General features: G+C 44.7%; 2 protein-coding genes across 3 annotated transcripts; both read left to right on the top strand.

Annotated features, from left to right (window-relative positions):
- The first annotated feature begins 35578 nt into the window (after positions 1-35578).
- Positions 35579-54345, top strand: Appl (amyloid-beta-like protein). The gene is made up of 8 exons (XM_037422698.2): positions 35579-35828; positions 41490-41687; positions 42273-42654; positions 45450-45652; positions 46076-46339; positions 49012-49279; positions 50773-51086; positions 53038-54345. Exons 1-8 carry the CDS (start codon positions 35715-35717, stop codon positions 53137-53139), a joined length of 1845 nt encoding a protein of 614 aa, XP_037278595.1. The 5' UTR covers positions 35579-35714; the 3' UTR covers positions 53140-54345.
- Positions 54346-56424: 2079 nt separating this feature from the next.
- Positions 56425-71765, top strand: red (LysM peptidoglycan-binding domain-containing protein red). Of its 2 annotated transcripts, none has more exons than XM_075892476.1 (3): positions 56425-56532; positions 60857-61119; positions 66997-71765. In XM_075892476.1, exons 1-3 carry the CDS (start codon positions 56440-56442, stop codon positions 67136-67138), a joined length of 498 nt encoding a protein of 165 aa, XP_075748591.1. In that variant the 5' UTR covers positions 56425-56439; the 3' UTR covers positions 67139-71765. The 2 variants fall into 2 exon arrangements, with proteins under 2 accessions (XP_075748591.1, XP_037278593.2); XM_037422696.2 differs by having other exon boundaries at positions 56425-56643.
- The last annotated feature ends 324 nt before the right edge of the window (positions 71766-72089 follow it).

Raw genomic sequence — 72089 nt, 5'->3', positions numbered from 1 at the left:
TTATTTTTCCAATTTATTAAATGGTTGACTTTCTACTCGAAAGCTATTCGAACTGTGTTCGATTCGGTTCTAAATTTCACTATTAGAACAACCCAACGTTTGAAGTTTCGCGCTTCGGTGCATGTTGTGCGACACTGACCAAAGACAAGTGCGTTGGTGGCGTCATCTAGCAAGCGTAAAAGGAAGCACCCAGCGTGCACCACAGCGCGGTCGCTTTTGAAATCGTCCCGATCATGCGAGTTTGGTTTTGAATGCCTTCATTGGCCCGGAGAAATACACGGGACCTCTGGCTTCAGCTTTGGCGAAGCGAAAACAAAAAAAAAAGTCAAGGCATAGTTTTAGGGTAGAGTGGATTACCAGCAGAGTACTACTGAGATAAAGAAATCGCGGAATCAGGGCCACACAAGTTTTGAAAACACTGGGAGATTACGATTACGCGACCTTTATTGAGGAAACCTGCATTTAAGCGAAGACCATGCGCCCAAACATATTTCCAATCTTATCAGGTCACTAAAGTGCCAAATCCAAACAGCAGTTATTTAAACGAAGCTCATATAATGAAACGCCGCAACATTTAAGTGCCACAACTACTATGCGCAGTATCACTCGAGATCGCCTCGTGCTGATCTGGCCACGCAATCTTAAACTACCTTTCATGTAAGTGTTCGTGCCTATGTTACGCTGATTCCACAACAACTGAAGACGAAACTGCGTGCATTGCTTCGCTCCAGCTGATGCATTTCACTACGCGAGTGCGCTACGTACGTTCCTGCATTTCGTTGTGTGGTGCTTCTTTTTTAAATTGAAATTTCGACTTACAACAGCGTGATCGAATAAAGCAGTGGTACTCAAACGAGTGTTCGCCGACCCCAGGAGGACTGCGAAGCTCTGCGAAAGTCATCCTCGGAAAAACAAAAATGTTTTTCGGAGGCACGCTATATGATTCGGGACAGCGGCCCCTTCAGAATTTTTTTTTTCTCCATCTTCATGCTCTCCGCCTCATTTTTCTCACGTCAAGGAGTCCCCGTCGCTTTCAGTGGTCCACAAGGGGTTCTGAAACATCCCTGGCTGAGATAACACTGAAATAAAGATAAGCCTCTGAGAACAAGGGTCCACTTCTGTGGTCATTTGACACGTACTTATATTGTACCCACAGAAGCTCGCCTCTCGTGCGACACGTTGCTCAGCGCGCAAGCAGTAGTTACTAGGCACTGCATTCAACCACAGTCTGCGGAACCAAAATAAAAAATGGCAAGCGTGGAAGAAAATACGTACAGGCTGTTTCACACTTAAGGGAAAATCTCGGAGTGATTGGCATCTTAATTGATGCAGCCAGCGCTGCAGCCACACGCCGTCAGCTGCTGGCGCCTGCGCAGATGATTCAGGAGGATAGTTTTGAACTACGTCGTCTGCTACGGCGGTTCTTGCTTGCCGCATTGCTGGCGAGCGTGTGAATATATGAATTTATTACAGGAACTGAGTCAATAATCTGCACTAAACGTTGTGTCAGTTGGCGCACCTCATGTGTGTGTGTGTGTGTGTGTTTCTGTGTCTTTTCTGTGCACTGCTTCGTCTAAAGGCCGTGGAATCGCCGCCCCAATCACCAAACCTGAATGTCATCGAAAATGTCTGGGGCTTCATGAAAACGTCACTGGCACGCCATCCTCTACACGGGCTGTGCGAGGATCGGTTGTGGTCCGCCATCGTCAGCGAGCGGGACGCCCTGCGAGTGAATACATCGCTCATCAAGTGACCAAGTCACTGTACGCCTTACTGCCGTCAAGAATGAGCGCCGCCATCACTGCCACTGGTGACGTGACAAGGTACTAAGTGGGATGCGTCCCGAGCCGCTTAGCGAGTCTTGTGGTAATGAAATGTCTATGAAAAGAGACACATTCCGGCTTTGTCCTCACCTAAAACATTCCTGAATTAGTTCCAATTTGTTTTATCGCTTTAAACCAGTGCGTCAACACAATTCTTACTGTTTAGTTCTTGTTTTTACTTTAAGTCAAAGACAACGCACATTGCTAGCTAATTCTCGTGTCTTCCTCGTCCCAGCGTACCACGGTGCCCACACAGCGAAGAAATATTCGTAAACGCACACATCACCACGGCGTTCCGATAGAGCAAACAAGGTACGAGGCCAAACGCTGTTGCTAGTGCCCCATAATCACGAATAAAGGCTGATAGGTTGGCGTTGCACAACGTTTAGTCCAGCCAAGCGTTCCAAGTTGGACAAGTTGATACGGGAACATCTCAAAAAAGTGCGCAGCCTTACGCGACACGAAGCAAGAAAGCCCGCGCGAGTTTGTAGTTCTTTGTTTCTTCGTGTACTATATAAAGGTGCGGATTTTTCTGAACATGATTAGAGCAGAGTATCGGCCCAGCTCCCGCGTTATCATCGATATCCGTGCGCTGGCCGGCAATGCGGCACGCACTGCCGTAGCAGACGACGCTGTTCAAGCCCACTCCCTTGAAGCGTCTGCGCACGCGCGAGCTGCTGCCGGCGCGCGATTGCAGCGCTATTCGCAGCGCGATGCCAGGCGCTCCGAGATTCCCCCAAGTATGAAACAGCCTGCACGTGATAGCCAGACTTAATGTTGTCTTTTGCGTTCGTCATATCACACTTCGTATGAAAGCGTGCCAGCTACTTCTATTACTGTTACCTCTCCAATGCTTTGAAATGATGCGACTGCACCGCCCTTCGGGCACAGCCCTGGTCCTAGCCAAAAAGCTGAGACTTTTCACCGGGGATAGCCTTCTTGCATTTCGGCATATCGGGATCACGCAACCTTGAGCTTAAACGTCACGTACGACGTCACAATACTGTAAAATTCGAATTCAAGGCGAAGGTTTTGCCTAAAGTTGCATTAAGTATTGCAACTTTGTCGATTTCAGTGGTCGTCCCGTCTGACTGTGAGGGGCTATACACTCCATGCCGCTTAATTCACATATCCCTAGACTGCTTTCCCTTTCTTTCTTTTATTTTTTTGGCAGCGTCACTGTTGTCACAGACAGGGCCGATAGCAAAGTGCCACTCTACCAATGACGTCAAGATTATGTTTTCTTCCGGCTCCCATGTCCGCGAGCTGTTTAGCTGCAAATAGGCTTTCAAGTTCCGTCATTAGACTGATCAGTTGTCATGCGGTCGCTCTCGGTACCGGAATCTTGTCTGTAATGTTAATTCCGAGTGAGTGATGTTGTTTGTTGAGGCTATGCCTTCTTGTCATTTTGCTTCCCCCCCCCCTTTTTTTTTCTGCGTCTTTGTAGCCCATTTCCTCGTCTCTTTGTCTCCTCTTCAAGAAGGAAATCATGACGTCCCTCTGAAGAGACAATTGTTAGTGCATGTTTTTTTTTTCTGCTCAGGATCCAAAGCGGCCGCATCTCCCGCAAAGCAGCACACATTCTCGTAATTCGCGAAGACAGTATTTGCCACAAAAACGTCAGTTTCCTCGTATGGACCCCCGCCCTCACAGATCTTCTACTCGCGGGCGACGCGACTGCCGACGCCGCGGCTCGAGGCCTTGCACGCCGAGCTGTGGCACCTGCCGGCGGTCCCGATGTCTCGCAGACATCGAGGACAATGCGGGAGTGGACGTGGGGAGATCGCATGACCACTTTCAGAGATATCACCCAACACTACAGACTGAACAGATGCAAATATCCACCACCACACGAAAAACTAAACAAGAAACAGGAGGTTGCTTGGAGACAATTACAGACTCACACGTCCCCGAACCCAGGGATCCTGTGCCTCTATTACACATACATTTATACATCCAACGACTGTAAAGCGTGTGGAGCAAAAGCGAAGCTGCAGCACATGTTTTGGGAGTGCCCCGGTAGCATGCACATGTCCTCGATGAACCGGGTAGACATGGCAGTCTCGTGCATGAGGCGCTATGGGAGGCGACTCTGCTGAGCCGCGACCTTGCCGATCAATTTTGAGCAGTCCGGCACGTCCAGGAAGCCGCCCGTGTCCAAGGACTCGAGGTCGTCACCTAGGCTGGGGTGCTTGTAGCCCCACCCCGCTAAATACCGCCGGACATTCTCAATAAAGTTTTTACTCACTCACTCACTCACTCACTCACTCAGGATTCAAGGGATTCGCTGCTAGAAGGTCGGAGCAAGCAGACGCACTGCTTGGGAGTTCCGCCAACTTTCAAGGATAGTAGCGAAGCTATATATGAACCTTTGGAAAGTGAAATTATTAGCAACGATCTGGGAAGGTCAGCGATCCTTACCGACAGCTACAGTTTATTCAGGTGAGCCGATTCCTGGCTGCTACACCTACTTTTTGTTCGTGCCATGCCGATAACGGTGCTAACCCTAACAACGACCAGGCGACGCCATTACCCCAACTGCAACCGTGGCCTCAGTCAGGCTTCACCGAGGGGAGTGCAGGCTCCCTAACTCGCCTCGTAGCTTAACGCGATGTACGTCGATCAAAAGGACGGAGACAACATCTCTGGAAAGGAAACTCCAGAATAACAAGGCTGGATCACGATCCATGCACGTAAGTAGAATATTAGGGCAACAGACGCGGACATTACCGCAGGCAGGCAAGGGTCTCATGGTCCTCCACGTCAGCAGACGCGGAGGACCATGAGAGACGAGCGTCTCGGAACATACAGAAGATGAACGCAGCCCCAAAAAAGCCTCACGTTCCAAAAGAAGAGTTCATGGTCATTATCCGACCGAAGCATGGCTTTAACACAGCTGGATATAGCGTCGCCCAGATAGGCGACTGCATGCTGAGAGCAACTGGGCTGACGCCCGAAGAAGTGGTAAAGGACTCAATTCGCGTCAACGAGTGGCAGACCATCATTGTAGTGAGTACACCGGTGCTCGCAAGAGCAGAAAAATACTCTGCGATGAAGGCCTTCCGCATAGGAGACAGAACATACGAAGTCACCGCATACATAACCGTGCCGGAAAATTCGTCGAAGGAAATCATCCGAGGAATACCGGAATACGATACCTCCGAAGACATCGAGAAAAGCCTAGTGAACGAGAGGAACCCTAGCATAGTACACGCCGAGAGGATGGGTCGCACCAATCACGTGATCATTGTATTCCAGGACACGTATGTACCACGTTACGTGTATAGACCGTCACCCCCGGAAAATCTTTTCAGGCCTGCGCCCAGCAATCTGACGTCATTTCCGGCCGGCCGACTCTCGGGGAAGCCGCAGCGGCAGCGAGCGCAGCGCGGGCGGTGGTGGTGACGGTTCGGCGGCGTGGTGTTGACGGTGTTTCACGTTTGTTGCTTTCCGTTGTTGTTTTGCGGCAATTTCGTTTCCGTGCGTGATGCTGGAGTGATGCGACAATGCCGAATAAGTGTTGTGTACCCGGATGCACCGGCAACTACAAAACAGGAAAGAAGATACAAGTGTTTTCCTTCCCTAAAGACGCCGACGCTCTCAAACAATGGCTACGCGCCATTCCTAGGAAGGACTTCGTGCCGACTTCGTGCACTAAGGTAAGAATTTGAGATGCTCCTGTTCTTAGCTTGTCGTTGCTTGTTCGGGTAGAAATCACCTATGATGGGAAATACTTGAGCGTGTGGCCGCCGGGCCTCGCGAAGCGCTGACGCCAGCAGCGTTCGCAGCAAGGATGGTCAGCTGCGCTTTGTTCACTAACAGTGCCGTGGTGTCGTCCATTCTTGCAAGCTCTCGGTGGAAGCGCTTTGTGGAGTGCGGTGACGTCACGCTCCCGTGTTTTCTTTCATGTTGCTTGTACCGCTTAGCGCAGCGCTTTTATTTAGATGCTTGCGAAACGTAGGTAGACTTTGTTTTAGCTACACGGACTGTAAACACGGTCATGCAAACGGGAGCGCATTTTTTTCTTTTGAGAAGTGGCGTCTCAGACGTTCTTGAAACGTTTGTGCAGGTGTGCGCGGATCATTTCGACGCTTCATACATTGAGAAGACGACATCGTAGACGGATCCAAGGACAGGGAGAGTTATTGAAGTTGCACTCCCAGTACCACGGTTGCGTCCTGGATCTGTCTCAACGGTATTTCCCGGCTGTCCGTCCTACCTATCAGTACGAGACCAGAGCACGAGAGAAACCCCTGACGCCAAGAGGAGCCGAGAAGAAGCCTCCCAACTCGCCCGTGCTGTAGAAGAGTCGCTGGCGTCATATGAAGCGGAGCAAGAACGAGACCGGTTTTCGTCCCTCGAAGAACTAAGGGCTCGCCTGCAAGGGGTGTCAGTGTCTCCGAAGTGGACTGTGATTCATAAAGAAGAGTGCTCCATGTTTTTGAACATTATCGACTATCGTGAACCTTGTTTGAATGCGTCATTGACCGTGTTTGCAAACCTTGAAGTCTTTGCCTGCTATCAAGGTTCACCAATCAAGAACCTTGGTAGCGCTGTTGTACCAGACTCAGTTCAAAAAGTAAGTTCCTTGTTGGAAATTTTGAACAACCTGTCGATGCTGTCTGAGGAGCGCTGCACTTATTGCCACCTGGCTCAAGCAATACATTCCCTTGTTTGAGCCTTGTTTCCAGTTTTGTATCTCTTTACAAGTTGTTAGCTTTTAAAGGTGCTGTACTTTTTTCTTTTTTTTTTAACTCGAACTGCCTCGGTGCCCACTGTAGCAGTTGTACAGTCCGTTTTGGTACCTAAGCTGTGTACACTTTCCTTGTGCACTCTGTGTACAGACATGTTGTGCACTGTAATTTGTTTTTTCTTAGATTTTTGTTTGATTTTTTCCCTAGAACATGCACCTACCTGTGGCAGTACAATTACTTTTCTTTCTGTCATTTATCATGCTGTGGACCACAATTTAGTCACCAGTGTTCTTATGTATTGTATTTTTTGGCAAGTGTTTGAACCTGATACCTTGTGTTGCTACTGCTACTATGATAAACGAATGGTATGTTTTCCTCTAACCTACAATTTAAATGAAAGTGTGGTTTTTCTGTTCCAAAGCTCGGGGATGTTTTTGCTGTTACAATCTGTTTTGTTTTCTGAGTTTTATGTGGCAAGATATTGTGTTTTGTACTTTTGGCATATTTTCAGCATTAAGGGCAACATCTTGTGTTGCCTGTCGTCTGCCTGGACCGAGAACAATGTGCACTGTGATATTTGTACAGACGGCGTCTGGCTGTGATAAATAAATACGCATTATTCCATTCACGATATTCATTATTTCTTGATACCTTGATAAGTTCCCCCGCAACGGTGGCTCAGTGGCTAAGGCGTAGCGCTGCTGAGCACTAGGGCGCAGTTTCGATACCCGGCTGCGGCGGCCGCATTTCTGATGGAGGCGAAAAGCAAAAACGCCCGTGTGTACGAGATTTCGGCACACAATAAAGATTCCCAGGTAGTAAAACTTGATCCTGAGCCCTCCCCTACGGCGCGCTTCATCGCCTGCGTTGCGTCGACGCGTTAAACCATACAATCAATGGATACCTTGATAAATCGTGCGGACATGGTGTCAAGGAACCTCGCCCGAGTCGGTAGGCGTGAAGGGCGCTCGCGGCAAGCGCTCGCGGCTGGCGCAGCCACCCAGCGAAGGGCGGCCGGCCGGCCGGCGCGATGTGACGTCGTCGACGTCACGTCACGTGACGCGCAGGCCTGAAAAGCTTCCGGGGGTGACGGTATAGACACCGTCCTGTCGAGTTTTCCCGTGTGACTGCAGCGCCAGAGCACAGTGCCTAGCGGAGAAAAAACGCACTAATAGGTTGGGATCACTCAAAATGGAACGCCATTCCCGCGTCTCCCTGCCCGCGTAAGTGCGCGTCCGTTTTCTGCGTGCCCCTAACGGCCAACGTCAGCAGACTGAGGATGGGCTAGTGCCAGCAACGCAGCTCCCTCTGATCAGCGCACGGTGCAAATACTACAGGAGTTGTGAGTACCACTTCGTACTGTACAAGAAGCAATATTAAACGTGTTACGCGTGCGGAGGATAGGCCACCACTCGGACGTTTGCCCACAGCCGCAAGCAAAAAGGTGTCGTGGATATGGCAGCGCTGAGCCCACCGCTGATCATCTCTGCGGCAGGGATCATCCGACTGGTGACAGGAAATGCAAGGCCAGGTTTAAGACCCCTTACTTAGTCAAGAAGCGACAGTGGGAAAGAAAGCTACAAGGAAACGCCTCAAGTGAACGCGTACATACGGAGAACGAAGAATGCGTCCACGACAATATGCGTTCGACGACAGTCGCAAGAATCGGTCGAGCTCGCGTTCTCGGTCCTGCACCCGCTCCCGATCGAGAAGCCGCAAGAAGGGAGACATAGATCGGCCGAGGGCCAGTTCCAGAGCCCGTAGTGCGTCAACTCCTAGGTCTGGAACAACACCGGCGCAGAAAGAGGGAGGAGAAACCGGCAGAGGACGCCCCGGACAGTTCGAGGTGAGCTGGGCCAACACCACCTATAGACTATTGACTAGGTGGTGTTGGCTGGGCAGATGCCGTCTCCGGCAGACGCGCGAAGGTCGAGGCGGTACCCTCCAATGCTAATGCCGAGACTAACAAAGAGTTGGCACAGATTAGGAAGATGGTTATGTAGCTTACTAAGGACAACGGTACACTTCGAGACGAGATTAGCATTCTTAAGGAAGAAAAGACTAAATTGAAAAACGCAGGCAAGGACAGTAAAGACGTAGCACAAACAATTAGCAGATCACACGTACAGTGGGAATCGATGATATGCGAATCACGAATGAGAAATGTTGATATGTCACTTTAAAATCAGCACAATGTTACGAGGTGGAGGCAAATGATGCCGTACATGACTTCCGTGTCATGATTATCATCTTTGGATGTGTCGTTTACCTTCGTAATCTATTCACGTAACGTGACAACAAGTTTATTATATGTGGAGCTAGCGAAACGGCCGCGAGCACGCTATGAGCGTAGTATGTTGTCATGTTCTTACATGATACGCGGGACAGGATTATCACGTTTGCACCAGTAATATATTTCTTCATCCGTTGACGACACGTAACATATAATTTGGTATATGTGGAGCTAGCAAAACAGCCGCGAGCGCATCATGAAGTGCCCAATATACCCCATGTAGCGTTGACGTGCGCGCACGCTGGGCACACCGACGCAACGTTAGCCAAACGCGAGCACTCCATAGTCTGGCACCAGGCGCGACCAGCGCCCGTCGGCACCGCCCGACAGCAACCAGCGCGAAATGCGACATGCTGCACGTCACACCAATGCGTTGCCCAGGCAACGCTGCGTCTCCTCGTTTTCGTGACGCAGGAACGCCGGACGCGCTGGAACGCGCATGCGTCAAAGCAACGCAGCGCCGCGCGCCTGCGAGTATATGGCAGGACATGCATCTGGCGAGGCAACGCCAACGTGACGCGACGAAATGAACGCCGGCGAGCACGCGCACCGCGTCACGACGAAATGTATTGGCGCCTTGACTGTGCATATAGTCATGTTCTCACATGACACGCATCTGATGATTATTATGTTTGCACCAGTCACATACCTACGTCATCTATTGGCGTCACGTAATACCAAATTTGGCATATGTGAAGCTAGCGAAACGGCCGCGAGCGCATCATCAGTGTGGCATGTAGTCATGTTGTAATATGACACGCATGTCGTGATTAGCATGTTTGGATGTGTCATTTACCAATGTTGTCCATTCGCGTCGCGTAATACCGAGTTTGGTACATGGGAAGCAGCGAAACGGCTGCGAGCGCATCATGAGCGTAGCATGTAGTCATGTTATTACATGACACTCATCTGCTGTTTATCATGTTTGCACCAGTATCATACCTTCGTCATCCATTCACGTCCCGTAATACCAAATTTGGTATAAGTGAAGATAGCGAAACGGCCACCATTGCATCATGAGCGTGGCATGTAGTCATTTTGCTACATGACACGCATCTCATGATTATCATGTTTGCACCAGTCATATACCATCGTCACCTATTCACGTACCGTAATACCAAATTTGGTATATGTGGCGCTATCGAAACGGCCGCTAGCGCATCATGAGCGTGACATGTAGGCATATTGTTACATGACACGCATGTCATGATTTTCATGTTAGGGTCGGTCGCTTGTGTTCGGCATGCAATCATGTCATACCATACTAGTTTTGCAACATGCCATGTGAACGAAACCACCATAAGGGCTGCAGAACCATGTAAAGTAAATCATGACATTCATGACATACATGTCATGATTTTCATGTTATGACTAATCAAATATGTTCTCTTCATGCAGTCATAATATGTCTTACCAAGTTTGGTATGGATACGATTATCGAAACCGCCAGGATAGCTAAAAGACGTAGATAGATAGATAGATAGATAGATAGATAGATAGATAGATAGATAGATAGATAGATAGATAGATAGATAGATAGATAGATAGATAGATAGATAGATAGATAGATAGATAGACAGACAGACAGACAGACAGACAGACAGACAGACAGACAGACAGACAGACAGACAGACAGACAGACAGACAGACAGACAGACAGACAGATAGATAGATAGATAGATAGATAGATAGATAGATAGATAGATAGATAGATAGATAGATAGATAGATAGATAGATAGATAGATAGATAGATAGATAGATAGATAGATAGATAGATAGATAGATAGATAGATAGATAGATAGATAGATAGATAGATAGATGCTCAAAGTCGCCGAAGTTCAGTAAGAAATGCCTTACATTTAATAGCCGAGGTTCCGGTAGAAGCAATTGATAGTGGTGCAAAGGTGACTGTGCCCACAAAACGAAGGGCTGTAGACGTAGATTCAGATTGCAGTGAAAGAAGAACGCACAGGCAAGAGAGTCAGACAAATGTGGTGCAGGAAGAGGTAGAACTCCAAACGGAGCAAGATAAGAAAGCAGCCGAAAAGAAAATTGAGGACATGTTCCTTCAGATTACTAAATTGATGCAGCGGCTGTTCGCCACAATGCAACAGCAGATACAGCAACAGTTGGGCACCATGCAAACGCGCGTAGGTGAGCTTGAAGCGAAATTATCGGTGGCCGTCAGTCTACCTAGCAGAGGTTCGCAAGTAAGCAAGCAGTTGCGGGCTACAAAGCCTTACAGCAGGCCTGCGGTACCAGAGACGAGCGAGATAACTGGAAAGCCGTAATACCACCATGGCTTGTCACAACACGTATTCAATTTGGCAATCGAATTAAGGGGGTTACACCTGAAAACGATATCATTTACAGAAATACCTGATCAACAAATAAAAGCCGGATACTATATCTTTACAAAAAAACTAACGGGAAGGCAAAATTGTCTGGCTACAGGCCTTACAGTGGCGCCACGGGAGAGAGATAGGCCATTACCACGCTGGTCAGACGAAATCTCACGGCCGTCCAGCACGATACATAAATTTAGGAAATCGAACACACTTTACTGGAAATCATACCGAATCGGAAGGTAGCTAGCAGCCTGTTCGTCCTGAATGTTTACAGCAGTCCGCGACGCAAAGATTTGGCACGCTGATTCGAAAAACGATCGCAATGGCGAAGAAACAGGCGGTGGTAATTGCCGGGGACTTTAACGCTCAACACACCGCGTGGGGCTACAAATTTGAAAATGTCAAGGGTAGGAACCTGTGGCTCGACGCGCAGCAAGAGTGGGCTGACTCTCGTTACCGATCCCGCCTTGCCAACGCGAAGAGCTAACAGCGTTAGCGTAGACACCACGCCGGACTTCACCTTTACGAAAAACATTGTCGATTCACAGGGGATGAACACGCAGAAGAAATATCTGGGTAGTGATCATTTCGTAATAGAGGTTAAAGTCAGAGCAGGACCGGGCAAGACTAGATGCAAACAGCTTAAATTGGTCGAGTGGGACAAATTCAGAAGAATCAGAGAGTCGAGAAAATCGGAGGAATCAATTACCGATATTGGTGCATGGACTGAGTCGCTGAAGCGGGACATTGCCGCGGCGATGCAATTAGTCCCGCCGGAGGCAGAACTCGAAATTTTAGAAAGCAGACTCTTAGATATGTGGGAGGCCAAACGCAGTTTGCAGGCAAGATGGAGAAAGCAGAGGTACAACAGACATCTTAGGAAAACGATCGCAAAGCTCAATAGGGACATTGAGAGTCACGCGCAGCAGCTGTGCAAGCAACAGTGAGAGAATACTTGCAGTAGCATGGAGTTCGCAAAGACGTGGAACTTACTTAGGTACCTGCTATAGATCCGGATGAGACGAAAACCACTCATAGACTGAACATCAACAGAATCATACATGCGTATGAAGGCTCATAGCAGGACATAATACGGGAGATTACGGAACGGTACATCAGTTCTACCCAGTCGCAAGTGCATTCTGATTACGGAGGTGCAGTCAACGAAGTCCTAGACCGACCAATCTGTCAGTCAGAGGTCAGGGAAGTATTACAAAAACTTAACACTACATCGGGGCCCGGGTCCGACGGTATTACAAACAAAACGCTCAGGAATCTAGACCATAAACCAATAAAAAAAAAGCTTACGGTGTTCTTCAACGCGTGCTGGGAAAAAGGAAAGCTGTCCCAACAATGGAAGACTGCTCACATCGTGCTGATACCGAAGCCACGTAAGCAACTGCAGCTAGCTAGAACCTCTGACCGATCTCGCTGACTTCATGCTTGGGAAAGGTAATGGAGCACGTGGTTCTTACTAGGCTGACCTACTACCTCGAGGACCGCTACCTGCTTCCCCACACGATGCTGCGATTCAGGCAAAACCTCTCCACGCAGGACGCGATGCTACAGATAAAACACCAGATAATAAATAGATAGCCCTAGGAAGTCCACCAAGGCCATACTTGGCCTGGACCTCAAAAGGGCCTTTGATAACGTAACGCACGCAACCGTACTGGCTAAAATGCAGGAACTGGATCTCGGCGAACGAATGTACAACTACGTTCGAGATTTTCTCACCAAGAAAAAAGCCAAGCTTACTTTCGGGCAGCTTAGTTCTGAGGAAATAGAATTGGGTAGCGCCGGTACACAGCAGGGATCGGTGATATCACCCATGCTTTTCAACATAGCTCTCGTGGGGTTGCCAGCCAAGCTACAAGAAATCGAAGGGCTCCATCAGAGCCTTTACGCCGACGACATTACGTTGTGGGTTACGGAGGGCTGCGATGGGCACATAGAAGAGATGTTCCAACGTGCGATCGATACTGTTGAGCGATACATACAAAACACCGGCTTGAGCCACCCTGCCAACGGGGAAGTTCGAAAATTATTTCCTGCCTTAAAACAAAAAAAATGTAATGATAAGATTTGCCGTATGAAAAGAACTGCTTATATGCTTTTGATTTAGGTTTAAAGGTTATTTTTCATTGGGCCACCACATGGTGCAAATTGCATCGCAATATGGAGAAAAATGGCGTTTTTGCGACATGTGTGATTTTCTTTTTCGTAAAGTTTAGCGGTTTGAGAGGTTTCAAACTATTTTTGCCTCAAAATATACCTTCTTTGAAGAAAGTATTCACTATTCAGATATTCATACAAAGTACCGCATTGGAATAGAAAAAATGAAAACTTAACACATATTGCCTATATTCTTGGAGGCGTATGTGCCAGTAAATTTCACTAATATTACTGAGATTCAAACACCTCTACACAAACCCTTTTTGCTTAACATGTAGACCGAATTTGGTATATAGAAAGAAGGAGTGAAACTTTTAAAATAATATTTTCCCCAAACAACACCTAAACGACATTCCGAAAGTACAGAAGGCAGCCACGTGACAAAAAATGTTTTTCTCCCCGAAATATTCTATAGAAGTTCACTGTTTTCTATGAAGTAAATCAGCACAGTTTTCTTTTTCGAATATATTTGAGATGGTCGCCAAGATGGCTGGGAGGTATGGCGTGGAATGACCCACGACATACCTGCAAACCGACGCACTTCATTAACAAGCCACTATTCCAGTTCAAAGGCGCTAAGCCCATCGCGATGCCTAGAATGCAGGAAAATGTAGGCTTTGCTTAAGTGAAACTCAGCAAAACTCGTGGCGATAGTTGCGAAGGACCTCGCATAACGTTCTATATAGTGGCCTTATTCTCGTCACGGCGAGACATGAGGCCAACCCTGCTCGTGCAAGAGGACCAGTTACTCGAGTTGCTAGACGTGCTCATTATATGCGCAACGCACCATGTCGATCTACAAGAAAAACGGTTAAAAAGTGCTGCCAACTCGACTGGTGGGTCTAGGTGGCTGCTATAGCTCTTGCCGACAGCTATTGACCGGACGGCGTTAAGACTTTACATGCCACTGTGAATACTGTGTCTGCGTCGACGTCGGATGGCTTTGTTCGTGAGCGATAAATTCCGATAGATGGAAAGAGTGAAAATGGTGCTTCCTATACCGGAGCTGATCCCGGGAATTCTGCGTGACAGTCAATTATTCAGATACAGTCAAATATTTTCGCCCGAAATACACCTTCTATAGAGTAAGTATTTCCTACTCAGATATTCATACAAAGTGCAGGATTGCATTAGAAAGAAACACAAACATAACACGTTTTGGCTAAATTTTCGGAGGCGTGTGCGCCATAAAAAAGTGCACTAATATTACTGGGCTTCAAACACAAGAACACTTACTCAACACGTCCAAATTTAGTATAGAAAGAAGAAGCAGTACTTTCAAAATATTTGTTTTTTCCACAAACAGCACCCACACGACATTCCGAGAAGCTCAGAAGGCAGCAACGCGAATGCAGTAAATCAGCGCAATGTTTTTTTTTTTTTTTTTCATATACATTTGAGATGGTCGCCAAAATATCTGGGATGTTTGGCCTACAATGACCCTTTAATATATGCCTTTAATATATAACTTGAGGCTTTAAGTAGCAATGTTTCCCACCGTCTCCTCCCCGGCCAATCTCATCTGCTGGAGAAAAAATGTGGTAGCCTCGGTCTGAGTATCTATGCATGAGGGTTATTTAGAGCGAGGTTCTGGAGTACTGTTCGGGGGGTACGTCACCGAAAGACTCGCACATGCGCACTGAATACGTGAGCCAAGTACTTCGGTATACATCTCACGACCACTTCGTAAATAATTGTACAAATACGGACGCATGAAGAGATAAATACAGGGATATTAACAAAGGAGGTCGCCCGATTGCTTCCATACACCCTGACAGAAGAAGAAAGGGGAATAATTTGCAGGGCGTACAAGTAAAATGGAAATGGGACAGACAAGTACCAACTGTGCAGTTATCGTGAATGCGCGGAACACAGAGTGCGTGAGCTTGCTTTGTAAACCCCGTAATAGCGCGCGGGACAGGGTTTCCGCAGGTGCGTGCAGACTTGGCCGTCGCGGTGAACCAAGGCTTACGGAGCCCGGCCGTTGACCCTATAGGGACACGGGTCCGATTCCGGCTGCGGTGATTGTGTTTTGATGGAGGGGAAACATTATAGGCCCGTGTACTGTAAGACGTCCGTGAGCGTTAAGGAACTCCAAGTGGTCGAAACTGTACGGATACCTCCAATACGGCCTCTCTATATAGGGCAGCCAACGTGCAGGCAGAGGTCTGACTTCTGTCTATAGCTCGATCACTCGAGGTATATATATGTAGACGGTTTTACATTAAACACGTGGATACATTACTATGAACTGTTCAAACGAATGTTTTCTTGTTTGAGGACATCACGACGTGTCCTAAGAAGGTCACGAAATGTAGAATGCACCAACCGAACCGCTTTAATGTTTATACGTCTGCCTTATAACACTGTTCATTCATTTGTTGAAGATAGAAACTTCAAGGGTAGTAGTCCAACATGGCAGCCCGAAACTCATCCATGAAATACTACTCGAGTGCTGGTCCAGATTTTGCATCCACCATTGTTAATGTTTTGTTGGCGTCGGTCACGCCGATGAAGAGCCCACACAGGGAAAAAAAAGTAAGAAAGAACGTCTTTTAATGTGGCAAGAAGCACAAGGCAACCGTGCATCGGGCGACAGAGGCCGAACCTTACAAGGCGCGACCAATTGCCTTCAATTGAAGACGGTGGCTTCAATCACGTAGACACGAGCGGCTGTTTAAGGCTTGAGAAAGGGCTCGCCGGTTGTCGCGGGTGCCGCGAGATAGGGCATTTAATGTACGGTAACGCACCTTCAGTACTTTAGAAGAGGTCATGCGATCATCTCGGCACGCATGACCACGTGTTATTGGCGTTGAACAGAAACCGCTGACAAGCGCCGTGTTCGAAAAACCAGCTGTTTATAGTTCCCGGCAAACAGGAATTGAAATAGGAGATTGACGGAAACCCTCGAACATTCAGTTGTGGAATACCCTGGTTTTCAGAATTTAACATAAATACCTAATAATAATTGGTGGGGTCTAAAGTCCCAGAATCACGATAATTAAGATTATGAGAGACGCCATATACGTGGAGGGCTGCGGAAAGTTTTACCACCTGGAGTTCTTTAACGTGTGCGTAATATATATCTAAGACCACGGACACCGAACATTTTCGTCCCCATCGAAAATGTGGCCACGGCGACCAGGATTCGATCCGGTGACCAACGGGAACATTAAAGTGGATATGTAGGTAGATGCATTCTATTTCTCATTTGTTCGTTTTGTTTATTGTTTATTTGTTTTGTTTGTTTTAATCCTGGAGCTGCATCGCCTTTCTCACCTCATATCGAAATGCGGCCGCCGAGTGCGGGATATTGAATCCGTTCCATCAAACGTAGTTTTAAGACGATCTGTCGCTAATTCGCTGACCTTCTAACTTTGCTGAACTTCAGCGGGATGCATGCGTGGGCATTTGTCGTGTGAGCGCCGCATTGGCTCAGAAGCGCCGATTTGATTCACTGCAACGGTGGTCTGATTGCAGTGAACGGAATGCAAGGACGCACGTGGACACCTTTTAAGAGCATGAACATAATTCCTTTCGTATGGTCAGATGATATATAAACTTTGCCTCAGGGAAGACCCCGGCCGAGATGGGCTGCATGCTTGTGTATAGTAAGGCGGGGCATGCTCAGCGTTTGTCCGTACGGGAATAAGCGTCGGAGGTTACATGGGAACGCAAGAGGCTACAAAAGCATAACATCTACACTGAATGCACATCATCATCATCATCAGCAGCAGCAGCAGCAGCGTGACTACGCCCACTGCAGGGCAAATGTCTCTCCCATGTTCCACTATTCAAACCGCCTCTGTGCTTGCTGCTGCCACGTCGTGCCCACAAACTTCTCAATCTTAGCTACACACCTAACTTTCTGTCTCTCCCTCACATGTTTGAACGCTCTTGGAATGTAGTTACCCTTAATCACCATCAGTTATTCTGCCTACGCGCTACGTGCCCAGCCCATGTCCATTCCTTTTTTTTTTTTCATTTCAATGATATCCTTAACACCTGTTTGTGCCCTGACCAAATCTGCTCTCTTCGTGCCTGTTAAGGTGACACCGATCATTTTCATTTCCATTGCTCACTGCGTCATTCTCAATTTAAGTCGAACTCTCTTCATAAACCTTGAAGGAGGGTTAACTTCGATCGCTGAATACTCATAACTGTTCAAGTTTCAAGCATGCATGCTTTGTACAAAACATATATAAGGTGATTTCCATCTCGCAGAAGGACTCCAATGCGTGTCCCGCTATTCGCATGCTGATAATAAGTTTTATTATTTATTGCGTTCAAAGCAAGATGTCTACATTAACCTCCTAACAAGTACTTTTCGAGTTGCGAACAGAACGCACGCACCAGTTTTAACCGGTTTGAACAGCGCTCGCTTGCGTCAGGACTCAAGGCCACATAGGTCGGCAAAACCTGTGGAGATAACTCAAGACTCACTCATGAAATCCGTTTGGCGCTTTGAACTCACTCAGACTCAGACTCACCCAAAGTTTCCCGAGACAGACTCACTCATGCTCACACTCGCAAAAATTTTCTTCAAGCGAACTCACACAGATTCACCAAAATAGTCAGCCTAGAATTACCTTTCTCGACCCAGGTACATGTCAATGCTCATTAACACCAATATTTCGTGTAATCAGTGCTCTTCTATAGGCGCCGTTTTCTGTAGTACCTTCCAATACGCGTTATGAGCGCTCGCAAGTAGTTAGGTCATTTTTCTTGGAATAGATGACTATACACGAGATAATTTATCAAGAGCTTCCCTGCATGGAAGAGTTGCAAGGGGAAGGAACTTCCCTGCGTCATTCGCACCTCTCGTCAATAACTATTGAAATGGTGTATGAACAAGACTGCTTTGTAATACGTGTGGATAGATGTGAATAATAAACGTTATTCCAGGTAAGGTTGATAGTAATGCAGATAAGACCGTATGTCGGCAAAATCGTGTGAAACTCCGACTCACTCAAGAAGTATATCTTGCGTTTTGGGCTCACTCGGACTCAGCCTCACGAAAGTTTTGCAGAGCCGAACTCACTCGGACTCGCACTCGCAGTTTGATCTGAGTCCTATATAGTGAGTCGACTTCCTTGTGAGTTCGCCGACCTGTGGTCAAGGCACACTTTCATCATTGTCATGGTTACGCGCACATGAGCGTACTTTCAGCCTCCATTCATCTCCTGTCGCGGCCTCATATCATACAAAGACATTCTTTCAACTCTCACGGGATTTGGCCATTCCCTTACACACTTTGTAACACGGCAATGCAGTACGCAGAGCGAAGAGTATACGCAGAGTCAACAGCGCCTCTGACGCACTTCAACTGCGCACAGTTGTTGTTGTTGTTGTTGTTGTTGTTGTTGTTGTTGTTGTTGTTGTTGTTGTTGTTGTTGTTGTTGTTGTTGTTGTTGTTGTTGTTGTTGTTGTTGTTGTTGTTGTTGTTGTTGTTGTTGTTGTTGTTGTTGTTCATCCTCACTTCTGGCATTTCTGACAACGTGAGCAACTTCGTGACTAACGAATTTCCGGTTGTCATAACTCGAAAGTGCGAGGTATTCGAAGCACCGCGGAGCGAGCAATCGCATTTCGGTGAAGTGCTATCGCTTCCGCTGAAATGAAGCGTTCTATTTTTAATGCCCACTGCACGGGGTATACGTATACCCCGCCCGATCAATACATGCGCGCCGCGCGCAATCAATACGAAGCCGCGCCGCAAGAACGCCGTCGCACGTATACGACAAGCATGTATTGCGCCTGCATTGCGTTCCAGTTAATTGGATGGCGCGCTCCCCAACTGCGATTCTTTCTCCGCAGCCATTTTTCTTGCACTCCGATTGCTCCGTGGCTCTCATTTTTACGTGAAAGTCGTTGATTGATATGTGGGGTTTAACGTCCCAAAACCACTGGTGATTATGAGAGACGCCGTAGTGGAGGGCTGCGGAAATTTCGACCACCTGGGGTTCTTTAACATGCACCCAAATCTGAGTACACGGGCCTACAACATTTCCGCCTCCATCGGAAATGCAGCCACCGCAGCCGGGATTCGAACCCGCGACCTGCGGGTCAGCAGCCGAGTACCTTAGCCACTAGACTACCGCGGCGGGGCTACGTGAAAGTCGTATTTCTTTATTTGTTTGTCCGCGAAATATAGTAAGTGTTTTACTCTCTAGCGAAGTTATTGATATCGGCAGATTGCGCGCGTGATATCAGGCGTGGCTATACGGATGGTTTCGCGATACCTAGTGCTCCATAACTTACGACTTTTCGATGAAAGGACGTTACACAGAAACTGACATGTGCTAACTCCTAAGTGTGGCAGCTTGAGCTGGTTGGTATGACATGATGGTATAGTTATAGCGCGAGAACAGTTATAGCGCGTGTCCTTCGTGTCCTTCTTGTCTCTGCGTCGTCGTTTTGTTCTCGCGCTACAACTATCAGCTAACTTCCAAACGAGATTTATTTTCCAGACGAGAAGTATTAAAAAAAATAATTTCACGACACTACTCTGCGGAACACAACTGCACGCGCATTCAGTTCTTCAACCACCTATATGTCAATGATGGTCTATTGGTGATGGTGCACGACTGCCTACCCAAAGGTCGCGGAACCGAATCGCATTATCGGTGGAGGCGAAAATACTTGTGGCCCGTGTACTTATAGATTTCAGTGCACGTTGAAGAATCCCAAGTGGTCGAAATTTGGAACCCTCCACTATTGCATATCTCATTACTATGTGGTGGTTTTCGAATGTTAAACAACCCAAAATAAATAAATTACTATATATATATATATATATATATATATATATATATATATATATGTGTGTGTGTGTGTGTGTGTGTGTGTGTGTGTGTGTGTGTGTGTGTGTGTGTGTGTGTGTGTGTGTGTGTGTGTGTGTGTGTGTGTGTGTGTGTCGGCAACGTTCTCGCTCTGACTGATGAATTACGTCTGTGGTATATGTCGTCATTGGAAATCGAATAACCGTTCATGTACAACTTTTCGGTAAAGATTCCATTTATGTCGCGGGATCGAGTCCCGGCTGCGGCAGTTGCGTCCTTGATGGAGGCGAAAATGCTGCAGGCCCGTGTGCTCACAGATTTGGGTGCACGTTAAAGAACCCCAGGTGGCCGAAATTTCCGGAGCCCTCCACTATACGGCGTTTCTCATGATCGCACGGTGGTTTTGGGACGTTAAACCCCACATATCAATCATCATTAAGATTTGTATTATGCTTTTTTTGTTGTTGTTGTTCGGGTTTTACATGGCAAAAACTACGGCTTATATTATTTTTTTTTGGTTTGGTTATTTCGAAACCACTCATGTGATTGTGAGTGACGCCGCAGTGGACTTAAGGAATTTCGACCACCTGGGGTTCTTTAACGTGCACCTAAATAAATAGGTTAACGGGCCTCGACCGATCCCGCCTCCGGCAAAAATGCAATCGACGCGGCCAGGATTCGGTCGCGCTATCTTCGGGTCGGAAGTTGAACGACATAACCCAGTAAACCACCGTGCTTGTTTCGTGAACGGCGCATGTTTCTCGTTTCGTTGACGGGGACGCGGCGACGAAGCGATTTCCTGTTAAGCCGCTGTAGTGAGCGAGACTGTTCTGCTAAAGAGAGGCGCTTAAACGCGAGTGGCGGTGGAGCGAGACAGTCGAAGAGAAAGAGCGGTCGAGTAAAACGTATCAACGGCCACTCAGTTGTCTTCCTTGTGTTGTTCGGAAGTGTCTTTTATTGTGCGTGTAAATAGCGTAAAATTGATACACTGTACCCTTATAAGCCCCGCCGCGGTGGTATAGTGACTAAGGTACTCGGCTGCTGACCCGCAGGTCGCGGGTTCGAATCCCGGCTGCGGCGGCTGCATTTCCGATGGAGGCGGAAATGTTTTTTAGGCCCGTGTGCTCAGATCTGGGTGCACGTTAAAGAACCCCAGGTGGTCGAAATTTCCGGACCCCTCCACTACGGCGTCTCTCGTAATCATATGGTGGTTTTGGGATGTTAAACCCCACATATCAATCAATCTGTACCCTTATAAAACCTTCCCTGATCGGCATCGTATACAAGGAATTCTCTCCAGTTTCAACGAGGGATAATAATATTGTATTGTACTCATAAAGTCATATTAATGGACGATGGAAGGTAATTGAGTGACAACGAACGGTTAATTGCCTCGCCGTAACTGCTCAATGACGTCTATTAGCGGCTAACATATCACGGTGTTCAGTTAGAATGCGCGGCCTGATTGATATATGGGGTTTAACGTCGCCAAAAACTACCATATGATTATGAGAGACGCCGTATACTGAAGGACTTCGGAAATTTCGACCACCTGGGATTCTTTGACGTGCACCCAAATCTGAGCACACGGGCGTATACAGCATTCCCGCCTCCATTGGAAATGCAGCCGCCGCAGCCGGGATTCGATCCCGCGACCTGCGGGTCAGCAGCCGAGTACACTTTAGCCACTAGACCACCGCGGTGGGGCGAATACGCGGTTTTGATTACCATTTTGATGGGGAGAGAGTGCGATGCATAGAAGCTCGTGCACTTACATTTAAGCACAGCTTAAAGTGATCAAGATCGATCCGGCGTCTCCTAATACTCATGAGTATGATTATGAGACGTGCCTCTTAGTCATATCGGGCAGATAAAATCAAGGTAAAAAAAATTTCGTCAGCGTGGCGCCCGTTCGTGCGTGTATGAAAGGGGTTCTCTCGAGCACACTCGAGGCACAGTGCCGATAACTGACGCATTTCTTCGAAAGAAAGGCGGAAAACAAAAGACGTTCGGAAAGTATAAAGGTTGATCGCCATAAGTTCACCACGCTGCAATGCGGGAAGCCACTTGCCGAAGTTTTCCATGCGCTATAATTAACGCTGCAGGAAAGACGCGTCCGTGCTTTCCTGTATACACCAATGGCCGAAGGAAGGTGGGCGTCGATTGCCTCTTTTATTATCTGGGTCACGCACGACTAATGATGACGACAACAGGCTCATCCTTGCGATAACTCGGCGCTTAAGCCGCTCAGCTCATTAATTCTTCCATTAAAACTGAACATTTTAATTTCTCTCTAAAGCACCGGCATTTGTTTTGTTTGCATCGCCTGGATTGCAAGGAATTGGGACGTAAGACTTTCTATTCTTATTGCTTAAATATGACCTTCAACAACAGTACGTCATTTATATTCCCGGAGTAACCTAATTAACTCGTTTCGCAGAAGCTGCGGCGTTGATTGCAAGAGCGAAATTGTGATTAAAGCAAATAATAAAAATCAGAGGTCCGATGTGGACCTCTCCGACCTGCCCCTCACCTCTCCCATTATTAGCCTGGTACGAAAAAAAAAAGTTTGCAACGTAGAGCCAGGTTAGGGGCCAGTTGGTTGTACATAGCGACGCAAACTTATTGCACCCTACAATGAAACGAAAGATACGTATACAGAGAGCTCGACACAAGCACTTGTTTTGTTCCCGTGTCGTTATCTGTATACGTAGTTTTCGTTTCCTAGTAACGCGCAACAGGTTTACGCTAGGTTGGCAACTGGATGTTGCGCCGCGGTGGTCTAGTGGCTGAGGTACTCAGCTATACTGGCCTGCAGGTCGCGGGATGGAATCCCGACTGCGGCGGCTGAATTTTCGATGGAGACAAAAATGCTGCAGGCCCGTGTGCTCAGATTTGGATGCACGTCAAAGAACCCCATGTGGTCGAAATTTCTGGAGCTCTCCACTACGGCGTCTGCCGTAATCGTATAATGGTTTTCGCACGTTAAATCCCACAATCAATAGATCAAGTTATCAACGGAATAAAAAATGAAGATGAAGCAATGACGTCCGGGCTTTGCTTCTTTGTTTTTTGTGGGTAAAGGAAAAGAGCTTTTAGAATGCTGCATCGTGGTTGTGGGTTTGCTCTGCCACAATTACAGCAAAAAAAAAAAAAACTTTTGGGGCCATAACCATGCAGCATTTGAAAATGGCTCGACGAGTCTGAAAAAGTAACGGTATTAGAAACATTTGGCGTTCCTTTCGGATGATTAGGGGAGTCACTCTTCTTTACCCCCCTCCCTTAACAAACGCATTTGTGGTAGCGCCTGTTTCGTGGTGTTCAAACAAAGAATGTAACTGAGCCGAGCGTCAGTTAACAAAGAAGAGCGTTACTTTATGTGCGCGAATATTAATACATTTTGGGTAGAAGAAACGCGTTCAAGATAGCTGTCTGGTGGGGTGTTCGCTCTTTACACCGTTAGTGTGTATGCGCAATAGTTCTGAGTTGAAAGCATATGGTAACACAAGGCGCTTATCTTTATCAAGCGCGATACCGCCACGATGCAGACAAGTGCCCTTGCCAAGACGTCTAATTAATTGATTGATTGATATGTGGGGTTTAACGTCCCAAAACCACCATATGATTATGAGAGACGCCGTAGTAGAGGGCTCCGGAAATTTCGACCACCTGGGGTTCTTTAACGTGCGCCCAAATCTGAGCACACGGGCCTACAACATTTCCGCCTCCATCGGAAATGCAGCCGCCGCAGCCGGGATTAAGACGTCTAATTATAACAGAGAGTTTGAGAATTGGGGCTCCAAGGAGCTTGAGGACCCAAGAAGCTTGCGACGCGCAAGGGCGCATGCGCAGAACACATACCAATCTTGGGTTCTCGCGTTCGTGTTGCGCCACCTCGTGCGTGACTGGGAAGCCAAAAAAAGGAAAAACCGTACGAGCCGGAGTCATCCAAATCCATTGGCTATCCATCCGCTCAGATGCTTTAGAGACGCGCGGTACGAATGACCATCATGAGTTCTCAGCGAACTTCGAACGTGCGTTCGCAGTACACAATCGAAGATGGCATTGCTTTACTGCGGGAAGTGCTGGCTACCACCAATCCTTTTCAAGACACTGCGCTGCGGCAAGAGGTGTTCAGAAACTTTCAGGAAGGAACTCGGAGGACATTTTCGCTGCGGTCTATGCGCAACCGATGCGAGCTGCTCATGGCACAGTTCCTCCACAATGGCACTGCAAACCTTAAAAAGTAAGTATACGTTTACCGAGCAACTCCTTTTTTCTTGCACTAGGTGTGCGTTAGTTTACGCATTGTAGCCTGAAAACGTTTGCAATGAACGTATTCTTGGGAGAAGCTACACTCGCAATCTTTCCGGAGGAACGCGAAGCCGCGTTGGCCTACGCCACTACCTCCGTGGCTTAGAGATCTAGGGCCTGGGACTATAGGACTATTAGCCATAGTCTTTAGATAGGGAATACCCGCGCCCTGCGTGGCCAGGGACTTCCCGCACGCCGGATGCGCGAAAAATGTTGTTTCTCTCTCTTAGAGCGATATACGCAATCTGTAATAGTACAAAGATTTCTTTCGGTATATTTTATTTTTTCTCCTCCTTAGACTACACTTCCTCTTCTTTCTTTTCGTTTGTTTAAAACATTTCTGCTGTTTTCATTTTTCAAGCAGACTCTTTTTTTTGTCACTTGTGGCGTTACGTGCGTTTGACCCAACGCAGCCGGTGTTTGACCCAAAGAGGATTTAAAAAAATGCCGCCATATCCACGAAGTGAATGATGATGAGTGGGCGAAGCTCCGGAGGTAAACCTGGTAAACCATGAATCCTCCGTACATTTTGCCCACTCGATTTTATTGCAACGCTCACCCTAGCGTACGTCGACGCACTATATCGAACGATGACACGCGCCACATGTGGCATCATTCCTATTTTATAACACCTCGCATCTTTCATAATGAACTACACGTACCGCCGTCTAGTTTATAACATCTTGCATCTTTTGGACGGACGGACGGACGGACGGACGGACGGACGGATGGATGGATGGACGGACGGACGGACGGACGCATGGACGGACGGATGGATGGACGGACGGACGGATGGATGGATGGACGGATGAATGGATGGATGGATGGATGGATGGATGGATGGATGGATGGATGGATGGATGGATGGATGGATGGATGGATGGATGGACGGACGGATGGACGGATGGATATGGCTGTACCCTTTAGATCGGGCGGTGGCTAGCATAATACTTAGAACTGAACGAGAGGTGGCTACATACAGGGGACGCACAGCCCACGCCTTAAGGAGCTTCGCTCCTAAAAATTGCTGGAGTGAAAATGACTGCCCAGGAGTGATGCCGTTCCACTGGCAAGATGGCGGCTGTGGTGGCCATCTTACTAGGGGCATGATAAATTATCACCGTTCAGCGAATAAAAACGAAGCGTTTCCCTCGCACGCCCAACAAGTTTAATGTGGGAACTTTTTCTGGTCACATAGTGATCCAAGTGCGTCTGATGTAATGAGCCCAGTTACTAGATTTCCTTACTGAGCCTCTAATTGGAGGCAAAGTTCTTTCGAAGATTCAGTCATCTATACTCGTTTCACTGTGTTATTTCGTCGGGAAAAACTATCTTTTAACATAGAACTAACGTTGCATTTACATAACATATCAAAGCCACTTGATCTTTAAGCGGGCACCATCAGAAAAGAGCATGTTTCCGCCATCTTGGCAGTGGCAAAAGATCGCTTCACTTCTGCTGGCAAGGCATTGCTGGAGCTTCCACTCCAGCAATTTTTCTTTAATCCTCTTTGGTTTGACCCAATTCTCAAACTCTGCTGACACTTCGCACGCAAGAGCAACCTATACGCAACACAGCTTGAGGACCCAGTGTCTTGGGCCCCCAATTCTCAAACACTCTAGTATCTAGGGCTTTACCAACGTTGGGTAAATTTCTACGTCCCAAAACCACGATATGATTATGAGAGACGCCGTATAGCGGAGGGCTCCGGTAATTTTGTCCATCTGGTGTTCGTTAACGTGCACTAACATCACGCACTACACGATCCTCCATCTAAATGCGGCTGCCGTGACCGGGATCGAAACCACGAACCCCGGGTCTGCAGCCGAGCACCATAGCCACATGGTGCTCCACCGCGGCAGACTTTCCAAAACTACAGCAACATTCGTTCGACGACTTCTCATCCTTCGTGAAGCGTACATGCCGCTCTTTGCGCATACAAATGCAGTTCTATTCACATAAAATGTTAACACATGTGCTCAGATTTGGGTGCACGTTAAAAAACCCCAGGTGGTCGATAGGGTTGGAGCACAGCTTAGAAAGCCAAGAAAAGAAAGAGCCGTACGAGCCACAGTCATCCAAATCCATTGGCTATCCATCTGCTAACACCTTTTCACAGGAAGGAAAAAAATACCGCCATGATGGGCTGTGCGCGGGAGTACAAACGTTAAGGGCGCAGCGGGATATATGCTCCCTTTAGGTAGCATATAGAGTTAGGTAGCATATATAGGTAGGTTTAGGTAGCATATATAGTTACTCTATATGCTACCTAAAGGTAGCATATAGAGTAACCCTAGTGGTAGAAATTTCAGGAGCCCTCCACTATATAGGGCGTCTCTCATAATCATATGGTGGTTTTGGGACGTTAAACCTCACATATCAATCAATTAAATGTTAAAACGTGTCACTTTTTCAGAGAAGAAAGAGAAAGTGGTTGAGGGATAAACAAATATGGTCCTATTTTCTGACTCCCATTGTGGTGGCGCGTCTCAGCACCCGGAAGAGAGTGAGCAGATCTCTGGAATGGGCCTGTTTTACATAGCGCGATGGGGTGGATGCAAGAAAGAAAAAAAAAAAAAACAAGCACGCGTACGCAGGGGTGTGTACAAAACTTAACACACCCGAGTTCTATCGCACACGAGAACGTTCACGAAAGAGCGTCGACGTTTGTTTTGTTTTTATGTTGTTGCTTCGACCCGTAAAGCATCATCGAGACCACCGGCATCTAACATCTTTGGTAACGCGGTTCATACGAGCATGCCCCAAAGCTGCATGTCTGACTTTGCGATTAGGAACAAAAAAAAAAAGAAAGAAAAAGATTCTACCACAAATACACAAAATGCCGTCCTTTAAAAATGTTGCCATATTTCGACAAGGTTCATTATCCGCACATCTATTTCCAGCACGCAGTACTCGTTCTGATGCAGGATCGGTTTTCTCTTTTTTGGTCTCAAAGGGACCCTGCAACGCTTTTTCAAGGAGTCATAGAATTGATTCACTAAAGGAGCTTATTGCCTCACGAATTCAACACCGCAGTCATTGAAGATATACAAGTAACTCCGTTTACATTAAAGTTCCAGAATGAACCCCTTTATGAAGCCACCACGGCCGTGGCTGCCGCATTTTTGATGGTGGTGTGCTTATATTTTCAATTGAATCCCAGGTGGTCCGAATTTTTGGAGCCTTGTATTAGGCATTCCTCGTAAATATATCGTGGTTTTGGGATGTTAGACCCCAACAATTTTTATTATTATTATTATTATTATTATTATTATTGTTGTTGTTGTTGTTGTTGTTGTTGTTGTTGTTGTTGTTGTTGTTGTTGTTGTTGTTGTTGTTGTTGTTGTTGTTGTTGTTGTTGTTGTTGTTGTTGTTGTTGTTGTTGTTGTTGTTGTTGTTGTTGTTGTTGTTGTTGTTGTTGTTGACTTTACGAAGTTAACACGATGTTTACATTGACCTAACGAAAGCGGATACTATACCAGTGGCTAGTCGCAAAGAGCGGATGGCGACAAGTCTGCGGCAGGCTGTGTGGATCGAATATCGCTTCGGTGGATTTCCGAGAAGCGGCGACGAGTGTCCGACCGCACTGTCGTGTCTATCGATGTGCCCCGTAAAAAAAAAAAAAGAAAAAGGTGTTGCGAGAACCCATCATCAGCGGGATCGTAAAACGAAACGATGTCACGACGTTGTGTCACGTTTATCGAGTGGTGTCACTGGAAAGTGCAGCTGCATCGCAAGAGGACACCAGGTGACCGTGCACGGCATACGTGGATATGCAGGGATGAAGCAACGCGAGCGTGCATGCCTGTCAACCCTATAGGAGACGAATTGATTTGTGGGGTTTAACGGTCCAAAACCACCATTTCATTATGAGAGACGCCGTAGTGGAGGGCTCCGGAAATTTTGACCACCTGGGGTTCTTTAACGTGCACCCAAATCTGAGTACACGGGCCTACAACATTTCCGCCTCCATCGGAGATGCAGCCGCCGCAGCCGGGATTCGATCCCGCGGCCTGCGGGTCAGCAGCCGAGTACCTTAGCCACTAGACCACCGCGGCGGGGCCTTAAGAGACGAAAATGCACATGCAGGTGCGAATGGACACTCGCGCGCGCGCGCACGCCACGCCATCGATAGAAAGCATGGTCGAATAATGAAGAACAGCCCGCTTTTTTTTTTCTTCTATTGAGGAACCTCCCACTCAACAACAGAATCAGAGGCAAGAGAAGGCATACCACTAACGTACCATGCATTACTGCAACATTATCGGCTCGAACGCAGGTTATACCCTCCGCCACATCTAAAACTCGCAAGAGACGAAGGGACCGACTACAGGGGTCTTCAAAGCAATACGTTCACACACGGTGTACTCTTGCACCATAAGGCCAACGTTGCACAGCTACATCTGCCCTCACTGCAATGTGGCAGACACCCTGGTGCACCTCCTACTGCAGTGCAAAGTAAGCGTCCCAAGACTACTAGCAGCAGCACCAGATGCGGACCTCCTCAGTGAAGCGTGGGAGGCTGCGATCTCCCAGCCGGACCTGGTCGAGCAGCGTCAACTCGTCGCTCGAACTCGGCGGGCTGTCCAGGCCAGAGGGTTCCTGGAATAAGGGACCCTCCCACCTTCACTCGCAAGCTTCTTTCAATAAATGTCTCTCTCTCTCTCTCTCTCTCTCTCTCTCTCTCTCTCTCTCTCTCTCTCTCTCTCTCTCTCTCTCTCTCTCTCTCTCTGTCTCTCTCTCTATTGACATAAAACACTTGCGCGTTGTAATTTGTATCGTTAGCAAGTTTATTCCATCCATCGCAACTCATTAGAGGCGCTGCGTGTAAAAATTTTACTCACGTATGTGCATTACAACGGAAGGCAAAATATTGTGGCTTAAATTGCAGTCTTGCGTTGTGCCCCTCCAGGTGGCAGTCACCAGCTTTCTCTCTCTTTCGTCTGTGTCCTAGTGCATCTGTGTATGTAAATCAAATAATAATAATAATAATAATAATAATAATAATAATAATAATAATAATAATAATAATAATAATAATAATAATAATAATAATAATGATGATGATGATGATGATGATGATGATGATGATGATGTTGATGATGATGGTGGTGGTGGTGGTGGTGGTGGTGGTGGTGATGATGATGATGATGATGATGATGACGACGACGACGACGACTGATGTTTAACATCCCGAATTCACTATATGAGGCACGCCGTAATGGGGGGCTCCGTAATCAGACAAAACGAAGACAGGCGATACGTGAAACACAGACGAGCACCGTCAGCAACTGACTTTATTCGCACTTCTGCGCTCGTCTACATGTGTTTTATCTGTCTCCTGTCTTTGTGTGAGTCACGGTGTACATTCGTTCGAGCCTGTACTAACGCGCCCAAGTGGAGGTGATATTGGGCTCCATAAATTTCGACCACCTGGTGATCTCTAGCATGCACGCACTGGCACCGCACAGGGCTCTTTATTTAGACTCCACCGAAATTCAACCGCCGCGGCCGGGATCGAATCGGCGACCTTTCTGATCAGCAGCCGCAAGCACCCCAGCCACTGCTCCACCGAGGCAGACGTTACCAAGCCTGTCCCCCCCCCCCCCCTCCAAGCACCCCAGCCACTGCTCCACCGAGGCAGACACTACCACCAAGCCTATCCCCCCCCCCCCCCAAGCACCCCAGCCACTGCTCCACCGAGGCAGACACTACCACCAAGTCTACCCCCCCCCCCCCCCCCTGGCAGCGTATACTATATAAATAAGCTTGCTCCAACGCACAAGTTAACTTGTCTGGCGCCTATGCAATACAGTAGAGGGGGTGCAATTTATCGCACTTTTCTTTTGATTCTTGCGTCTTATCGAGTATATGGTTGTAAATTTGCAATATATTTATTCGTTAGGTGTCTCGATTCTCTACACAAGTAACCGTATCATATAATATCTTCCGCCATGCGTATAGGATTGCTACGTATCTACCACGCATCCACTCCGGGTTGCCGTTGGGTACATTCAGAAACGAGCCATGGAATTCAAGCTAGAAGTAGCCAAAGTAGCCAAGTCATTTAATGTTCTCGCCAGATTTTCAGCCAAACGGTAGAAAAAGAGGTATTATTAAAAAAATGTTCGTATTGAAAAATGAATAGTACCAGTTTGAATTAAAAATAAACTATAAATAAACGCACGGTTCTTTTCAGCACTTTTGTGTTTTTCAAGCCTTAGATGAGCAAGTTGCAAATAAGGGAACTAATTATGAGTTCAGTGCAACAGCTTGTAGCACATGTAAGACGGATGAAGAAGCAATCGCCAGAGATGGAATAAAATTGGAACATTCCAGTTGATCAGTCATTAGGAACATTAACCGTATAGAAGAAGGTCGTGCTTGAAATCGCAGTCCCGTTTCAAAGCAGCGAAATGTCAGTCCAACGTCATTCCGTCGCGGATATCTTTTTGGCGAGTTTACATAAGAACGTGCACGTTTTACATCAACATTAAAAATGACTCGTAATGTCAGCATCGACGGCAGGCAGCATGAACGGCGTAATAGCCAGAAGTCGCGCTTAAATTTCATATTTAATTTGCATGTGAATAATTTTCATTTATACTTAAAAACAACTGAATTATGTCCAGTCGCCCTCTTCCCCCCCCCCCCGTCCCCCATCCTAATGAGTTTGAGTCTCATCGAAAAGGTGAAGAGGAACTTGGTCATTCTGTCTTAGCCAGGCGCGCCACGCATTGCGTTGATGTGCCTCGATGAGCGCCAGAGAGATGGTGGGAGAACATGCGCATGCCTCAGTTGACACCTCAGAAAATGTTGGCAACAAGAAGTTATCATCAGACTTGCTAGCTATTTTATCAGTAAATAAAAAGAATCACTACTAAGTGCGCCAAAATCATGTATATTGCCAAATAATATAACGAGTTGGAAGTTTATTTGGTCTTTTCTTTGGTACATGTATTTACACATTTATGGACACAGCAAGTTTGTTAAAAAGTCCCTAACTGCATTGTAACAAAAAACAAACCTCATTGACAATTGTCATTGGCAAGGCACTAAATAGTAAATATTCAAAACAGAAGAAATAAAGTAACACATAATAGTTCTGTAGGAAATGGTAACCGTTAGTACACCATCAAAGCACAAATGACGTGGTAATTTGATGTAATGAGCACAAAAACGTGCAAATATGCGATATGTATAAGTGCGAATTTAAATACGTGTGAAGGTCAATATACTAGAAGTCTCTATGATAGGACAAATTATATAGATCGAATTTTTCAATTGTACTAAGAAAAAGTTGAGTGACGGGGCTGTTTTTAGAGTATAGCAGTCAGGCTATTCCAAATGGTAGTTCCTCTGAATGCTAAAGTTTGACGACCATAATTAGTACTTACTTTTGGTAGTAAAAGTCAGGTGCGTGCAAAACACTCGGTAGCTCGAGGCGACCTACGAAGGGACACCGGCAGTAAGTTGAGAATACCGTGAAGTATTCTGTATCATAAAGATGCAATATTATAAGTAACCAGAAGTAACCAGTCATGGCCGTTGTACAAGCGCTGATAGATCGCACTGCCGCTACGTGATAGATCGCACTACCGCTAACATTTTCAGGGAAATTCGTAACTCCCTCTCCGAAGCTATTAAAAGTGCCAAGAATTTTTATTTTACTGTCAAGTTACAAAACTTCATCAAAGAGGACCCTAAAAAATTCTGGTATTTTATTAGGGACCGTAAAAGCTCTGTAAACCGAATCAAGTTTAACGCCACTATAATTGACAATCCCCAAACGATCGCGAAAATTTTCAACGACTATTTTCATAGTGTTTTTTTCAACTTCTACCCTGCCTGTATCAATTAGCATTGACGCTTCTGATTCAGATCCTAACCTCATTTCATTCGATGGTGTCCTAAATTTACTGCTGTGATTAAAAGTTAAATCAACCCCTGGACCAGACAACATACCCAATGCATTTCTCCGGCGATATGCCGAAATATTGGCCAAGTACATTGTTGTGATCTTCCGAGTCTCAATAAGTTCAGCAACTTTACCCATCGATTGGAAATCGGCACGTGTTCTGCCCTTTGTGAAAAAGGGGGACCCAGAGTGCATACCAAACTACCGTCCAATTTCTATGACTTCCGCATGTTGCAAAATGCTAGAACATATAATTTCCACTCGTATAAACAGCTTCTTAGATGATAACCACATTTTATCTCCCTTTCAGCATTGATTTAGAAAACGGTTTTCCACAGTCACCCAGTTAATCTCAGTTATTCATCACATTGCTTCTATTTTAGACAAAGCTGGTCAGCTCGATGTACTGTTTTTAGATTTCAGTAAAGCCTTCGACCGTGTTCCCCATAACAAGCTCATCGAGAAATTGCAGACTATAGGGCTTCCAAACTGCCTAGTATCCTGGGTGTCTGCTTAACTGAACGGCCGGAAACAGTATGTCGACGTCTGTGGACAGACATCCCCTCATCTCCCAGTAGATTCCGGCGTACCGCAGGGTAGTGTTCTAGGTCCGCTGCTGTTTATAATTTATTGCAATGATATTGTTAATGCTATTACCGATCTGGTTAAAATAAGACTTTTTGCAGACGACTGCATTATTTTCACAGATGTACACTCGCCAGATGATCAGGTCGCTCTCGACACTGCCCTTAACAATATTCTTTCGTGGTGTAACAAATGGGGCATGGTGCTCAATTTCGATAAATCTGTTTGCCTTCGAATTTCTAACAAGAAAATCCCATTCAGTTTTCCTATTCCTCCAAAAGCCAACCCTTAAAAGAAGTCAGTCAATACAAATACCTAGGTATAACGATAACGAATAAGTTGTCCTGAAATGCACACATTGCCGATGTTTCGTCATCGGCTTTCCGTAAACTGTGCCTTTTAAGGCACAAACTCAGAGACGCCCCGTCGCAAGTGAAACTATTAGCTTATAACACTTTAATACGTCCAAAGCTTGAATACGCTTGTATTGTATGGGATCCGCATAATAAGTCTAATATATATTCCCTCGAAAAGATTGAAAGACGAGCAGTGCGTTTCATTTACTCGAAGTATGGTCGTAATACATCAGTTACTGAACTAATGCGACATAACGAATTCCAGACGCTACAATCGCGGCGCCAGCTTCTCCGTCTAAAATTCTTGGACTCACTAATTAACAATAAACTTGGGCTAGACCCATCACATTACGTTACCCCAGTTTCGACCAGGCAAACTCGTCATTCTCATGTCCGATCTTTAACTCCATATTTTGCGCGGACAGATTTATTTGTTTTCCTTTTTTCCGAGAACTGTAACAGAATGGAATAACTTGCCTTCTGATTTCCTCCAAACCTTCGATCTTGATGAACCCAATGTTTAATTTTGTAAATCTTGACCCCCCCCCCCCCCTCCCAATATTGCTTGATTTTTTTTTTTTTTCGTTTTGATGTTTCTCTTCTACTCGCTCTTCTCCTACACAGATGTATTTTAGTGAAGCTGTGTCACTCCTGTACTGATCTTGTGGTTGTGTTCGTGCCCCTCCTGCTTGGGCCTTTTTGGCCTGCAGTATTCCATAAATAAAAATAAATAAAATAACTCATATCTGTGAAGTAGGACAGTACCACTACGCCATTATTAGTATTCCTGCTGATAAGCGAAGCATACCCATCTGCGCGTGGCATGTAGCAGATGACGATCAAGAATTACGGCTGAGCACATGACAGTGGGTGGAAAGCGTTAAATCACACACACATTGCAAAGTAGCATTCTGTGATGACTGCAGTTGTTATTTTACTTCTCAGGCCACGCTATATTCCTTGCGTAACATGACGCCTGTACAGGGTCTTTTTGCAAGTGAGTATCAACCACCGTCGTGGCTGTGTGGTAGAAAAATCGACTGCCACGTAGAGGGCCCGGGTTCATATACCCATCAATCTTTTGTTTTTTTTTATTTTCCCTCGTTTTACTTTACGCCACCAACGGCAAGGACGTTGTCGTCGATGCCGTTGGTGGCGACGTTGCCGCCTGGCCCCACCGAGGTGGTCTAGTGGCTAAGGTACTCGGCTGCTGACCCGCAGGTCGCGGGATCGAATCCCGGCTGCGGCAGCTGCATTTCCGATGGAGGCGGAAATGTTGTAGGCCCGTGTACTCAGATTTGGGTGCACGTTAAAGAACCCCAGGTGGTCAAAATTTCCGGAGCCCTCCACTACGGCGTCTCTCGTAATGTAATGGTGGTTTCGAGACGTTAAACCCCACATATCAATAAATCAATCGACGTTGCCGCCTGGGACATGCGCATCAGAGCTGCGCTCTAAAAAGAAATGCTGCTCCACATTTCGCAGCACAGCAACGGCATTTCGCAAATTGCGCCACGTTTCAGCCACATTGACAAATATCGAGAAGAAGATTCCTGCAGATGAAACTGCGATGATGTTGCAAGTAGTTTTGCAACAATAAGAAAACGTTGATGGCCTAGCAGCCAGATTGGAAAAGCAATCAAGGGCTCAAGCCATGAGCATAGCTAGAGAGAGAGAGAGAGAGAGAGAGAGAGAAAAGTTCCAAAACAGAAACTTAAGGTTTGCTACCCTGTATTGAGGGAAGGGAAAGTGGCAAGCATGTCTGCTGTTAGCGCTAAAATCTGTTATGTGACTTATCTCTGGGCTAATATTAGGGTGTTATTAGAATAAATATGAAGGCAACAGATCGAGGATATCTGATAAGGTGAGAAAATAAGCGGTGCGGTTTTTTTTTTTTTTCGAAGTTTTTGCCAGGTGACGATAATATCAAGCGTAAACACACTCCGACAGCGCACTGACAGCGCGATTAACTCAGCCCGACACCGTTTTCGAGAGTCTGCAGGTGAAATGGAGCGCCTGTGCCCCATGAGACAGCGCAATGGTTCGCGGCTAGTCGTAAAGCCATTCTCCGCACTACGCGAGGATCAGTGGCCGCCGCCAAAACAAGCACGGCCGCTTGCTCAGACTGGACAGTCCGCTTGCACGTCACCGCCGGCGCGTCGACCGATGACTGCGACAGGGTCGTCCCTGGAAGCACAAGTAGTGTAGCGGCAGTGGTGTGGCGCCGAAATCGCGGCGGGGCCTTTTCCCTACTTGGCCAAAACGCGCCTGCGCGTGGGCCGTCGGCGGTGAGCAAGGCCGCGTACAGCGCAGCAGCGCAGCAGTCGACCGGGTGCGGGCCAATCACGGGGCTGCTCGCCGCATTCGGGCGCCACTCGCTTTCGCCCCCCCCCACCCCTCAAGCGCAAGCGACCCAGCCAGGCCGGAATGGCGGACAGAGCGCCGGCGGCTGCGATACTCGGACTCAAGATGGGCGCTGCCCTGTTCTTCTGGATTGCCCTCGGTCTGTTGTGCTGCAGTCGAGCGGACGGCTACGCCGAGGTAGGACCGACGCGTCTTATCGACGATAGATAAACCCTACTGTTTCCGATAGCATTGTGCGCCGAGTGCGTTCACCGCATGTCTGACGCACGCACTGCCGACTGGCTTCGTGCGCGGACGTCGCGCCGTGTGTTTCGGATCTGTCGCGGCGAAAAGCCCGAGTTGAGCCCGAAAGCGAGCCTCGCTTCAGCTACGGGGCGGCCGTTTGGAAGCGCGATGCCCGTTGGTGGGGCGATCTGTGACGGCACTTCCCGAGCAGTGCGGCGCCGCGTCGCAGGTGGTCCCCGTTCGATATCGTCGTCGCCAGGGCGGGGCGGCCGCCGACCGATCGCCTCGGCCTCGCCTTAAGCGAGGTCTGTGTGAGCTGCCACTCTTGAAGATTCCTAGGTTTAGGTTCGGACATTAGTCGCTCTCTTCCGTTGCCGACGTTGGTTGCGCGGTTGCAACCCGCAGCTGCAGGTGCCTGGAAGCTTACGCGTTTGCTAGCAACCTGCCCTCCCTCTTCTATATGTTCTCTCTCCTTGATGCCGTTTCGCTTCGTTAACATTGTGCTCGGATAAGCAGCGGTAAAGCACGTCGATGCGCTTTCTAAAGGGACAGGAGGAGTAATGCTCAAGAGCGATAGTGAAATCTGGCAGGAGACGGTATTAGTGATTGAGTTTCGCTGTTGAACACTGCTTGTCAGATCAGTGAGATAGACCGAGGGGTCCTACCGAAACGCCAAGTTAGGACTAGTTTCGAACCTCGCTCGGCGTAGCGCAGTGTAGTGCTCCGTTTTAAAGCTATCCAGTGTCATAGAGCGGGGCATCACTCACACTTGGGGAGCATGAAAATTAGGCTGTACGATTGCTCGTTAACAATGTATTGTACTCATTATTCGCCGCCCTGCCGTGGGCGTTAAAATGCCCCCTCCGGAAACACCCTCGCTATACTTTCGTGTAGGGTATATTCGTTGAGACAACTTACTTATTCAACCCTGCCATGTATTTTTCGTCGAGGGTGCTTAGCAATCAACACGTTCCTGTGAAACTACGAGTCGATTCAAGCCGAGATCGAAGTACTTCAGTAGCGGACATTGGCAATAAAGAGGTGTACGTGCTTGACCCCACGCTGTACTTGTCACCCTCAATCAGCAATAATTCTATTTGAACAAATTAATAATATTAAAAAGCATTACGCAATGCAAATTCAGGCGGTGACTTAGGTGCCTAACGCTTTCAAGTACTTAAATATAAAACCTTTATTACTTAAATATCAATCCTTTATTACAATTTTTATTTAAGCCTCTCAGACAGTGCCCGAGTGAGATGTACATTGAATAAAGTATTATCACAATGCTCAGTTACCATGACCCTTGCAATAACGACAATGGGATGTCAGTAATGATCAACTTTAAAGTGTAGAAAGTTTTGGGATGATTTTTAATAATTATTACTTCCAGACATCAAGAATATGAGGAGCTACGGATTGCAATAGTGTTTAGTATTGCAATAGTGTTTAGTATTTAAAAGGAGCAGCAGAACTTGGAGCACTTATGAATAATTTCACATCACTTGTAATGCAGTAGATGTAGGTTAATTACGAGCTGTGCTGAACAACTGCAGTTGTGGGGCTCGCCGCTGCTAAAGCTTGTAGCTGATATCTCGATTGAACGTCTTTAGAATTGATAGGGTTATGTTTAAAGAAAATCTCAGTTTTGTAGCTTTTAATGCTCCCACTCGGGAATCATCCTCTGGACATGCACATTGGTTCAACCTGCAGATGTTGCATCCTACGTCGGCCCATCTTTGCTGTCTTTAAATGCTTGTAAATTAGAATATTGTAATGGTAAGGAATGGGCTCTAAACAGGATACTATAGCCTAGTTCTTTTGACCTTCTCTGCTCTAAGAACTTCTTTTGGATGCCCACTTTTTTTTCTTTGATGAGGCTGCATATAATAAATGAGCCAGATGATGTAATCAGCCAACCTTATAAACTCTCTAGGTGAGTTTCGGTTGTGGACGAAGGTTGCCAGGCTTGTTTTGTCATTTACCTTCCTTAGTGAGAACAGCTAACAAATAAGAGGGAATAGCATTTTTATAGACTGGGAGCAGGGGCAGTGCCAGGATAATTTTACAAAAGGAGAAGGGGTAGGAGGCAGGGAACTTGGCCATCTTGTTATGACTGTTTCTTTCCTCTTGGGGGCCAGGTGACAATTTTTTTTTGGGGGGGGGGGGGGGGAGGGGGAGACTCCAGCCTCCCTTGGTGCGGTACCCACCCCAGGTGCCACACCTGACTGCAATTTTTCAGTCTATAACACTATGCTAGTGTAGTGTAGCTACTTACATTAGCAGGCCTCAATCTGAACACATAGTTTCCAGATGCTAAACATGGAAGGGGCCATTGTGAATGGCAATTTTAGCAAATCTTCACTGTAGCTGATTTGTAACTGGAATATTGAGTTATTATTGGCAAAGCTAGACAGGAGGAAGGGAAGTTAGTTTCAGTTAAACCTGCAAATAATGGCATATTTTCATAGTCTTTTGAGTGTTTTCATGGCTGGGATGTTATAGAATCACTGCATAGGTCATTCCTGTCTATTTAATGGTACATCCCACCTAATTTTAAACGCAGTTGTTCAAAGTTAAGGATTGAAAAAGCTGCTATGGAAGCTGCACACCATTTTTTTCTTGTTTTCTTTTGTTCTCCGTTCATCTTGGAACTAGGGCTGTGCAAACATATTTCCAACTTTGAAGCTAGATCAAATATAGATATGTAAAAATTCAATCGAATATCTTCCGAGTACAAATCATGCAACTACTGGCTTCTGGAAAAGAAAAGGAAAGTTTCATCAACCAGACCTGAAACAAACAAGTTTAATAATGTACAGAAATTCCATGCATATTACAACATCGTTGCTTAACAGTATAACGTATGCAGTTATTTAAGGTTTTCAAGAAAAATGGATAGCTGGTTGGTATTTCTAAAAAGCACTGACAGCGTTGTTCATGTCACCCTTTCTGCAAACAATGAAAAGAGCCATTTAGTATACACACTAATGCTGATATGTTAATCTTATCATCATATATTAATCCTGTAAGCAAGCTTGCTCAAACAGGAAGAGCAATGGTGACTGCTTGACCTGATGTTCATTGCAGGTGCCTCATATTACTTATTTATAGACATTTCTTAAATTTCATATAGGTTCCCCTTTGATCACTAAAATTATTGCTTGTTAGTTCAATAATCTCCTCAGCTTCTCACACAGTGTCATGGTTTTGCTGCTACGCTTGAACAGTGGCACATTTGCAAAGGTGCTCAGAGTAGTGGGTGGGGAAGGGGGGGTTGATTTATGTGAACTGTATCTTAATTTGTCTATTTGTGCACGAAATGATCCTAATTTGAGCACAATTATATAGTTTTTTATGTGGATTTTAATACTTGCTTTGAATTATTGCGGTGTTTGAATATTTCAAATAGTAAAAGTGCCTTGAAAATTGAATTAAATGCTGAACTATTTGAAAATAATATTGTGGTTCGAATATTTGCACACCTTTACAGGGAAACTTTTAAAAGTGCAGATGCGAGGGAATTTTCCTAAATATATCTACTATGAGAACCATGCATATTTTCTATTTGCAGTCAATGCCAAATCATGTAAAACATTCTTCAAAGTACTTTGATAGCTTTTATTGCAGAATATTGTAACAATTGTGAGGACATTATAAAGTGCAAAATTATTCATTTTTTCTTGTTTTTTTTTTTCTGCAAATGTAATGGCTATTGTAGGAGAATATAATGGTTTCCTTGCTTCTTTTAGTAAACATTTGATAGAATTATTAGTGTGGAATCATTTGTTTTGTCACTATTCAATTCATGTTTAAATATAATTGACCTTTTGTATATGCAAATACAAAATTGTGAGAATTGTCACGGTTTATTATTATCAAATATATTCACTGGCATCAAAGCTTGACCCATAAAGTAAGTATTAGCTAGTGGCTAACTTTTATGTGGTCTATATTCTTGCTGTATTCTCGTGATTAGAACCTAAATATTTCATTGCTTTGGCATACAGAAATAGTTTTTTAGCACATGATAGTGTTGCATAGCTGCAACCACGGACATGTCAAGTGTACCAAGTAGATTGCTAGGCACAGTCACTGGTGTTAAAGTAGCATGACCAAATGCCAAATAAAAGCATAACTACTTTATATTTAGCGTTACTACTTGCACTACGATATCATTGCACTCCCCAGTACCAGAAAAGAAAGTGAAAATGACAAGCTTCATTCGTGTGATAGGGCTCCTATTAGGGGGCGTCTATACCAAAATATATTCTTAAGCCAGCTGATGAAATGTTTCAATAGAATCATTTTTCTGTCAGCCAGTTTTCTATCAACGAAGGAACATAGCATGGTCAGGTCATGTAGGAGGCTAGTCATTAACGAAAACGCATCAAAGCATGCCTTTCCCACTTGGTGAATAAAAATAGTAGGAAAAACAGTTTAAAGGATTAATTGATAACTTCTTTGCTGTACACCACTTCACAAGGGAATTCAAATTTGTTCGTAAATTAGAAACTAAAACATTAGATAAGACCTCTGAGAAAAAAATAATAGTACTGATAGCAGTATTTCTCAGCCATGAAATTTCGGGGATCTTTGAGAACTGGTGAGATACTTGCCATGAGAGGAACAAAAATAAGGTGGTAGAGGGGAGGGGAGGGCACAATACAGCAGTGTAGCTGAAGTACGTGGCTTTTATATAAATTGTTCTCTACAGACCCCTCTGGCTTCTGCAGAACCCTGTTTGAGAACCATTGACCTGTAGTATAGTGTGTATACTTAGTGGAAGGCAGCTCTTTCATTGAAACAAAAGCATAACTACTTTATTTTTAGCATCAGTACTTGCACTACAATATCATTGCACTCCACAGTAACAGAAAAGAAAGTGAATATGACAAGCTTCATTCGTGTGACAGGGCTTCTATAAAGGAGCACGTGGATGAAAATATATTCCTATGCCACTGATGAACAATTAAAAAACGCAAAAGGGGCATTAAAGTAGATCCTTGGGGAAACACATGATATATGATTATTTTGATGCAAGGAATGTCATTTTTCTCTTTTTTGTTTTCCTGCCAGACAGAGTTCCAGCTTTGTTGTTTTTACTCACTCTCTGCTTGTCACAATTAAAGATATTATTTGTATTCTTTCTTTTCACACTAAGTCAAGTTTAAAAGCTTGACAGTACTCGAAAAAAAGTCAGGCTTAGTTCTACATTCTAGCCTCATGCTTACAATGCTTCAAGTTCACTATACTTAGTAAACTCTGACCAATTAATAAAGTTGACACCACAAAAGCTCCAGCCCGACCTGTCTTTTGCATTGGTATGTACTTTCTTTAATCATGGTAGTTCTCTATAAAAGAATGTTTTAGCTACAGCTGGTGAACTCTACAATAGTAAATATTTTGGTGTAAATTGCAGCTTTACGTTTTACTGTATCATGTACTGACAGACATGGCTGTGCAGTGTTTACTGACAAATATTGTCAACGTGGAATGAGCGCCTGAACGTCAATGGTTTTCGAGTTGCATAGGGACACACTTCTCAGTCTAAAACTCATGGTTTCGACGATGCATTGAGTAGGCACTCATAGCGCTCTGCTCTCTTGTCAGGCATCGGCGTCAGCAGCGTCGTCTGGCTCGAGTGTGGAGCCAGATGTGGGCCACTTCCAGCCAATGGTGGCTCTGCTGTGCGGTCACGGGCGGCTCAGCAACCAGTACCTGAGTGAGAATCAGCGATGGGTCTCCGACCCTGACCCCAAAGCAGTCTGCACCCGAGAAAAGCTCAGCATCCTCGAGTACTGCCGGAAGGTGGGTGAGCCTTTACCAAGAATCGTGGCCCAACTATTCAGTTAAGATATTTGCAATATGGGAGGTCCCTTAAAGGAACCATCTGAGGATGACTGTTGACATTGATGCATTAAACATTGAAGCACTGTAACAACACATTAGATTGCAACTGCCAAAATACGTAACATACATGGTACGTGCAGTGCCACCTAGTGGCGATGCTGCAGTATTTGCATTTGCCTAAATAAGCTAAGATGAGGTTGGTTGGTTGTTTGTTTGTTTATATGTGTGTTGTTTATTTAATAATGCTGCAATTACTGCTGACCAAAGTCACATATAACTAAGAATGCATGCCTTCTTGGCATTACCTCCAAAATAAAGCTCACCAATAAATCCTTCTGATCAGAGACAATGAGACACTGCATATGCCAGTTGCCTGGTGCACAATTAATGTATGTCAGTGATAAAGGCAAGCAATACAAACAAAGACGATTGCTAACGCTGCAGCTCTGCCTAGGTTGCTTGAGTGCCAGTGCATGCTGCTTATTCATTGCCTACTTGTCCAAAGAATATGTCCCTGCAGTTAACTAAAGGTTAACCTCACAGGTGTACCCCAAGCGCGACATCCGCAACATAGTGGAGTCAAGTCGCTACTACCGCCTCGATGGTTGGTGCAAGGCAGGCCAGCGCTGCTCTAATGGGGAGGGCAGTGTGCACTGGGTGAAGCCCTACAGGTGCCTCGAGGGTGACTTCCAGAGTGACGCCTTGCTGGTGCCCGAGCACTGCCTCTTTGACCACATACACAACCAGAGTGTGTGCCAGAGCTTTGATGAATGGAACCGCACAGCAGCGCAGAGCTGTCGGGGACGCGCCATGCGTCTGCGCAGCTTCGCCATGCTGCTGCCTTGCGGTGTCGACATCTTCTCCGGGGTGGAGTTTGTCTGCTGCCCGCCTGCCTCGTCGCCATCGTCTGACAGGGACTCGCAAGGTGCGTATGCTGCACTGTATCGTTGCTGTATTCCGGTGATCTCAAACATGCAAGTGGAATATATGGCGGTTACTGAGTATTGTCCGTTGTATTGGCCATCAAAAGAAGACAGACATGGAATCCTAATATGGTGGCGAAAATGAATTACTGCTGTACTTCATTATTCAATCATTTAAGATTTATATTTAACAAATTCTCAAGACAGGATTCACCCACAGAACTTATGAATGCTAACTACATTGAGCCACTCGATATGAGAAGACAGAAACGCAGACTGGAATTTCTTAAACTAGTTTACACGAAAAATGCACCCCTAGACTCATCATTATATCTGTCGCCCCTATTAACCCGAACCACTTGTCACTGTAGACAAGATGCATTAACACCCTACTTCGCGAGAATGAATACATTTAAAAATTCTTTTTCCCTCGTACAATAACTGAATGGAATTGTGTAATCGAATTGACACAGAAATGCTGAATATTATTAATTTGTTTGCATAGCGTTTCGCCAAACGTATTGACTTTATTTCTGTATTAGTGTTCTTGTTTCATTTATTCTTTTCGTTTTCTACATGTTCACTGTTGTACCATTTTATTTGCTCTCCCTGCTTGGACTACGTGTCTGCAGTATTGGATAAATAAAAATAAAATAAATCAATAAAATAAGTATAGATGAAACGTGAATTGGCAATGATTTGCAACAAGAGGCCATTTTTGTTGCAAGAGGGAGGCACACCAACCTTTCTGCGATGCAAGTGGTCCTAATTGTGATTGAGCGAGAGCTGCAACTATCCGTGTGGTCACTTCCTTGAGTTGTTGCCTGCACATGGGGGAAAAAGGGCAAAGGTCATTTTTCATGGCTCAGGCATGTACTATAGTATCGAGAATCTGAGCATGTGCATGAATGTTCAACCAACATAAGGAATGACTGCAATTCTGCATTAGGACGATAGTGTGGGAAGAAAAGATTCAATCTTTACTGATGCTGTGGTTCTCATATTGCTGCTTTTAAAGGCACACAAGTTCTCCTTGCGTAGGGAATGCTTTTATCAGAAAAAAACTTGGAAATTAAAAATAATGATGCATTAAAAAGAAAAATTAATATTGTAAGAGAAAACAAAAGCTTTATTGCATTCTCCTTGGGCAGCAGCATTAATGAGTTCATGTTTTCGGTCATTGTTACACTGCAATCTAGCAATAATACCGTGTATTTGCATTGATTTGTTTTTTCTGTCTGTCATCTACATGCACTTGTTCACAATGCAGGCAAACGAACATGTTTCAAGCAACCTTTCTAAGCTATGTTGGCAAACCATAAATTTAGCTTAAATATTCAGATGGAGCTCTGAATTTTTCCATTATGCAACCTAACACGTAGTAATATATTATTAGTTGAGTATAAACTGATGTGATTCTTCCGATAAAGAGCTGACACCAATCAAGTGCACAGTTGTAATGTGACCCACTATTCATTGGCAACTGGTGCAGTTTGTGTTCGTTAAATGGGTCCTGAAATGCCTTTTATGAAAGGTATGACTAGATGACTGTGTGACTATTTTCGAACTCTGCCGTTTTAATGCCTTGTATTAATTGGCTGTTAGACGTTGCTGACGTTCAAGGCCTTTCTGCCCCACAATTTGTCATTTGGACTGCACTAAAATATTATGGCAGAAAACGAAAGTAATGTACAACAACCTCGGAATAAAGCAGCGCTTCGAGATAGGTAATAGTGCACTTCAAGTTGTAAAAGACTATGTCTACTTAGGGCAGGTAATAACCGCGGAGCCAAACCACGAGATTGAAGTAACTAGAAGAATAAAAATGGGGTGGAGCACATTTGGCAAGCACTCTCAAATGATGACAGGTAGATTGCCACTATCCCTCAAGAGGAAGGTATATAACAGCTGTATCTTGCCGGTACTTAGCTATGGAGCAGAAACCTGGAGACTTACAAAGAGGGTTCAGCTCAAATTGAGGATGACGCAGCGAGCAATGGAAAGAAAAATGGTAGGTGTAACACAAGAAGAAAGCAGAGTGGATTAGGGAGCAAACGGGGGTTAAGGGTATCATAGCTGAAATCAAGAAGAGGAAATGGACATGGGCCGGGCATGTAGCGCGTGGACAGGATAACCGCTGGTCATTAAGGGTAACAAACTGGATTCCTAGAGAAGGCAAGCGGGTTAGGGGGAGACAGAAGGTTAGGTGGGCAGATGAGGTTAAGAAGTTTGCGGGTATAAGTTGGCAGCAGCAAGCACAGGACCGGGTTAACTGGCGGAACATGGGAGAGGCATTTGTCCTGCAGCGGACGTAGTCAGGCTGATGATGATGGTGATGATGATAATGAAAATATTATGTGTGGCTGTGCCCATGTGGAATAACAGCCATCATACTTTACTTTTGCATTTGGACCTACCATTTCAGCATCTGATCTCTGAGGTTATTCTGCAAGTTATCACCGGTGGCGCCGTCTGTACCATCACGTCATTACCATCCCATCAATGATGTTGCTGCGTCGCTTTCGGTTCCGGCTTATTGATAACATTAAAGGTAGTCTGGCCAATTATTCAAACAAAAAAAATGGTCTCCTGAAAAAAAAAAACTAGTCTCCCCCTCAAGTTCAGGAACAATATTGTATTTTTTGCGATACTATAGTGTGTAGCGATAGAAAAACTAATGTTAAATTTCCAAAAGATACGGCAGCTAGCCTTTCAGAATAGGCTTTGGAGACCTAAAAAGTGGAAATCAGATCACATGTGCAGTGCACCTGTGCTGAAATATCGCTCCGTTGTGCAGGAAAGGACACTTCTAGTGAGGATGACTACGACGACGACTACAGTGATGAGGATGATGACGATGATGAAACCACGACCACCACAACCACCACAACTACCACAGAGGGACCAGTGGAGCAGTACCTTAGTCGTTACGACAGCCGACATGAGCACGCAGCATTCCGTGCGGCGCAGCACAGCCTCCAGGAAAGCCACCGGGCGCAGGTCAGTGGCTTAGTACCGTCTGACTTAGCGTGTGCTTTGTCAGCTTGGCTCATCAACAGTATCAGGTGCCTGAGCAGTAGGCATCCTTACTTGGTAAATAAAAGATTCATAAGCCGAAGTGATATTTTTTCATTGCGATAATATTTGCTGCAAAATATAGACAGAGCCAGGAACCCTTTTCTCCATGAATGATGAGGGATGGTTTGTTTCCTGTGCGCTTAGCTATACCTCTAGGCATCAGAGATACTGCAGTAATCTTGGAACCAACTCTTTGATTAACGAAGCTTTTAAGCACTGGCCAGCAATAAACTCTTCCTTGGTTCATTTTGGCCCAGTAGTAGGCTTTCGTTGGGTGTGCATTGTGTGCTCTACTACATAGCTGTCAGGCAACGTAACGCAATTCATTCTGTATGATTGACTCAGGTGACACGGGTGATGCGGGAGTGGAGCGAGTTGGAGCAGCATTATCAGGCAATGAAGGCACGGGACCCGAAAGGCGCCGAGGAATTCCGACGCAAGATGAGTGCACGATTCCAGAAGACGGTGCAGGCCTTGGAAGCCGAGGGGTCGGCTGAGCGGCACCGCCTGGCAGCGATGCACCGGCAGCGGGTGCTCACTACCCTCAACCGGCGCAAGAAGGCAGCCCTCGACTGCTACCACCATGCGCTGCAGGAAAAGCCACCAAGGGTGAGGGAGTGGTCCAATGTGCTTCGTCTGTGTGCTCTCATTTGAGTTGGTATAAGTGTCTGTGAGGAGTGTGGTGGCGAACACAAACTCACGATGTAGGTGTTCAGTTGTTAGACTGCGCTTGTGTCGTGTACTTTCATGTTTTTCGTGTCCTTTTTTTCGTGCTGACCATCGGGAGTATGTATGTTCTAATTAGCTCCACTTGATACATTAGTTCACGTCCAGAACCAGTTGATGTCGGTGTCGCGAAGTACTGAGTTTCGCATGCAGTTAACTGCGTGGCACACATTTTTAAATTTATTTTCTGTGTAGTGTAGGTTACATTAGTAGGGGTGTGCAAATATTGGGAAATTTTGAATAACAAATCAAATGGTATGCTATTCGATTCAGTACTTAAATAGTGCATATTCAAAATAAGAAAAATTTTTCTGATACTTTTCTTCAAGTATTGAGCACCAATAGTAAAATCCCAAAGGAATGAAACGTTCAAAAAGCAAAGGGTCATCAGTTCCTCGATGTGTTGTAATAATTGAAGGAAGGGATTACGGCTGCACTCAACTTCAGAAGAGTAAGATTTTCACTTGAGTACATGAATAACAGAACCAGGTGTTATGTCCACGCTAATTGTTCTTGAAGCTACAGTATTCAGCACTGATGGTTAGTTGCTTTTGGTGTGAAGGCACTTGTGATAAGTGGCTTATCTGTTTTATTACATATTTAGTAGGCTTGTGAGAATAGTAAAATTTGTGTTCGAAGCTTATTCAAAGCGAATAGCGGTTTTGTCCAAATAATTTCTAATCAAATTTGAATAGTATACATAGCATATTATAAAGAAAAATGAGCATATTTTGTCATGACCCAACTAACCTACGCAACATTTTCTTTTTTAATTCAAACAAGGCTCGAGCGAATGTCATTTTTTTTTGTTGTTCAAAAAAAGTGGTAGTAGCTGAATGGTAGCAGGATTTCACTTGCAGTTGAATGCAAGTTATAATGTGTAAAACACCGTACATCATGAACTTTACTATACTTAGAGATTATAAGCCGGCATAGCAAGCATTTAGAAATACACTCAAACCTCATTATAACAAAGTTGCATCTTACACGAAAATAAGTTTGTTATATCCAAAAAATTCCTTATGAAGGTTTATTCTTAACACTATATTTATTGCAAGACTATTTTTCACTTACTTTGTTATAACCAGTATTTTGTTATATCCGAGTTCATTATATCGAGGTTTGAGTGTAAATGTGAGGGCAAATGTGAAGGTAACACTCTCCACCAAATGTAAGAATACTGTTAGACGCCACGCCGGTGTGAAGCAACCGTTCAATGGGCCTAACAGCACCGAGACAGCAACCAGCGGTTTCAGCAGCTCCGCCACCACAAGCGTCTTCTTCGTCGTTTCTAAAGCAGAGCCCGTATTTGTCACTACAGTTCATTTAATTTAGTTGTCATCATTAATTCTTGAGTGTGGAGTCCAATGCTTGATACATTAACTTTTTTTTCTCTTGTGTTACAAAAGCTGTAAATATATATTTATTATCAATTATGTATTGTGTAACCCCCCTTCTGTAGTGCTTTTTGGCGCTGAGGGAAGTCTGATGAATAAATAAATAAATTTAACTTTGCAATGGGGCTTTGTGGCAGTGTAGATTATCCTTGGAAAGGTGTACTTACAGTATAGTACCTCTCTACTGCAGTGAAATTACCTTTAAAGGGGTGTTACATATGGACTTCTATACTTCTATTCATTCATTTTGTTTGAAATTCACACTAATTTAATTGCGAATCGAAGTTAATCAAAATACATAAAAATTAGTTTTCGTTCAAATATTTGCACAAGCCTAATATTTATATATGTGTTCGGTTCAACATTGTTCAATTTTTATGTCAGTTTTATTTAAAAGTTGTAGACAAAACAGCACCTTCAATATGGCAGTCACTTCTGTATTTCAGCCTACAATTGGTAAATAGCTTGCAGACTGAAGTTGCTGCATTAGGCGAGGTTACCGCAGCTTCAATATTTATGGTATGTTTTGTTGATTAAAGAAACCGATTTTTTTTTTTTTGTTCAACTTGCAAGTATTTGTTTCAAATAATATTTTCTAAAATAGCAGGGGTCTACTGAGAATGTTTGCTTTACTATTCAGAAACTATTCGTATAGTATTAGTCATGTTTGTATTCAATACAGTTTCACCGCTAGGAGATTTGTATTCGATTAAGTTCGAAAATTCAGTATTTGCTTGCCACTATACTTTAGGCACTGATATTTTGATGATGTTTGTGTCCATGTAAGTCTGACAAGTTATCTTGGTTTCGAATCTCCGTGTCAATATTCATTTAAGACATGCCACAAACACAACTTGAGCCTCCTTTCCCTTTATTGAATTTTGTATCTTATGTGAAAATTGAAAATTGTCAATTGACAACCTCAGGGATTACTTTCCCTCTTCCATTACATGGTATGTCATACGGTGCTTTATGTTAGTGTTGAGTGTATGCTGCATGGCAGGCTTTCCCCATAAGCACTGCCTGAAACTAAAATCCTTCAAGGTAATCAGTGCAGCTACTTTATGTCTCCATTTTCACAAAATGCCTTTTGCACCAGTGTGAAGCGTACCGAAGTTTGGTTTCATCACCCATGTGGCTCTTTCACGTGAAACGCAGACCAAGCGTGTGGAGCGTTGCCTGGAGCGGCTTTTGCGTGCTCTCGAGAAGGACCGCAGCCACACGCTGCACTCGTACCGGCAGCACGGAGGGGATGCCGAGGAAGTGCGGGCCCACCTGACTTCACTGGACCGCCTCGCCAACCAAAGCCTGGACATGCTGCCCCAATCGCTCAAGACCCGCCTTGGCCAGCTGTGGAGCACGCTGCGGGGGGCCACCAGTAGCGAACCTCTGCTGCCACCCCCACCACCACCCCCGACCACAGCTGGTACGCCTTGCTTGGACCAAACTCTTCACTCAGAGTAGCCAAAAAAATCAGACATAGCTGATAAATCGCGTGACGAAACATGGCAGTTATTCACAGTGAGCACCAATAAACTAACACGGTGATGTACACCAATTGCAGAATGCTGGACAATGAAGTAAAACGGTTATTAATTTACATACTGAGAAGGCTGCATAAGTATGCACAAACCACCAGTACTATGAAACTTCTCTCATTCTTCCCGCTAAGCACGGCAATAATTCAACCGTCTCGTGCGACCATGCGATAACAATGTCCACCCCAGAAAGCACTTCAGGACTACGACGGGTAACGAGGTAGCAGGGTGGATAATTCGCTTATCTTTCCTCAGTGCATGTGCGTGTGCGCCTGTAAAGTAATACGCTACTGAGCAAAAACCAGCTGTGCTTCTTCAAAATGCAATTCCTACTTCTATTTTGAGTTGATGGTGGCCTATTTACGCCATTGTAAGAATACTGTTTTTTTGTTTGATCTTGTAGGTTTCAAGAAGACTTGTCTATCAAGTTTTACTCATTATGTTGTTATAATGCTTGAAAATGGGAGTTTTGTTAGTTGAAAAGTACCTCTTATCTGTTTCAGGTTAGAAAAAAGTAGAACAGCTTGCACTAAGTCATGCAAGGCTGGGTCACAGCAGAGCTTGTGGGAACCCGGGTTTTCCGGACTTTGCTAGGCTTTACTCTTTTCCACCTCCTAGACACAATATTATTGAGGACAAACAAATAAAATGAGTCCTTTAATGTACGCGCCTTTCTTTCCCACCTCCTCTTGCAATACTTATTATACATGGCTATGCTTGCTCTTCTTCTTTTTTTTAAGTCTCTGCTTTTTCATCTTTTTCTCTCTGTGCCTGCAGGCAAACCTCAGACATAAGGATCTGCTATTTAAAGCTCCTATAGCACGTACATATTTGCCACAGAAATTTGGCAAATCCTACTACTGCTCACCAAACGGGTTCATTAAGTATTAACAAGAGAACACACAGGCGGCAAGCAACACTAGTTGCAGCTTCTCTTGCCGACCATTTGTTCCGAGCGCTTGGGCGATGATTCATGATGACAAGTATTCTCTGTCTACGAAACACGGCAGACCTTGGCTTTAACACTCAGTTGTAAAAGATTTTCTCAAAATCGCGAACTGACACTAGAGTCTTTTTTAACTACTCACCAAATATATGCATTGTGAGACAGTCACAATAGCTTGTTTTGTATGGTCGTGAGCAGTTTAATCTCTCAAGTGAGCTTGCTTCCATTTTCTTGGTTGGGTTAACTTACAAGTGTTTGAGTGGAGGGCAGGACGCACTTTTTTTTACTAAATTATTGTATTAGTGCATCGTATAGACGCTGCACTACATTCAGGCCTAGAAGCAGCACTTGTGTGCTCTGCAGGGGTGAATCGCAATTTGTTCTGGAATGTTCAGTCCACACACCTTGTTGATAGACCTCTGTGTCTCATTGCAGAGGACTCCGAGTCTGTGGAAGACGAGAGCATCTTGCCAGCCAGCAGCAGCACGCCAGCCCCTCCGGTTGCACAAATGGCCCCTGCGGCACCGACTGCTCGACCGGCGCATGCCCAGAGCCAACTGCTGCAGCACGCTGAACCTGCGTACACACTTCGGCGGCCCTCGCATGCTGATGCGTTGGGCAGGCTCAAGTGGAGTGGCAGCGTCTATATCACACTTGCCTTTGCTGGAGTTGCACTACTCACCGCACTGCTCGTTGGGGCGGTGCTGCTCAGACGCCAACGCTCACCCCATGCTCGTGGGTTTGTACAGGTCAGTCCAGGCTGTAGGACTTACTTTCAGTGTAAAAATGCCTCTGCCATCTCTAGCTTTCTTATCTATACGTTTGCTTCGATAGCACAAAGAAATGAAGCTAAGCCTCTAAGATTCTCTTCTTAAGAAAATAAGATGCAGACTATGCGTTACCCATCGCTGTATAACCTCATTACAAAAGACTTCCCTTGTTAAGACGTTTTTGCTCTGTTGTAAAAGGAGTATGTAAAATCCAGGTACTGTTACAACAAACTTTTATGTAAACATTGAATAAGTCTGTTTTAGCCAGAGAGAATCGCCAGTGGTAAACAGATTTATTCTCACTGAGGGCATGAAATATTTACTTTTTGAATATCATATTTACAGCTTTGTGGCCCACTTTCTATCCGATTCCAAAGTATTGTGAGGTATTCAAACGACTCGGCTCTGGAACTCTGCAGTGGATGCCTGAAACCGACACCCAGCACCTCCACCAAAAAGTTGTTACGGGGAAGATTTATGTGTTGACAACTAACGCTGCGCAGAGCGCACAGTATTGCCGACCAAGCGGGCAGCTTGAGCATTCAACCCACAACAACAACATAGTGGTCTTTCTCATTTTGGGTGTCGTTTCAGCGCTTGTGCCAGAGTCAGTTGCATGTACGTGTCAGTATATTCACTGAAACCTACATAGAAGTGCTGTAATAAGTTTTTGTGCCTGTAAGTGGCAAAAATTATTGCTGAACTATAAAAAAAGAAGCGTTTTTTCAGAAAATCACAGCTCCGGTACTAGGGAGCCTTCATGTGCACGCCTCCTTGCGAAGACGCACACATTTAAAGGCTCTGCAGCAGCACTACCTTCTAGAGACTTCCTTCTAGGGCACTACCTTCTAGTAGCACAATTTTCAAACTATTATTTTGTGGACATTTTTTTTTTCCCTCAGCTTCAACAATAAATATCGCTACTTAGGTAGGTGCAAACAACTTTTACAGCACTTTTACGCAGTTTTCAATGAAGATATTTTGGAATAGTAAAGAAGAGCTACATAAACTGAAAATTTGGTTTTCAAAAAGTCAATTTATTTATGCCCTCGTTGAGAATAAATTCGTTTGACCTGTAATGCTCCTTGATTCTCACAGACCCATTCAGTGTTTTCATTGAAGTCTGTTGTAACAGTACTTTGATTTTACATACTCTTTTTACAATAGATCAAAATTATTTTCACTGTACAGGTCTGTTGTAATAAGGCTATACCATGATGAGTGTCCACTTGTACTGTGTGCTGTACTGCTGACTTAAGTGGCTCTGCTAGTTTGAACTGAACAACGAGGTTCGACTGTACTAGGTTTCCCTTTCATGTTCCTATCAAACTTTTATGGCTTGTTTTTTAGACGTCAGCCTTTTAGTTTCTTTATGACACATGTAGCTGTAATAAGGCTATACCATGATGAGTGTCCACTTGTACTGTGTGCTGTACTGCTGACTTAAGTGGCTCTGCTAGTTTGAACTGAACAACGAGGTTCGACTGTACTAGGTTTCCCTTTCATGTTCCTATCAAACTTTTATGGCTTGTTTTTTAGACGTAAGCCTTTTAGTTTCTTTATGACACATGTAGCTCAACATAGGCTTTTATTGTCCAGTGCCTTCATCGGACACTCACTTGTGAACATTGAAAGCACCCTTTTTTTGTTTGTGGAGGTATTCTGTTTGCTTACACTGTGCTTGCGATGAGACACACATTCGTCCAGCTGAACTGCGTTCATCCTGTGTCTACTTCTGCTGTGGTGTCTCGTATCAGCAGTTTAGGTTTAGATAATATGTCTTACCAACTGGCCCCCAGACTCGCTCTCGTATGCAGAGAGCAGTTTGCGTGCGCATACAGAGTGCTATTTCTGTTACCTTCCTGCTCTGCACATACAACTTGCCCAACACTGGAATTGTCATCGATGTGTTTGCTGCTTTCTGTTGCAGGTGGGAGGAGGACCCACGGCCTCTCCAGAGGAGCGCCATCTGACGGCCATGCAGGTCAATGGTTACGAGAACCCCACCTACAAGTACTTTGAGGCCAACTGAATACAACACACCATGACCCTCTCTCTTCCTGTACATAGGCTCCGTTGCGGCCGCTTAGGCGTCTTAAAGTCCGAGAGCAAGGCTGGCCCTAAAGGGACATGGCCCGGGAGAGGAGCAGATGACAGTGGGAGTAGCCAGACTGGGGTAGTTGTTGTACCACTTACGAGAGGGGTGTGACTTATGTCAACAAGACAATGCAAGGCACTTAGCTTGAGACACTTCTTCCCAAGAGGCAGCATTAAATGTGCCCCCTAGGACAAACTCGTGGAGCAGTGGAGTGGAAACTGCACTCTGCATCTAGCGAATTTCTAGCAATGTGTTGGCAGCTCGTGTGTGTGTGTGTGCAAATGAACTTTTCGTCCGCAGTCTCCACTTCACTGCAGCACAGAGATGTGCTCATGTGCAGAATTGAAGCTTAGTAGCCGCCACCAACACAAGGATTTTAATTGCAGCTGAAAAAGAGGGTCACAAGAACAGCGTGCTAAATAATTTATTTGTAAAGCGTGCGTGTCTACTTAAACAAATTTCCTTCCTTCACTTTTTGTTGTGAAAGACGCGAAATTTATTGAGCCAACAGGAGTGACTGACACTGTCAAGGCAGCTTAGCTAGCTGTCTCTGTCGGAGAACAGACTATGGATGTTGTGTACTTGTGTCAAGTTGCTTGAATAGGAAACTGAAGGGCCGGAGCGTGGGCAAACGGGAATCCTCGGGTATGTGGCATACCACTTGCGTTCTCCGCTCCTCTTCCGGTTGCAGTTTCCGTAGTGCCAGTTCAGTGTTTTCTTTTCTCGAACCTTGAGGTGTCGCACCACCAACGAGCCGAGCTTTCCAGCAGCTAAGGACTAGGCATCTTTTTTGTACAGGTTGTCCAGCGTTAGTGCCTCTCTGCATGCCCCCCCTTCTCCCCTAACCGGAAGTGCGTGTGTGCGTGCATGTGTTTGGTTGAAGGCCAGCAGCATCGTAGGGCTTGTTGCAAGGGCAGTTTGTGTGGTCATTTTGTCTCAGTGAACATATCATACGTCGAGTGTTGCCACCCTGTGTCTCCGTATGTTCGTCTCTGCACACGGCCCTGCCACCTCTCTTCGCTTCGGCTTCGTGCAAGTGTTCTACCCTTATTTTGCAACACAAGGTCACACAAGTGTAACCCACTCTGTGTAGTGTATTTGAACAAACAGGCTGACAATAAAATTTTGCGGCTCGGTGAACTGCCTGCCTTGTTTGTTTTTTCCCTAAGGATGAAAATGTTTGAAGACAGGCATATAGCGTAGATATGTGTAAGCAACAAAAGTATTGTCTTGTCAAACTCACTTACAAATCTCACAGACTTGCAGTCACAATATATATATACATTGTATTAGCAGCAAAGGCTCTTGAGCAATCCAACTGGCCTAGAAATGTCTTAATTATTCTGTATATTAGAAAAATATTAGAAAAATATTTTCATCTTGGATGCATCTTCTTTCTAATTCAGTGCTACTGCAAGAGCCAGAGACACGAGTACAAATGCTATTGCACCTCTTATTTGCTTAGAAAGGCGAACACAAACACATGTTTCGGAAATTGTAGCCGGGCCAGAGCACATGCTGGAAACACCATCAGCTTGAAAAAAGAACAAGGCGCGAAATTTACGGCTTCCGTTTTTTTTTTGTCATTCCAAGTTTTCTCTCTGTGTGCATCAAGGGTCGCAGCAATACGTCCGCAGTGCGATTATCGGCCAATACACGCCCAACGTATACGTACACGTAAACACACGCGTACCTGTACGTACTGCTCCGCGCTGAGCCTCTAACATGGTGGCTATGCACGTGACGGCCGACAGGTGGCAGCAATTTTGCACGAGGCTTATATATGATTATATCTCTAACTAGAAATCTCTCTCTGTTTTTTTCTACAAATGATGTCATATAACCCAAATGTACACGACAAGCCATGCATGTACCTATATTCACGGCGATAAGCTTAATTGAAGATCGTGCGCAGCATAGTTACCCTGGCTGCCGCGGGATGCCGCCACGTACCCACGCGCTTGCATGCGATCACAATATAAGTAAGCCGCGCGTTCGAAAAAAGAAAGAAAGAAGCCAGGACGCGCTGACTAACGGGTGTAAATATTTATTGCGCCCCTTCGTCATCCCCGCGCACTCGCCGGTATGAAATGAAGCAAAGCGTTAAAAGCATGCGTCATATCCATATAACTCCGAGCGTACTTGATTGAATGAATGGATGAATAAACTTTATTTATAGTCCGGCAGTTTTCACCGGGTGAGGTAGGGGAAGAGGGGATTAACCCCTGTCCCTTCCCACTTTCCGTCGATTATGATGGCGGTGCCTATATGAGTATCTGGAAAATTCTGCAGCTAGGGCCCATCTCCATACGACGAGCGCGCTGGAAGCTAATGCAAGGCGGTTGCTCTCTGCCACTGTGATTCCCAGTAAGTCACCTCGACAGTTTCTTTCGTCGGCAAGAACGGCTTACGATTTTATTCACAAATTAGATAACCTCCTTTTTGTCAGTATTTAGAGTCTCTTTTGCTTTCACTGCCCCAGGGGTTATATTAATATAACCTCCTTGCACTGCCCCAGCCTAGTGCTTTGAAAAAAATCAGCACTATTGCTTTCATTGGACTGCATGGGTGAAGCTTTTTACAGAAAAAAGTGTCAGGTGTTCAGCCATTTTCTACCTCTTCCTGTCGTTTATGCACCTCTAATTGCCCCTGTGCCCTCAAGTAACAGAGAGCCGATAAGTTGGGCGGGTTGGTAACCTTTCAAATAACTGCTGTCAGCGCCTGTCCCCTCTCTTGGTTGTGGTTATTTAATGCATTTCAACGAGTCAATATTGCAGCAAAGAGCTATAGCTACCCTTTAGAATGTTCTTACATTATTTTATTGCATGATTTTTTGAAGACTTTCCAAGCCCTCCTCACCTATCGATGCTAGCTACCCCTAAGCCTACCTGCCAGAGAACGAGAATGACTTCGTTAGACCGGGAGCTTTGTAAAATCAGGCTTCGTTAGAGTGAATTGTAACTGCATCTCCAACGGGATGCTCGAGCGTGCACATTTGTGCATAGCGCAGCCGTTTTCTTAAACCAGTGGTTTTCTTCAAAAAAAAAAAAAACAACCAAAGCACAAATAGTAAGTCTTACAATTAACTATTTTAAGCAAAATTACAATACTATTACTATATCTTATTGCAAAACTTGTTAACAAAGGAGTAATACATGTTTTAAATCTCGAGCACTTACCGTTTGACATTAGCTTTGTAGCGTCCTCTATGAATTATTCAATTGTGGCCAGTCAATGCCAGGCCTGCTCGAATTCGGTGACAGCGGGGTGATGTCCGCCTCTGGTGGGAATGAGACGGCTCTGCTCGGAAGTTTCGCCCGAAAGCAGGTGAAGTACGGCAGCACCTGCAAGTATGTTTCACGCAGCAGCAAGACAATTAAGCACGTCGTACAGCCGGGTGACACTCTGCAGGGCATTGCGCTGCGCTACGGAGTCACGGTGAGCATCGCTCAGGCGGTCGACGACCCAGACTGCCCCTACAAAAACGAAACTGCCGTCTTTACGCAAGGAATCGCTGTTGCAACTTCCATGTATCTTTGGAGAAGATCGGCCAGTGCTCTTAAAAACAAATATTGAGCTATGTATTCATGAAGCTAGACAGGAACACTGTACGCGCCGTTGTTCGGTGTCACAGTGTACGCTGTAGACGTGCAACTCAGTTCTCATAAAAATGCAATAGGTCGAAGTAGGAAGTAGCATTACTACTTTTAGAGTAAAAGAGGATCGAGCCCCAGTTATATGTAGGTCGAAAAGGATGTGCTGCGTCGAAAGTGCGCTTAAAGCTAAAAGTGTGCCGGGCTCTAGTTTCCAGCTGCGCGCCTTGTCGAAGGTGTGGCTCATTAGATAAAAGTTGGCGAAGCCCGTACGGAGTGCAACCTTTAGAGCTTACGTCCCGCTCGAGAAGTTGCGATAGTTTTGTTTGTCACGCGCTCGAGACGTGCGCTGCTTGCCGCAATACTCGCATTATGTAAACTGAAGGAAAAAGCGGCAACAGGGAACACACGCCATTGATGCACCACGTATCTCTCTTGCCTCGCATGAACCTACTGTACGGCGTTATCATAGATATGAGTTTACTTGACATCATAGGAAGCCGCCAATCTGTTCTGCTAGGAGAGTAGAATGTATACAACTTCTCCCTGAACAGGCAGGTCCATCATGTTCCTTTACTTCAAAGTTATAGCTGTGCAGTCTGTGATATTCTTTTCAAAGGTTCGCAAGGGCTTCGCGAAGGCAGTACCACGCTCATCGTTTTGTTAATCAAACGTAGCTGTTTATATATATATATATATATATATATATATATATATATATATATATATATTTAAACAGGGTCTCAAATTTGAACCTTTGCTGAACTGGTGGCATAAGTGAAGAGAATTGCTGGTAATTTTGTCGTTTTACCAAGCTGCGCAGCAACTTTGTATGTGCTGTCATAAACGCGTCCTTCTGGAGATGGCTGCTTGCCGCTTTTTCCAGAGCAACACAGATAGCGGCTGCAGATAGAGTTGCATCCCCGTTGCCGTATCGTGTGGTCTCTCTTATACTCGGTTTCAGCGGATGTACATATATTTTTATATTTTCATCAGTACTTTATCGCTTGCATGGTAGAAATGAAACTCTAGAGGCATTGCATGTTTTCTCCGTGTGTTTCGATTTACTTGGAGACCAGTTAAAGTGCTGGTTTTTGGTGGGGATAAAATGGAGGCTGAATATTCGTTAGCACCTTGAATGTACACTGTCAATTTAGGCACGCCCGTACAAGGTGTTGGAGATGCTTGTAGGTAGCTTTGTAAGTTGAAAGTATGACATGTCTGTGGGCTTAAATTTTTAGTTGTGTGTTGGAACTTTCAAAAATGAAAAATCAGCACCTAAGAAAAGACAGAAAAAGGTACAGAAATTGTTTTTATACAGGATGTGAATATGCATACTGCAGTTGAAACTAAATTTAACAAAGTGTTCATGCACTGGAATTATTTTGTTAAATGAAGGAGTTCATAAAATCGAGAAAAGAGTTTTTCGATTTTTTCAAATTTAAAATTGTAATGCAGCAACATCCAAAAACTACCACGGCATTGTTTTTGCTGGCAACCCATTTCTGCACAGGTGAAAAGCTTGCGAAAGTGGCACTGATTGGGAGCCTGTTATGTCTCCCAGACATGGAAGCTCCCACGTCTGGGCGATGTAGGCTAGCTAGACGGTCACATGCTCCTATGCGAGGCTGCCAGTATGCAAGGATACAGTGAACAAATGCAGTGAATGTACGAGCGGGCCAGGCAAGGGGGTTCCGAGGACAGGATCTGTGCTATCGCATAAACAAAGAACTTGCGAAAGAAACCGCCACCACCCCTAGCACGCAATGAGACGCACATAAGAGAGCTAACAACTGGCGAGTCTCTTGTTACGAGCATGGGTATGACATGCTGTGTTGTCAAAATAAAGCTAGGGCTGTGAATGTCGGGCCTACATGCTTTAACGAGGTAGTGTGAGAACACATGCAGAAAGAAAAACCTGCCTCTGTCGAAATTAGAAAAAAAATCGCTCCTTTTTTTTTACTCACCCTTTTGAGAAAGAACTTCGATGAACAGGGTTTGGTAGCCCAGTTAGTCAATTCAAGTTGATGACACCACTGAGACCTATGGATATTTGCCGTCCTGTACAAATTTCTTTATTAAATTGGGAACATCATAAAATGGAGTTTCATTAGGTCGTGTTTTTACTACAGTTACTTCTGTTTGCTTTGCTTGTTGATGTTAGTGAAACAAAACCATGAAAGAGAAGTCGCCTGCTTTCATATAAATTGTTTCTGTTGTTCATGGGTGAAACTTATTTTTTCTTTTTTTGTTTTGCTGGTTGTGCAATTTCAGTTTTGTGCAGCTGCTAACTGCACAAATCACTTCAATTTCAATAATTGAGTATGATTTGAAAAATGGCACATTCTTGTGAAATACTTATTCTGATAACAGGAATAAACACTGTTTACACTATGCTAAACGGTTTGCTTCTAACTTTAATGCCTTGTTGTACCGCCTGTGTATTTTATGCATTTGTTCATTCCTACTTGGTCCTCTCGGTACAGTATTGCCTGGTTGTTCACTCTGGGAACAGCAGAATTTGTACTCATTGTTGTTCCAGGTCATATGCTTTAGCGCAGTGGTTCTCAGCCAAGGATGTTGTGGGGACCTCTTGTGTACCACTAAATGGGATGAGGGACCCCTTGTAGTAAGCAAAAAGGGGGAGAGACCATAAATTAACACAGCATAAAGTACAAAAAACAGGGATCTCATATTTCTGCCTGCCAAAGAAGAAACAAACTAAAATGCATCGCCAATTTAATCTCGAGGGCTGGTCAATAAGTTATTCGGCCAGTAGCCACATTTTACCTGTTTCTAGCTGTGTTTTCTCTTCAAATGCGCAAGCCTAAAAAATGTTTGTTTGCATGCATATTTTGTACATAACTGCAACAGAAGCTTTTCAATCATCTCATGAAGAAGGGTAACCATAAAACAGCCTCATCGCAATGCGAATTCCCCTTATTGTAAAGCATACTAAGAAATCCACGCATCTCCACGAATTGAGTGATGACTAGCAGGCAAAGTTAGGTCCGAAGGTCCGTGATGTCATGTTGATGTCCCTTATTGGTATAAAGGGTTTGTGCTTCTGGGTGTTTTATATTGTTCCAAACAATTATGATTGATATTAGTGTATTGTTAAACCTTTTGTTTTTGCGTCTCACATTATGTCACGTGCGTGCTGCAAGGAAGGTGACAGTGCAGATGCGCATCTGCACGTTTTACGCTGAAGGCAGGAACGAGAAAGAAGAGTGCATTCGAGCGCACGGTGAATAAAACGACCGACCTGCTGCTGCTTTCTCTACCAATTTAATATGACCTCTGTCTTCTCATCGTGACGATATGTTACGAGAGATTTGCCCCACATCATGTAAATTGAGTGACATCAAGTGACGTAAAGAGCTGACGACAAAGCCTGGTCCTAAGGTCCGGAATTTCTGTGTTGAAGTCGCCAACTAGGGTAAAGGGTTTGTGCTTGTAGGTGTTTTATTTTCTTCTGTCATAATTATGATTGTTAATTGTCTATTGTAAACTAGCAACGGTTTTCTACACGCCATGACATCAGACAGTGAGTGTCGACGACAAAGCTAGGTCCTAAGGTCCGTAATGTGTACGTTGAAGTTGTTGATCAGTATAAAAGGTTTGTACTTCTGAGTGTTTTATATTGTTCTGTCACAATTATTATTCATATTAGTTGGTGTCTCACATCAGTACATCTCTCTGCGATGAACAAAGATGTGGACGGAATTACTATTTATATTAGTTGGTGTTTCACATCAATACATCTCTCTGCGATGAATACACATGTGGACGGACAAGCCTTGACCCTAAGGTCTAAAACCCGAAGTGCCCGCTGTCACGGTACAGTTTTTTCACAGACGAATTTCACAGTCCTCTAAAAAATGGCTTCGCAGACCCCCATTTGAGAACCACTGCTTTATTGCTTGCCGATTTTGTGCCTTGAATGTCGGCCTAAGTGCTAGCTAGTGTAAGTTCATGTTAGTGATGATTTGCTTCAGTATATAAGCCATGGTGTAGCATTCAAAGAAAGTGATTGCAAGAACGCGGGGACTTTACAGACGGAAGAGCTGAAGCGTGCAAACCGCCTCTGGACAAGTGACAGCTTATTTCTGCGGACATGGCTGGCAGTGCCTGTGGCAGAAGCAGGGCCAGCAGTGGGTGGCGCCTCGACCTCTGGTGGTGCCGACACCAATGGTGGGGACAGTGCGGGCTCTGAGGACTCTCACCTGCAATCTGACGAAAGCTTCACCGATTTCCTCGGCCGCATTGACAATTCCATCGCCAAGTCTCGCAGCCAGCTGAGGCAACTTTCACACACAAGGTGAGTCAGGTCTGCTGTGAAAATTCTAGTGGAGAGTGGCTTCAACATGAGGCTAAAACTGCTGAAGTAGCCTAGATAAATAGGTTAGCACTAAACAGGCCGCATACCTAGATAGGAAGACAGTGGACGTTGGAAGGAAGTACATAAAAGACGGGGTATGGAAGCAGGACTAACTGTGCATTCATAGAGTCTCACAAAATAAATTCATTCTCATGATCAGGAAATGACTCTGTAAAACAATGCAGCCTGCTTTTTTATTCGATGCAGAGCACAAATTTATTTTTAACATGTACGTCGTGCTGCAGTGGAATGTCAGAGGACCACTCCATGACCTAGACAATCTCCAAGTACTTCTAATTGAGTTTAAAAATGACTGTGTGTGCAAGAAATACATCTGAATTCCAGACACACTAATTGTCTCAATTAGTATATTATTATTCCTCAAGGTCATGGCTGCACTGTCATGTTATCTGGTGGAGTTACTATTTCACTTCACTAATGTTAGCCTGTCAGCATTTTCAATACCAAATGACAGTTGAGATGATGGTTATTTGAGGTGTGCTTCTTTGTAAACTGATTACAATTTGCTATTCTAAAACCAGTTGCACAAATAGCAATTTCGCTTTTTATTAGATGAAATGCCATAATGTTACCTTTTTCTTGGAGTTCTGCTTGTAGGGGCCTGTGGGGGTACTCATAGCAATGTGCGAGGTCATCTCATTGAATATCTCATTTTCTCTTTTGTTGCATGTCTTCGGTATAAGAAAAAAACATACATATTATAATCTTGCTAACCGAGCTTATCCTTCTTGTGGTATTAAAGTTAAATGGGAAGTTATCAATAATCCTTCCTTCAGTGACCACTTCCTAAGAGTGCTGTGATCACCAACAGATAGTGTATTTTCATGACACGCTCCTCAATTAAAAAGTTAATACAGCGGTTTCGCGGGGGGGGGGGGGAGGGGGGGGGCAAAATTAGCTTTTTTTTTTTTGCACGGCATTCCACTCGCCCGCAATGATGTCTGCCTTAATTTCAGCTAACGTTATGCTGTCGCTGCGCACCGATGGTGAACCCGATGACAGTGTCAGTGCTCGCATCAACTCCAAGCTCATTAGCTGTGTAGGTGCTACCTCTTCTATCTTGGTGTCAGAGTCGTCAGAAGTAACTTGAATGATTTCGTCATCGTTCGATTCTGCACACAGCTCCAGGTATTCGTCAGTGTCGGTGAAGTCCTCAAAGGTTATCCCGGCTGTAATCGAAACACCAGCAGCGTGCAGATCGTTGAAGGCAATGTCCCCGGGTGGAAGTTCGTCGCACGTGCTGCCCACTCTGGGCGGAGACGGTCGTCTCTGCATCCAGTAGGAAGCTTGCGTGGCGAAAACAGTTTCGTAGGGTCTGTTGCATAACCCTCTTCCAAGAGTCTGCAAGCATGCCGACGGCAGATCATAGATCGACAGCGTAGCTTTTCCCGCTGTCGGAGGACAGGAGCACAGGCGGCACAGCACCATGCGGCACAGCACCATGCGGCTGTGGCATGGCTGTGGCCGCAGGTCTGAATAAGTTATGGTCTGCAACGGATTGGTGTGCACTGAATTGCAGCATTTGCGGTTTCGAGGGTACGGCCGTCACGGCGCGGTGAGTTCGAGGGTACGAAAATAATCAAAATGGCAGCGTTGATAGTGATTTGTAGTATGAGGTTAGCGGTAAAAAGTCCGGAAAATCGGATGGCAAAAGCGATAAACGTCCAGAATATTGGCTGTTTTAATACATTGACTTTATAAGGAACTTGACGGGGCCACAGATGAGTCCGGTAAACCAGGCATGTCCGGATTTTCGGGCGTCCGAGAAATCGGACGTCGACTGTATGTAATGTTATGTGCGCAAAGTTTGCTGGCAGTGTCTGTAACATTCTCGGACTAGTAGCAAGCTTCATGCTATTAATTGGGCCATGCAACAATTTTCGAAGTAGCTACGGAGTGGGTTTACTAAGGAAGCTCATTGGCTCACGAATCCAACGCAGCAAAAATTTTTAGAACCCGTCCAGTATGAGCAGAGCTACAAATATTTTTCACAGAAAGTGCACTTCTTGACCTTGAGCACTTTTTCTCCTTTTTATTTTAGTGCAATCGCGTGCGCATGCATGGACAAGTCGCGGCCTCCCGTGGCAGCTCCAGGAACGCCCAAGTGCTCTATGCTTAAAAATGGCTGATACAATGGCTGTGACAAATGATTCTTGAGCTTGTAGTGTCATTTGTGGACAGAAGAGAAAGCAATATTTAGCTGACTTGAAGAATTTATTGTGAATTTCACGCAGTTTGCTGCACTAAAATGTCTGGTTCATGTGTTTTCGGGAGCCTCGACTACAGATAGGCAGCGTTTAGTGATCATGCTCAAAAAGTGTTGCAGGGCCCCTTTAAATAATATTGTCACGGTTATTAGCCGTAAGCACAAAAGGAGGAAGCAGCCAGCATCATGTGTGGCGGTCTCTGGCGTTTTCGAGGAAGACGACGTTGCGCGTCTGCTCTTGCGCTTTGTTTTTGTGTGCCAATAGAGCCTTGCTGTTAACGTCGAAAGGAAGCCTTGTGTCCTGTTTTTTGCACGTTGCGACACTGGTGGAGGTGCTGGGCTTCTACGACTGATGCTCGGGACTCCTCCGCGGTCCGGCACTTCAAGTCCGACACCGGAACCCGTTCCTTCAGTGGATACCCCTGTCCACCGCTACAGTCGCCGACAGCAAGGCCTTAGTCCTGAGGCGATTCCCCTGGAACTTTCCCAGCATAGCAATCCGCCTGAAGAAATGGCAACTGCAGGTGCTTCCCAGCTGACTTTTGAGCAGCCTCAGATTCCGGAAACATTCCATGGTGAGGCGTATGAAGACGTTGAGGACTGGTTAGCCCAGTATGAGCGAGTCGCTAAGGCAAACCGCGGGACCACCGAGCTAAAGCTTTCACGCGCTTACTTTGCTTTAGCAGACAGCGCTCGTACGTGGTATGAGAACCACGAAGCAACGCTGTTTTCATGGGATGAATTTCGCCGCCAGATTCTCAGCACCTTCGCAAACAACGACCGCCATGACTTTGCTCAGCAACTCATCGAGTCTCGGGTCCAGAAACCGAATGAGAGTGTTGCCATGTTTGCGGAGGACATGACGCGCCTATTTGGACGGGCTGACCCTGATATGCCTGAAGCCAAGAAACTCCGCCACACGTGATGCTGGCTTCTTCTTCCTTTTGTGCTTACGGCTAATAACCGTGACAACATCTTTTGTAAGTATTATCCAATAGTGGCAAGCAATGAGCGCCTAGAGAAAGCATTTCCCGCAGTACTAAAGGTTTTGTATCGCAGCAATAGGAATTTTAAGGACACGTTAGTGTATGCAAAAGTAAACTCGCATTATACTGCCCAAGTAACCCATTGTTACCATCCAAAAGGCAAGACTTGAAAACACCTTCAAGGTGACATGATAGTAAAAAGCACCGGGAGTGATTATGTTCATCATATAAAATCTTGTTTTACCTGCACTAGTGCAGACGTTGTGTATATAATCGAATGTTCCTATTCTCATAAAGAGTACATCGGTGAAATAGGACAGCCTGGTAATGTTAAATGGTCATCGTGCAGACACGGCAAAGAAATTACAGAAAGCAGTGGCAAAGCATGTTAATGTAGCAGGACACAACTTCGACGATCTCAAACTCTACATACCTCAGCCAAACTTAAGGTCCGCAAGAGAAAGAAAATACACTCGAACCCCATTATAACAAACTTGCATCTCACATGAAAATAAGTTTGTTATATCCGAAAATTTGTTATAAAGGCTTATTCTTACGTCTAAATCTATTGCGAGACTATTTTTCATTTACTTGTTATAATCGATATTTCGTTACATCCAGATTCGTCATATCAAGGTTTGAGTGTATATACAGAGTCGTACCTTATTCTCAAGTTCAATACAATACAGCCAGTAGGTATAAATGTCTCTAAAGATGCTCTTGAATCTGTTTGGTATGGTACATACACACACAAAAAAAAGTGCGAGTTAAGCCTTCCGTCTGGGAATTTCAAACCTGCCATTGTTAACTTCTGACAACCGGTGCGACAACCGGGATTCAGCGACAAGTGTACATTCTTACCTCCCCACTACTTCCTTATTTTTTTTTTCTTCCATTCATGGAACACTAGTTCCTTTTTCACTCATACATTTTGTAACATCACCCCACCTCCCCTGTTTTTTCGCACCCCCATACCTGATGTTGCCCCTCTCCCTCGTTTGTTAGGACGGAGGAGAGGGCACGAAGCCTAGACACATTAGCGGTAGGGAAACCAGTTCTGTTCTAGCCTTGAGGAAGACAAGCCCGCTTGTTGAAGCGTCCGCTCGACACAACCTGCTTATGGATTTTTCATCGGTGTTTTTCACAAGTTTCCCCTTCCTATTGTTTGAGCTCAGTGAAGCTCAGTGAATCGGTTGAGCTCAGTGAAGGGCCCCTTTAAGCCACACATAGAGAACTGCCCAACCTTCTGAAAATCAAAGCGAAGCCATATTCTATTCTCAAGCATGTTGGCGGAGTGGTTACGATGCTTGGCTGCTGACCAGAATGTCATAGGGTTGTTAAGTGTTCGCATTTCTATGGAGGCATAATGGTAGAGGCCTGTGTACTGTTCGATGTCAGCGCACATTATAGAACACCAGATGGTCGAAGTTTCCGGAGCCCTCCACTACGGTGTCTCATAATCATATGGTGGTTTTGAAACTTAAACGCTGGACATTATAATGTATTATTCGGTAGGATTAGAATAGGACATACTTATGGCATGCATGACTATTCATTGACTGGGGAGAACCTCCAACCCGGTGTTCATTGCATGAGCGTCCTGATCGAGGTTCATGTCCTACTACACTTTTGAGATGAAGCCTGAACAGAGGTAGAAAAAGAAAGAACTATTCAAAAGCCTATTGGGAGTGAGTGAAAGCAGCGAACAAACCATATACCCTGCTGTGAATGATTTGTCCAGTTCTCACCTTTTTCATAGCTATCCAACTCGGAGAGCCCTGGTCACTGGGCCTTGCTAGGGATTCTCGTGTCTCATTTCCTCAACCTTTATTGAATCGCTGGTGGCTCCCTTTTCATTCTGCATTCTTTTTAAGCAATTATCCATTCTTAAAGTCATCCTTGAGTCATAACTTATGTAAAAGCACCAGTACATAAGATTTTTAACATCCTTTCCTACAGAATGATGCTGTGAGGGTGCTGTGTTTTTAATCCACTATCCTCCCGGGCCTTGCTCTTAAGAGTAGTGAAGAACTATTACCTAATATGTAATCAGCTTTTTAGTATGTTTTATATTGTACAGTCTTGATTTCATTGTATGCATCTCATATCACTTTTAAGAATTTTATTAAATGTTTTTCATGCACTTCAAAGGTGTAGTACCTTATGCCCCTTTACACCCACATTGCATTTACTCATTGTCACTAATCATTCTGTCACTCATGCATTATATCATGTCTTGGCACATATTTGTCCACAACTAGTCCTTGCACCATAAAACACCACCTATTGTCAGCATGATTGGCTTATAGTACTTGTTCGGGCATTTTGCTTAAGCAAAATTTAGAGTTTGGTTTGTGTGAAAAATTTAAAGCATATTGAAAATCTGAAGGGGCAACTGCCAAACGAATGTTTGTCTTCAGGAAGTTTAAATAGTTAGAACAGTAATGTTTCAGTGCAAATGTAATCAAATAGCAAACACTATTAGGAAAAGATTCGAAATTTCGAATATTCGCTCACCCCTAATCTTAAGTCTTTGCTTGTGCGATTGTGTAGTATGGCCTACTTAGATTGGATGGTCACAGCCCATCGGTTCTGTGTGTTCAGGTTTGATGATTGCGGTGTTGAGGAGCCCACAGCTGGTGTTGCAGCAAGAGACTCAGCACCAGCACCAGTGGTGATGACCCGACAGGTGAAGCACTCACTCCAGAGGCACGAGAGAGACCATGAGGAGATCTTCCAGCTCTAGCAATGTTCCCCCTACTCAGCCAAGGACCAGTGTGTGTGTGTGCTCATGTGTGTGTGAACCCTTCTGTCTAAGATGGCGAGTGCTACTGCTCCTGTTTTTGTGAAAAAGAGCTGTCAAGCTAGGACAGTTTATTTTGTCATTGACACATTCTGGCAGTGTGGCAGTGGCTGGTCTTTGCCATTACTTTTGCCAATGCAACAGCTCCTGCAATAGACGAGCGCATTGTATTTACTTTGTTTGTCTTGAAGAAAGGTAATCGCATTGCCTCACTAGAAGTGACAGGAAGCGACAATGGAACATCGGTCACTGGGAACATTGGTCTGCGGAATGCCTGCATGAAATTCTAGAAACGCTCCAATTTGGAACAAAATTCACTTTCATGGTGCAGCTTTTGTCAAGGGGAACTAGGGCACTTTGTGCTGGGCTGCAACGCGACATTTCGCTGTCTTGTGGGCCACGTGGTGCATTGGCACTGCGGAAATCTTTCAGACGAGCTCCTCACCCGATGGGCTTCTTGAATCGGGAGTTTTGCACAATTATGCGGTGGTTGAACAAGAACACCACTATGATCTTGCTGCTAGCAGATTCATTTGACAAATGCTGTACGATTTGTAACTTACGAGAGACCTCTCTGCTTTTTTGTCACGAGATACTAGTACCAACATGAACATTCTGCTGCACATTTTTCAAAGTTAAGTTTTTTAATAAGATTGTCATTATAAATGGAACTTAGAATGTTTACCATTACCTATCAAGTGCCATTGCCCTCCACGTCAGTGCATGGGTGTTCATTGTTTGCAAGTTGCGAATGACTCCTGAGAACTGCATATCATTGGATTTCTGCTATACTAAATTGACAGTTTTGCACTTCATCAGTCTTCTTGCAAAACATGTTTGAAATGCTTTGCACCTATCCCCTGTGATGTTTTGTCATTATACATTATTCACGAGACTATGCAGCATGTCTTGATGTGTATGGGAGTTTTCAGTGCTGGACAGCTTTGCATTCATACTTTGCAGGCCACCCTTCCAAATTGCATCGTTCTTGGCATGCTTACCAAGGATATCTAAAGTTGTAATTTTAGACAGCAGGTAGGAATAAGAAAGGAAGCGCATGTTCTGTGAAATATTCAGGTGCAAGTGTGTGATGTTGAGAGTTGTTGACTTTTTTTGTGTGTGACTGTATAGTTTCACTTTAAACCTTGGTGCTAACTTGACTGAATCAACTGTTTCTTTTTTTTAGTTGCAGCAAGCTGCTGGCAAGTCGTGCAATAAGCTGCTTTTCTTTTATTAAATGTTCTTTTCTTTGAGAGATGCTGCCATGTAACACGAGCTATTTGGATAAATGACAGTACACAATCACTTTTGCTCTACTGTACAGAGTTCTTTGTTTGAGCAGTGAGAAAGTGGCCTCTGGAGATATTTATGTTATACCTAGTTTGCATAACATATTAAGTAGTTGCAAAATAATTACGAGATGTTTTAATTACCCCGACCATCTGTCTTCAAGGCTTTGAAGAATGTATGCTTTTGTATTGACTCCACTGTGTCTTGTGACTGTAGCTTGTGGCTACTTCATCCAGTCAAACATTTCCATATTGCCTTGTTAAGTGATGTGCTATTTTTAGTAAAGAATGTACACGCTTTAAAATCTTTCTGTGTATTCAGCAACACATTCGACTACGTTAGATCAGTGAACTCTTGATGCTTGTATGTTTTATTCAGTGGAACTTGCATCGCTTGGAATTATCTCTGTTTTGCAGTTCTTCTAGTGCTCTAAGGTTAACATTTTTGTTTTACTAGTAAGTACACAAATTAGTTTCATCCATCAAGTGCATGTCGAGGTGCATAATGCTATATATTTTATTCTTCATGCAGGCTGTTGCTGCAAGACTACTTTTTTTTTTCCTGTCAATATTGCGACACTTTAGGGGAGCATTAGGTCAATGCTCTAAAGGACATTCATTGCGTTTATGTTTGAAATGAAGAGGATTCATTAATGATTAACTACCAACTCCAAAGTGTTTATTAGGCATGGCATATGGTTCGCAATGCAACTGATTCATTGCACAGAAAAAGTTTGTGTTAAAGTGTAGTGTTTGTTGTCATTGTACAGAATAGCTTGCTACAAGACTGTAGCAGTGTTAAATTTTGTTATTCATTTCAAAAGACATTTGCTTGGATGCTCCTTGTGATGTTAGGTAGCTGTTATAAATATCAGACACAAAGGACTTTGGGAGTACCTTTGAATCTGGAGTGCTTAAAGCAAGGATGCAAGAATATACTTAATAAACCTGCTGTATTTTGAGCTGCTAAATATATTCTGATTGTAAAGTTCTTCCTTAAGCTGCATCTGTAATTATTGTACTAAGCATACTTTGTCTCATATTACCTTGCAAAGGTCAACGATAGCAGTTAGGACCAATGTGCCGCTGTGCAATGCCTGCTAATGCACTTCTGCAAGTGCACTTGAAACTTCCTTGAATGGAGGACAGTGTAGGGTAGAAAAGCTCTTATAAGAACTTCTTCGCTGAATGTGCACACTTTGGAGAATTATCTTAAACTGGTTCGTATTAGGGCAGTCCTTGGTGAAAGTTGTGCGCTTGCACTCGCAGAGCAGTGACACAATTTTGAGGCTTCGCAAAGAGACATGTTTTGTTTACTGGGCATGCAGTGTTGATGCGCTCCACATTCTGTTACTAGCAAACATGTGTAAAATATTTTAGTTTGATTTTAATTTTAAGTGATTCAGCCCCACTACAGTGGACAAGATCATGACAACCCTACACAGTTTGCTGGGTTGACAAACTCTGCATCCTGTGCGATCAAAATCACTGTGGAAGTCGCTGGACGACGAATCACCAATTGTAGTTTACATGTAGCAGGTGCCACTGACTGCACACGACAGCTCTTTTGCTAGTTTACTACGGGTTGCTGTCTCCATGGGACTTAGACCTACGTCAGGCTGTGTTGACATGTCACTGCGTTCCCACATCATTGTGAAACCACGTCTTTTATATAAAAACTGGAAGTTGGTTGGGTTTTTGAGGTAGCACTGTTGAATATTCGATGCATTTCGAATTCTCATACAACTATTTTTTAGGGTTCTCGTCACCAGCATTATTATTAGGAGGAACAATATGAAACTTTGTAAAATTTGTGCCTGTACTCATATAATTAAGATTAATGTAATTGCTGCAATGCAGGAATTGCAATATTAGAAGAATAATCTTTCTTGCTATCAAAAGAACTTTACGAAAATGTTACTCAACCATTCGTAAATGTTGTTCCTTTGGGCTGTTGGCAAAAATGTACGGTGCTAGCATTGGTCCGAGAAAAGCATCAGGGAAGTTAGAATTCCAAGTCATTCCTTTGTTCATCGAGCTGTCAAGTCAATGGTCTCGTGGCTTCGTAGTTTCAAGTAAAACATCTAAAATTCATAGTTGTACAGCTACGTGGCACTATTAGTGTCATGTTGCAGTTGTTGCAAGTGCAACTTTATTATATACATGGTTACTGAGCAACAAGATCGTACGTCAGTGTATTGCAGTGTTACCAAAGGGTTGTTAGTTGTAGGTAAGCTCTTTTGCCAGAGTGTGATCTTTAGGCAGAAATGCAACTGGGAGTTGTGATTTGGCTTCGTAGGAGCCAATTGTATTGCAGCTGTGTTCTCTTGCTTTTTAAATGTAGGCTTTTTATTTCAACTGAAATTGGGTACTCTCACACAGCAATCACTTGAGAATAGTGCTGACAAGCAATAATTCTTCTTGGTCATATTGAAAACACACATTGACATATTTGTGATATATTGCTGATTAGTGTTAAGGTGGTCTCTTTACAGCTTTTGTGGAAATGTGCAGCGATGGCTCATGCTTGTGGTGCGTTTATTTCAAGGAATGTGTGAAAGTTTGTTGATACTTATCTAGGAGTTCCCTGTTCATGATCATCCTTTATATGTTTGTGATTATTTTAATCAAGTTAGGAAAGTGGGAGCTGTAAATAGGTGATAGTACATAAGCAATCATCATTTGTCGGCAGTTAGCCAGGTGAAACTTGTAGGTCAAAAAAAAAAAAAAAAAACCACTGATGGAACGAGTGACGACGGGCGATGCTCTGTTACGAGGCACATCGTTCCTTCGTCACTTGTTCCATCAGTGTTTTTTTGTGTGTGTGTGTGCTTGACAAGTTTCGCCTTGTTATCACCACCAACAAGCTTACTCTTACATTTTTGCAAGTGAACTTGTTGCCCTGCCAAAGTGTGACTACATATCTTAAAGCAAAGATTATTAAAGCCTTCCTGTTTGAAAGTGCCAGTGCTAAGAATGTGTACATGGGAGCGGTGTTGTTGTGCTGCAATTTCCTTAGCACGCAAGGCAACAGGCTGAAAAGGTTTATCTTTGCAAGGTAGCAAGTGGATCAGAACATTGTTGGTATCATATGTGTGAACGTTTAGTTATAGTTTATCTGTTAGAAAGCCTCGAGAAAGCTTTGCCTTGAACAGTGCGAGTTGCTGCTTAAGCATGTTGTCGTATGCGTAGAAGACTCTTTATAAAGGCTGATGAACATGCCAAAGTTTATATTTTTTGTTGAGTGATCAATGCACAATAAATCTTGATGTGGCAGTTAAGTATAGCTGTGTTCATTGACTAAATTTAAGGCAAATAATGTTTTTAAGACATAGCTTCAAATAGATTTGTTTGTGTACGATACACTTTAATAGCTTTGTTGACTTTTCAGTTCTTGAAACAGGACCTTTTGAGAAAAATTGACTGAACACGCCTCAGAAAGTGACAGGAATTTCTCAGGAAAGTGATTATGCATGCACACTGTTGAATGTGTATGGTTACTCCTATTCAAAAGAAGTTAAGTTGCTTCCAAATATAGTTTTAGATTTCTCTATTTATAAAGCAGTTTGCACGTGACTAAAATGAAATACTGAAAGAAAAAGAAA

This window comes from Rhipicephalus microplus, chromosome 4 (assembly GCF_043290135.1).
Source record: "Rhipicephalus microplus isolate Deutch F79 chromosome 4, USDA_Rmic, whole genome shotgun sequence".
Classification (NCBI taxonomy): Eukaryota; Metazoa; Arthropoda; class Arachnida; order Ixodida; family Ixodidae; genus Rhipicephalus; species Rhipicephalus microplus.
This window is presented reverse-complemented; position numbering and strand designations above follow the sequence as displayed.

Coding starts and splice junctions, on each gene's coding strand:
- Appl (XM_037422698.2), top strand. CDS start 35,715: ATGGCGGACAGAGCGCCGGCGGCTGCGATACTCGGACTCAAGATGGGC. Junction 41,688..42,272: donor TCCTCGAGTACTGCCGGAAG/GTGGGTGAGCCT, acceptor TTAACCTCACAG/GTGTACCCCAAGCGCGACAT. Junction 42,655..45,449: donor GTCTGACAGGGACTCGCAAG/GTGCGTATGCTG, acceptor TCCGTTGTGCAG/GAAAGGACACTTCTAGTGAG.
- red (XM_037422696.2), top strand. CDS start 56,440: ATGCCAGGCCTGCTCGAATTCGGTGACAGCGGGGTGATGTCCGCCTCT. Junction 56,644..60,856: donor CGCTGCGCTACGGAGTCACG/GTGAGCATCGCT, acceptor GGGACTTTACAG/ACGGAAGAGCTGAAGCGTGC. Junction 61,120..66,996: donor AGGCAACTTTCACACACAAG/GTGAGTCAGGTC, acceptor CTGTGTGTTCAG/GTTTGATGATTGCGGTGTTG.